Here is a 67,839-nt window from a genome sequence, read left to right on the forward strand (position 1 = left end):
AGATGTCTAATTCCTACTGAAAATTTCCATAGTCCCCAAATCTCTGTTGCTTAGAAATAATTTCTTTTTAAGTGACTGGCATGCAGCAGGCTTGTGAACTTGGGTATTTTAAGCCACCCATTGAACATACCGAGCAGTCTTGCAGGTGACAAAATGTAAGCAGAAGTCCACCTCAGAGGACTAAAACTTGCCTTGTGGAGGTGAGAAGTCCTAGCAACGGCTCTTTGCTAAGCTGAAACATGCAGAGAGCATTTGTGTTCATTGAAAGGCATAAACACAGAAAGGCACTGCAGTTGGCGTGTTAGATTCCCGGTTTGTTTTATGTGCAGCAAAGAAATAAAAGCTCATCATCATCGTTCCGTAACAAACTGAATCCCCGTGCACACACAGGGCTGGTCTCGCACAGCTCCACGCTCGTGTGGAGGCTCCCGATAGGGTTTCACTGCGCAGGCAGCTTATTGCAACTGGGGAGCACCCGAGGGTTAAAGCTTGTGAAGCTGCGGTGTCCATCCTGTGATAGACTTCCCTGAAGGCTTAGTCCTCTCCCTTCTTGAAAGAATACTTGTGTTGGCAGTGTGTGTAACACTCGTCAGTAGCAGTGTTCTGAGCAGTTGCCTCTTTTCAGTCTGAAACAGTTACTGTAAAACATGTTCCTTGGGGAGTGTCGGAGCTCTACAGGTGTTACACATGCAGGTAAAATGTTAAAGAAACGCCTTTCTCTGGATTATATTTGCTTTAGGCTTTTATATTAAAAAAACCCAAACAAAACCCTTCACAAAGATGTAAAATGCAAGCAATGTCCTCTTTAAAGCCTTTGTGTATACACACATCCACACACACACGCTTTTTTTCCTTGGCAAATGGGGCTGTGTCAGAACACACACAGTGGGATGCGAGACATTCATTAATTGTGTTTTGTGTGCCTGTGTGCATGCAAGCGGTGCTTTGAAAGTGCGGGCTGCTGGGCGAGAGGCCTTGGAGCCACATGAAACAGCTGCACCTTCAGGGCAGAACCAGCTCCAGGCTGCTTTCCAGCTTTTTTTTTTTTTTTGACTGTAGCTGTATGATGAATGGAAGGTGGTGTGCTGCCTTCGAGATGAAATGGTGAAGGCTCTGCGTCTCTGGAAGATCCTTGCTTTCCTCCTGAAGTTGTATCTTGGTGAGGATGCTGTGTGTTTTACCCCTAGGAGAACTGAAAGGAAAAACACTTCCTCTGCCAGCACAGACCCAAAATGTCTGTCCCCAGTGCCAGCTGTGCTGCTGCTACTGGGGTTGTCTTGGATGTGGGATGAGCGCAGCAGTTGAGGCAGCTCCAAAAAGGGGCTTGAAGCAGCAGTTTCCCCTGCCCCCGTGCGAGGTGCCTGGGCAAGAAGCAGCACTGGTTACCTGCCTCCGTGTTCCTTTTCTCTCAGATTTCCCTGACTCGGTGGAAGAATAAAATCACTCTGCCCTTCAGCAAGCTCATGGGCTAGGAGGAGTGCGAGGTGGGAGACACTAAGGGTCCTGCTGCCAGCCACTGGGATGGTTGGGGTGGCACAGGGAAGGGGAAGGTGCAGGAATCTGGAGAATTCCTCTAGCCTCTGAGGGTCTTGTTGGAATAAGCTGCCCTCCCCACGTGCTGCTTGAACAGCAAGGTGGCCGAGCCCCAGGCCAGCCCCAGAGAGGGCTCCCGGCGTCACCTTGCGCGCAGCCGGGTTCCACCTGATGTCACGTGCACCAAAAGCATGGTCAGGTCAGGCAGGCAGCGTGCAGGGCTCCCTGGTGCTGCGGGGATGAAACCAAATGCTGGGGAGGGAGTTGCTCAAGCTGCTTAACGCTTGGTGGGCCTGCATAATGTGCTCAGTGCTCAGGGACATTGGTGGCAGCAGGGACATTGGTGCTTTCCAGCCCTGGTGATCTTCCTGCCCATCCCAGCCCTGATCCTCACAGATCCCAGCGGTGCCTCAGCTACCGGCCCTTCTCCTGGGGTGGGTGGTGTCAGAGCTAAAGGAGAACCAGCCAGGTGGCTTTTGAAAGCAGCTCGAACCCCCTGAGATGGGACTTAGCAGCAGTTAAGATTATGGGGTATGTTAATATATAATTAATGGTAATGATACGGACGGTGGGTTATTACAGAGTAGCTGCTGGTGTTAGCAGCGTGAGCGCTTGGGGAGCGATTTGCAAGTGGGTCTGTCTAGTCATGTCGCTGTCGTTCCTGAAGGGTGTGAGGGGGGATGAGCCAAGTCCTGGGCCGAGTCCCCTTCCTCCATACATGGGGCACCAGCCAGGCCCGGCTTGCCAGGGCAGGGCTCTCCAGGGGCACTTCCATGCGTTTAACCGGGGGATGCAGGCAGGTGTCAGGTCTGTGTGCTGGAGGGAGAGGCTGTGGCTCTGCGCTGCTGTCAGCTCTGAAAGGAGCTGGGTCACCCTGGCCAGAGGGGCTGCGGGAGGTGGCCAGGAGGGTGGGTGCCCTGGGGCAGGGCTTGTGGGGCTGCGGAGCAAAGGTGAGCTCAGCCACCCCTCTGGGGACTGCAGGGTGATGGGGGAGGTGGGTTCAAAGCAGCAGGGATGCAGGATGCAACATGCCGGGGGGTGGGGAGTATCCACGCGCTTGGATGCTGGGCCCAGCACGGGGAGGCTCGCCGCCCACGGCCGGGTTGGGAGTTTTGCCCCAAAACACTTTTTCCCACACCAAAACAAAATTGGCAAATTGAACCCAAATTGGGGCTGGCACGATGGTGTTAGGTGAATCAGGGTTTCTTTGCTGAGTCTGCCTGGGACAGGTTCGTGCAGGCCCCTCTCCCGATGTGCTGCTTCACCAGCATCCTTGTCTTCCTCTGCCAGTCTGGTCAACTTGTCAGGCCCTCTGAGCGTAGTCACCAGCAGCCATCAGGTGCTGGGGGGTTCTCGCTTTGTGGGGCAGGTGTGTTTGAAGGGCAAGAGCGACGGCCACATCTCTGAGCTGATCCCCAGGGCTTTATGTCTTGCATGGCTTCCCCTCGCCACTCATCGCTCTGGGAGGTAGGGACGGTGGAGCATGGGGCAGTGACCGAGTCGGGGCAGTTTGCTCTGATGCAGTGTCGGAAGCCTCTGGGGTTGGAGATTCTTTTGGTTGGTGTCCGTGGGCTTGCTACAAGGGTGGCTCGAGAGGGGCCTCGCTCAGCCGGAGCTCAGCTTTGCTCACCAGTTCTTGCAATGAAGGAGGGATGCCAGAAGGGCAGGCTGGAGGGCAAGTGTTTTCAAATCCTCTTTGCCTGGAGAGGCAATTAAAAGTTGAGTTTTGTCCTTGGCCAGATCCTGCTTTGACAAAAGATCTGCCTTGGAGCCTAGGCATGGCCTTGGTGGGAGTGCTTGTGTCTGAGGACCTTATTAAGGTCTTAGAGCTTCTATATGAAGCTCGGTTTTATGAAAACATCTGTACTGTTGCTGAAGCCACTTGTACAAACTGTCCCCATCCAGGCTCGCTTTTAGGATTTGATGCTCTTGAGCATCTGCCCTTTTAACACCCAGTCAATAACCAGGGGGCATCTGATTTATTTTACCAGTTAATTACAATACTGGTCAAACCAGACTTGTGTTAGGTTGAATTCCATCTCAGGCGTTTGATACCTTCTTCTGTAAACACCCTTGTGTAGATACCTTTCTACTCCCCCCATGGGACCCATGGAGACTTATCAAGGTCTTTTCCAACCAAGATGATACTGGGATTCTGTGGTCAGCCTAGGGGGATGCCACATGCTGAGCACCCCAGCAGCAGGACCCCAGCCCTGTCTCCTTGCAGCAGCCCCTCTGCCACCCTTGCCTGTCCCCTCCTGGCTCTAATCCCTCCCCGCTGCTGCAAAGTACAATTAGGAGCAGCCTGGAGGTGGTTTCTGAAAGCCTGGACTTCAAAAGGCAGCGATCGCTGGGTGTTGTAGCGCTGGGCTGGGCCGAGGTGGGCTGTAATTAGAGCCCTGCTCAGGGGGCAGCTGGGGGGATGCTCGTCCTGCTTGCACGGGATCCTGCTGCGGGAGGCCCCACTGCCAGCAAAGGCTGCTCTCCTCACGGCATGGACTGTGTGGGACTGGTGAAGGGGAGGGCGAGCCGGCTTCCCTGGGACAGGCAGCTCCATTCTTCCCTACTACTATGAGCCATGGACTGGGATCACCCCTTCCCTGCAGCCGGCATCACGCCTTGGTGGGTCGTCTTGGGTCTGCCCAGCAGTGCAGGGGGAGAGCAGAGTGGGACCGGAGCTGCAGAGCGTGGGGTAACCCTGCCAGCTCCGTCTCTCTCCGTGCGAGTGGGGACCAGGCCCTGATGGCTGGGTGGCAGTGGCCTGGAGACGGGGGCTGTGTCCCTGCCGGCGTCTGCACAGCTGCGAGTGCAGCAGGGCTGTGGTGCCGCAGCTGGAGTGGCTGGGCAGCAGCACCGTGCTGGAGGAATTGGCCTGAAGAAAGTCTCGGGAAACAATTGCAATTGTTCTCTGCCTTTGTTCCCTTCCCTCCCCGGATGTCGGAGGAGATGGAGCCACGCTCGGCTGCTGGCGGGTGGGCAGAGCGAGTGTGGCTGCCTGCGCTCTTGCCTTGGCACCCGGGGATCTCGCCTCACGCGCCGCCCGCGCTGCCGCCCGCCGCCCTCCCGGTCCTGCCGGCTCCTCCAGAGCCTGAATCATCGCTAATATAATAAGAAAAGGTCTACGTTGTCATATGGGCGAGCAGTAAAATTGACCTGTGATTCTCTTTGTCATGGGGCAAGAGGTTTTCATATGGCTGCAGACCAAAGCGGTGCTAAAGCTGCTTTTCTTTGCTGCAGGACTTTAAGCCTGCTCGTGTTCTGGGCAGCAAAGCCTGGCAGGGATGAGGGTCTGGCCCCAGCCCTGAGTGCAGGCAGGAGCTTTGGTGCCTGTGCTGGGGGAGCTCTGGCTGGCAGAGGGGCTTGCAATGCCCACACCTTTCCCTAATGCCCCAGGTGCTCCAAGGTGGGCTTCAGCTGGGAGAGGAGGTTCTGGCTGCGCCCTAACCAGGCAGCCATGGGCTTATTTCTGGTCCAGGCAGTGCCGTGCATCCCCTTTCATATCCCTGCCAGTCTCACATGCCTGGGCCCATCTCCCTGGGCTTCCCTGCCGTGGCTTTTTCTTCCATTTACCACCATCCACTTGCTGCGAGCTGAAGCATGCGGTCACTGCCCCGATCAAGGGGCTACAAGGCAAAGGCAGAGGGTTTCCCACAGGGCTGCCAAGGGAGATTTCTCTCTGCTTGGGGAGCAGCTGTCCCCATCCCAGAGCCAGCCCTGGGGCTCAGGTGTTACCCCAAGGCAGCCTGCACTTGATATAGCACTTGGCATGGGGTTTGCTTTGCCAAGCTTACGGTTCCCCACTCCCTCAGGCTTGCATATTCAGCCTGGTGAACTGCTGTGCCTGATGGAGGAAGACTTAGATGTTTGCAAAACCCTTCCCTTTCTCCCTTCTCCACTTGCAAGTGTCTGCGCTGTGAACCCCTGGGGTTTTCAGGCAAGTGCTGTCACTGAAGAAGCGCAGAACTGGGAGCAGGCTGGGGGCATGGGTGCCCTGAGGGCCTTCCAGCAGTATGCCTGAAATTGGGACATCACCTCCTTCCCCTTAAGAGCCCTGTTTATTCCCTGTTTATTCCCTTTTAGCTGAGCTCAAAGTCCAGCAGGGCTTTCACATTGCAGATGGATCAGGGAGTCCAGGCAGAGCTCCTGGGTCTCCTCCAACACTGCCAAGTGACATGTTAACACGCCTGCTACTCTTTGGCCTCTGTGTAGACTACAGAAAATACCAGGAGCACCATTTCCGTAGTTTGCATGCTCGTGGTTGCTTGGGTTTGATGCCCTCCATCCATATGGAGCCACCTTGGTGGTGATTGCAGAGAAAGGTTTGGGGTCCTGTGGCTGTGAGGAGGTGGCTCAGCCTCTTGCAAGAGGTTTGAGCACACTGGCAGGAGGTGGCAAAAAGGAAAAAACACATTGTCACCGAGGGACAGGCAGTGGTAAAGGGCTGTTTGTCACATGCAGGGGAGAAATAAGGGCAGATGCGGCTGCTGGGCGCTGCCTGGCCCCGTCCTGAGCAGCTCTGGTGCAGAAGCGCAGTCCTAAAGCCTGTCTTTTTGCTCATACTGGCGAAAGTTAAGTGACTGCCTTTTTGGAGCCCTTTCAAAGCCTGGCAGCTGAACTGCCATGTGTCCTCCAAATGCAGGGCAGGATGCTCGGCTCAATCCCGGCTGGCTGGGAAGCGACCTGGGCTGCAGGTTTGCAGCCCTGCCTGCTGCCTGTGGCCCTGCCAGGACGGCGGCTCCCGGCTGCCTCGTTACGCGGGGCTGTGGGGCTGGCGGTGCTGGGCAGGTGTGCGGTTTGTGCACAGGCAGGCACAGAGGGCTCTGGGATACAGGCGACGCTGGTGGTTCACCGCCACCCGGCAGGGATTGCTCCCCAAGGCAGCTCCGCTCTGGGAAGCTGGCAGCGGGACTTGCAGCGTTAAGGCTGCTTTGTGCTTTTTTTGGTGGCTTTCCTAAAAACGGTGCCTTTTGCAATCCTCCCAGTCCTTCGACAAAACTTTTCCTGGCAGAACCTCTCCAAAACTTCTGTGAATTAAGTTTTTGAGAAGCGATGGGGCTAAAGACATTTGCGCTTCTTGTACAAGGCTGACAGTGTTCCTGGTGCAGAGATTTCTTGCTGGGACTCCAGTTTATGTCAGTGGGTTGGACTCAGGGAGCTTATGTTGCTCCGGGAAACACAAGAAGAATTTCAGCCTAGGAGAAAGGGCAGAGGTGGCAAGGGAGGAGCCTCGGACCCATCTGAGGATGGAGACCCCATCCCTCTCCGTCCCACCATCCCAGGGAAGGTATGGTTCCCAGTGTCCAGCCTGAACTGCAATCTGGGGCACTGCGATCTGGAGCATTGCTCTGAGCCCAACGTTCCCCCATCCCCTTCATGACTGACCCCAAAGGCCTGATCCTGACCCCGTAGCTCCCACAGGCAAGAAAGACCAGCACCGTGTGCTTACGGCTCACCTCCAGCTCCATCCCAGTGGATGTGTGTGTGGCCACCCCTGCGTGGTGGCTGGCTGGGCTCGGGCCGGGGGATGGTCACAGTGCTGCCCGCGGCCGCTGGAGCCTGGCCTGGGGACACCCACGGGACAGTGCTGCATTTTTCTGTGCGTTATCTATTGGGTCCCTCAAAGCTTTGCCATGACCGGTGCCTGTATGCATGCTGTGTTTCAAGGGAGAAAGCTCTCGCAGATGTCGGGAATAGGGACTGAAATGAATAGGGCATAACAAGCCCTAAAACATGACTTTGTGTCTGCAAATAATAAGGAATGAGTTACAGTCTTGGAAGAGCAGGAACCCTGTGTGCAGGGTCCAGCCTGTCCCTGGCGTTGGTTAGGTGCCCTCCTCACACTGACCATGGAAGCTCTGCTTGAAATATTGTCTACAGATGAGTTTCTCAACCTTTTCTAACCCAGAGATGGCCAAACCTTTTTGGTGGAAATCCAAAGATCATTTTGTTCAGAGCCGCCACATGGTTTTATTTATGACCCATGTGAATTAGGCAAACGTCTTGCTGTTTGTCTCTTTTATTTCATCCTTTTGCGCTTGCTTGTGCACATAGGAATGTGCCTGTGTGTGCTTAGGAACAATTTTGCAGACCGCTTCCTACTGTCATTGCGACACGGAGCAGGTCCTGGACCGAACGTGACAGTGGGCAGTGATGGCCCCCTCTCCTTGTTTCACATCACAGACCCTGGGCAGGTCGTCCTGGGGAGGGAGAAAAGCGCTGGGGTCTGCCCAAGCCACTGCACCATCCTCTGCCTTGCCAGCATCCCCAGCCCAAGGATGGAGAAATCCTTGAGGACCATCAACATCCCTGTCCTCACAAGGAGCCCACTCATGAGCAGCACACGGCTGAAAAGCAGCCCGAGCCCACAGTGCTGCACTGAGCACTGCCTGGCACGTCCTCTGTGCCTCATTTCTTCCTACCTACAAGTCCCCAGATCCCCCTGCTTCTGGAGGGGACACCCGTGGCTGTGTCCTTGGGTCTGGAGATGTCCCCACCGACTGGCTTTTTGGCTGAGGAAGTGCTCAGAAGCAGCTGCATCCCCTTCGGAAAAAACAGTTGCCCCAGCATTCCCGGCAGGACTTTTCCTCCCTCCCTGCGAGGAGTCGCACGGGCTGCCCGGACCCTCGCAGAGCCGAGGCTGGGCCTCAGCGGGAGACTTCCCAAAATCCGTCTGCTTGTGCGAGTCCCCTGCTCAGGGCAGTGCTGCCAGCTCCCAAAGCCATGCTTAACTTGACACATGTGTGCGGCCCTGGGAAATGGAGTGGCTCTGATTCTCATTTGTGCCGCCTTACCCCGCGCCAACCTGCAGGGAGGCAGGGCCTTGCCAAGGAGCCGCATTCCGCTCCGCGCCGGCCCCCCTTCCAGCACACCAACCTCTCTGCCCGACAGGCCCGGGATACCGCACCCCGCTCCTCCCAGCAGAGGTGGTGGCGTGGGGTCCTGGCAAGATGGCTGCTCCCAGTGCTGGCCGCCAGCCCCGAGGCCGTGGGAGCAGCACGAGTCAGGCGAGATGGGGAGGTTCACACCTTCTGCATCCATTGCTGCTGGTGGCTGCCGGTTGGGACCCCCGGGTTTGGGTGGTGGCTGTGCTGGTGGGCACCGTCCCCAGTGTGGGAATGAGGGGCGGGGAGCCAGCAGTGCCTTGCCTCTGCAGCTCTCTCCAGAGAGAGATTAAGCTCCACTTAAGCTCCGCTTTAGTGTGATCCTGGTAGAGCCCTAATTCGGGGGATGTCCACTGAGAGGGGGGCATCACTGGGCTCTCACTGGAGAGGGGGAGCTCTGCACAGCCCTACTTAGCACAGAGCATCCCCAGACGCAGGCAGCCACCCTCCAAGCTTCAGGTGCTGTTTGAGGCAGAGTCACCAATGGCGTTTGGGTGTCGCCAGGCTCCGGTAGCAGCTCCTCAGGATTTAGGACTGAGGTGCGGTGTGCTCTCCTCCGCCACAGGGCTACACCCCATGGGCTGTGCCCTCCCAGTCCCAGTGTGGTGGGTTTTGGGCTGTCAAGGGATGTGGACAGACTGGCAGTGAGGCACATCCGTGGGTCCGGCTCTGTCTGTTCCTTGATGACAAAACCCCTAGTCTGCGACACAATTTGTTGGCGTTTCGTCCTGGCCATCCGATTTCTATTCTCGCCCTCGCCTTGCGGGAAGGCTTTGGGGACAGAGTGGGGGTGGGGGTGGGAGTGGGAGGCCGTTTCAATTGTTTGGGGAATGGAAGTAACTCGTTTTGTGGCTCGAGAAACCCAGCAGAGCTTGCTGTGTGCAGGGATTTTTTCCACTGTTGTCTCTCCTGTTTGAACAACGTAACCTCGAGGGTTTCTGAACGACGCTGGGCATGCTGCTGCCCTCCTCGCAACAGGGCCGGGTCTGGTGGCTGGCCTTTGGACTGGAGCCTTGCCCAAGGCACTGGCTGTGCATCACCTGCCCAAGGCTGTTTTCGGGGAAAAATATGCTCCTTGTGGGCTCTGGCTTTTTTTTGGGCAGGGTGGAATGGACTGGAGGGGACAGAGGATCTCTCTGCAGTACAGGCTGGGACTGTGCCCAAGGCTTTTAGGGGCAGGAAGGTTCCCAACTTGGTCTCTCCAGGCAGGGGTGAATCTCCCACCTACTCCCACGTGATCCTGGAAAAATGAATCCCCAAAAATGAAAGGAAGCAAAGAAAAAAAAATTTAAAGAATTATTAAAAAATCCCTCCCCAAAGCTGCCTTCCAGAGGGTTGGGCAAAAGATAAAAGCTCTCCAAGGAGCTGGGACTCCTCCTCTCCCACCACCGACTTCTCATTTAAATGTCTGCGTGCAGGCTGCAGCCGGCACTGCCTCCACGGCTGCCCCAGGGGAGCCCCCTCCGGCTCCCCGCCTGCCATCCCTGCCGTGCCCTCGAGGTCGATGCCCACGCGAGGGGACGGCAGAGCCAGGGCTTAGCACCCCAGAAGCAAGGACGCAGCAGCCTGGTGTGGCACGTCCCTGAGGAGATGATCCCACCGGCAGACTATGCGAGAGCCCCCGGGGGGGGCTGAGCCGAGCACTGCCTGCCTGGGCACAGAGGAGTGGACGGCAGGGGGGTCCCAGTGGATGGGCCCCCCGAGGCCAGCCCCCCGATGTCAGCTCCGCTGCTGCTCTGGGTCATCCTCTTCCACTGGGCCACCAGCGGGGGCTTCATCCGGGGGGGCAGGACGTGGCAGCACTGCACAGGTAGGAGCAAAGGCTGGTGGGTGGGCTGCGCCGGGAGGGAGGCACCAAGGCAGGTGTTGGAAACACGCTGGCACCCGAGTGCTCCCACAGATGGGATGTTCCTCGCGCTGCCGGCGCAGACCCCAGAAAACATGCTCCACTTTGCGGGGCATGTGGCTGCCACGGAGTGCCCTGGGTGGGTCAACCCAGCCCTGGGGTTGTGGTGCCCAGGTGCCTGTGGACTGGGCCTCAGGGTGAGAGCGTGGCGCGATGCCTTGGGTGCTGCAGCTGCCAGCACCCCGCCTGCACCCGTGGACAGAGTTTGGGGAGGTCAGCCCAGCACCCGCAGCCCCCCGCTGTGGCACAGGACCAGGGAGCAGCCAGCCCTTCTCGGTGCTGTGAGCAGAGCTGTGTGCCTGTCCCTGCAGCACAAGCATCGTCCCAAGGTCTGCCGGCCCTGGGGACCAACATGTGGGGAGAGGAAGGGCTGGAGGAGAAGTAGAAGAGAGCCATGAAGTCCCTCTGGAAAGTCCCTCCTGCCCTGGACTTTCTGGGGCTCCCCACGCTCTGCCAGACACAACCTACGCCCTCCTGGCAGCAAAACCTCCGGGAAAGTTTCCGTCCCGCCACCCCCAGCCTAGCAGCTGGCAGCTCCGATGGCATTTCCTGCAGGGAAGTGCCGAGACCAGCCCGAGCCAAAGAGGGTCCCCATCCCCTGGCGCTGCCTTCCCGTCACTGTCCCTGTGCCGCGTGGCTCCTGCACGAACAGTGAAGCTGCAGCCCAATTTTTGGGGCTGCTTGGGCCCAGGCTCTGTGTGTTTGGGTCTTGTCTTGGATTGATGGCAACTGTATTTACATTTTATAACAGTCCGGCTGGCAGCGAGAAGGAAAGCTGGGAGAGATTGGAGAGTTTCTGCCCGCCACCTCCTCCCCCAGGTGCTCTGGTCTCTCCAGGGTTGTCCTTGCTGCCCCTAAGCAGCCTCAGCCTGAGGGGTCCCCGGGGTGCTGAGGCCCCAGCATCAGCACATTTAACCATCCCCCGGGTCCCAGCTCCTGGTGCAGCTCCTGGCACTGCCTGACCCGGGCTGGAACACCCCGGCTGCTCTCCCAGCCGTTAACTGCCGGCTCCGCTCTCGTCGTTGGCAGCCAGTGATGCAGGAGGCAGATTGGGATGCACATCTTTGGGTTTAGGGATTTGGTTTTAGGTTTAGGACTTGGTCCCTTCCCAGCCCACAGCCTCGGGCACAGCCTGCAGACCTGGCTAAGCTGTCCCCTGGCTCATCCCAGCCTCCCTCAGGGAAGTCGGGGGATCCTAAACCCCTCTCATATCCAAGCCTGAATTCAGTTTGTGCTTTTTGCTGAGAAAGATAGGAAATGATCATTCCCCCAGTCGTGCATTTCTGAAATAAGTCACTTCTGTTAAACCTCCCCCACCAAGGCTTTGCTTTAGGAGCAGCTTAAACCGGCAGAGGGGCAGGCAGGGGGGATGCAGAGGTGGCAGAGTGGGAAGGACCTCACCAGTCTCCCTGCTCCAGGCTGGATGGAGCCACACGAGCAGATTCCTCCTTGCTCTGCCCGTCTGGCTGGCAAGGAGGGGCCGGGGGGAAGATGCTTCCCCTCTCCAGCTGGTTTGGATTCAGACACATGCCCGTCCAGCCTTGCTCACAGCTCCCTCCCTCCTAGCTCTCCCGCTGTGCCCCAGCAGCCGAGATTTATTAGTACAAATAGGAGCTAAAAGCCCGGTCTCACTGGGGATGGGATATTTTAGTCTAGCCAAGTGCTGCTTCACCCTCTGGGCATCATCATCGAGCCCCTCTGCCCTTTGCTACAGATGCCTCAATCCTGCCAGGGAAGCATTCAAAAATAAAACCTGTGCGGGTGCTGGGGCAGGGAAGGTCGGAGAAGCGCCCACCATGGGCACAGCCCTTCCTGTGGCTGCTGGCATGGGGCTTTTCGAGGCGTTGGACCAACGGTGACCCTGGCACTGTTAGGTGGAGACAACTGCGGTGTGGGTGCACAGTGCTGCTCTTCACCTGGGTGATGCCCTGGGGCTGGGCACGTTGTTTTCTCCTCTGAGGAGAGGATAATTATTTAATGAGCAGTTTTGGTGCCTGCCAGGGGAGTACGTGCATGTATGCAGTTAGGGTTGCGTTGGGAGAGCCAGGACCGGGACTAGAGGGGGGAGTGCTGTGTCCCACCACCCTGGGGACAGGGACAGGCAGCAGCCCCACGAGCAAGCCTGTGGGTGCCAGGTCCCTCCTTGCTCTCCTGGCTCTGGTTGCTGTTGCTAGTGGATCCTGAGGAAACTGGTGGCAGCCTGGAGCTGCCCAGCCAGCAGGTTCCAGCCCCAGGGTCGGCGTTTGGAGCTGCATCAGCGGGATCATTCGTGCAGGTGAGCCTGCACGCTTGGTGTTCCTGCTGTGGGATGGAGGTGTCAGCCGTGGTGCCTGCAGGGCAAACCTTCCCTGTGTCCCCGAAGCTGAGCACAGACCCGGGAAGGGGACAGCGGGCTGTGGGCCCAGCCGCTGCCGTTGGAGCACTCTGGCAGCGCTGGCTGCCTTGAGCAAGCCGGGTGACAGAGCACCACACTGCAAGGTGGGGACCCCGTCCCACAGCGGGACAGGGTGGGATGGCTGTCGCCGTCGTGACGTGCTCCGCCGTCTCTCGGCACAGACCTGCGCCCGCTGGACATCCTCTCGGAGGTGGTTCCCGCCGCCAGGCTGGCCCATGGCATGAGGGTGTTTCAAGTAGAGGGGGTGCGTGGTTTCCAGCTCGCCACCTCGCGGCCCCGCGCCCTGGGCTTCCCCGCCTCCCGGCTCTTCATCCACTGCGACCGCTTCCCCGAGGAGTTCTCCATCATCGTCACGCTGAGGGTCCTCAGTGTCCCCGCCAAGGTAAGTGCTGCTGGCTGGGCACACGCAGCCAGCACAGCCCAGCCCTGCGGCTTGCAGCGTGCAGATTTGAGTCCGTGCCCTCCCGCAGAGAAACGAGTATGTCTTCACGCTGATGGCGGAGGAGAGCCCCAGTGTGCTGGTGGGGCTGCGCTATGCCCCTGACAAGCTTCACTTCCTCTTCTGGAGCCAGGAGCGTGCTGGCGGCTGGCAGACCCGCGTCACCTTCCCCAACGTCTCCCTCTCTGACAACCAGTGGCACACGCTCATCCTGGCTGTCTCCGGCCAGTCCTTCTCCCTGACGGTGGACTGCAGCATCCCCAAGGACGTGTAGGTCGGGGACGGTGGTGGGCGGCTCAGGGGGGCTGCGTGGGGGCGCCGGCTCCCTGGCAGGGCACTGCTTCTCCACCAGCATCTCCTCCAGCCAGCAGCAGGTGCCATGAAATTGTCCCCTGCCTCTTCTCTGCCTGTCCGCAGGGTGGTGGAGACACCGTTTCCAGCCTCTCTGTCAGTGAAGAGAGCCAGCTTCTACCTAGGCAACAGGAGGAGAAGGAAAGGAGTGTTCACGGTAGGTGCCCTGCCAGTGTGGGGCTGCCTTGGGGTGCTTGCAGCTGGCTGTGGGGTGAGCCACAGCCCCCTCTCATCCCCTGATGCTGTTAGGGCTTAGGCCGTGGTGTGGGCAGTGGAGGTGGCCGGGGCTCCTGCTGCCAGGCTTGGTCCCTGTCCGGCTGTGGGCATGCAAGGGGCAGTGCTGGCCACTGGCACTTTGTGGGGCAAATGTGGTTTTAAGAGGATGTTGCCAGAGGTGCAGTGACAGAAAGACAGTTGGTGGGACAGCCTCGTTGATATAAAAGTTAGGGCAGTGCCTAATCCTGACAGGTGTGGAAAGCAGAGGTGGTGAAAGCTGTCTGCAGCTAATGAGCCCCTTGCCAATGCTCCCCTTGTACCAGCTGTTAAATTGCCAGGGATAGAGATTTTGGCAGGCTGGGCACGTAACAAGGATCTGATAAAGGTGCGTGAATCCTGTGGAGGCTTCCATGGCCCAGGAGGGAGGGCGATGTGCAGGAGTCAGGAGGGAAATCCAGGGCATGAATCACCTGCGGTTTCCATTTCTTGGTCTTGCTGGACTTGCTCTCCATCCTGCTGCTCCCGATTTCCCAGGGCTTGCTGAGGCAGCTCGTCCTGCTGCCAGGAGCTGATGCCACCCCTCGGATATGCACTGCCATGAACTTTAAAGTAGCAACGCTCTCTGTCCCCACTGTCCTCCAGGATCTCCCCACGAAGCCAGCAAGCAACGAAGTGCTGAAATACCCCTACGGTCAGTAACTCCCTGTGGCGGGGGCCTGCTTGGCCACCTCCTGCCTTTGTTGAGGAAGGTTCTTTGCGTGGGGCTGGGCACAGAGCGGAAGCGGAGGGGAAGAGGGTGTCCCCAGCACCCTCTGTTTCTCAACATGTGTGTGGGGTGGGATCGCTGTCTGAAACCCCCTTGGAGAGCCGGGGTGCCTCTGCCTGGGTCCCTTGGCAGCGCTGGGCTCATGCCAGTAGCCCTATGGGTGCCAACCCCTGGGGTGACTGCCCAGCTCAGGGCTGGGATGCCGTTTCCTCTGTTCCCTCATACCCATCATCAGGATGGAACTGGGACGTCCAACTCTCCATGGGCACGGGGATGAGCCTCACTGCTCCTCCATCATGTGCGCTGAGGCACCTGCCTTGCTCCTCTCCGTGCCCAGAGACTGACACAAAGGTGACCCTGGGGTCCCGTCCACCCTGCACCAAGCAGGAGAAGGCGCAGTTCTGGTTCAATGCCTCCCGCCGTGGGCTGTACCTCTGCAACGGCAGCACCTGGATTTCCATGCTGGAAGGTACTGGTGTGCAATATGCTCTCAGGGACGGAGGGACGCTCTTGCAGCAGAGGAGGAGCAGGGATTTGACAGCACTTTGGGGTGGGAACCAAGTCAGGCAACAACAGAATGAGGGAACTGGGATGCCCCCCTGCCTCTCCACTGCTTGGCCAGTCTTTGCTTTGCTCTCAGTGCCACATCAACACTGCCAGTGCAGCTCTGGGTTCAGGTGCCTCTGTGCCAGCTCCCTGCGCACTCACACAGTGCCCCTGTTGCCCACCTTACCCATGTCACCCTTCCCTCCTGGGGCTTCTCTGGTCAGGAGCAAGTTCCCGGTCTGTCTGAGTGGGACAGCTCTCCCTACGGAGAGCTGTGCCTTGGGTGCTGGGGTGCTCCCTGCCGTGGAGTCCCAAAGGCACTGGTGCTCCCACTGTCAAAGCGCTTGTGGGGTGGACGAGAAGGAGCAGAAAGACTCATCAGCTGCCAGAGATACCAGAGGGAGCAATGGGAGGGTGATGGAGGCAGAACCCTGTGTTGTCCCAACTCTGGTGGCCTTCACGCAGAAAATAGCAGGGCAACATTGGAGCATCAAGGTGGCAAAGCAACCAGAGACTGGAGGGATGGACATTATTTGATAATGAAGTGGATTTCTCCCACTGTTAGTCTCCCACTTGCTCCAGGCAGTCTGCCCAGGTGAGGACGTGGAGTATGGGGCATGCCTGCAACCAAGCCATCCTTGCCCCCTCTCCTGGGGTTTTTCTTGTGCTGGTGCCCATGTGGTGGGTTTGGATGAGCCATTTGCTCCCACAGAAGCTGGCATGGCTGGGCTCCCCATCCTTCCCTAAGTGTGGAAGTCATCAGGATCGGCACAGTGTCCTGGTTTTGCCAAGGAAACCTCATGCTGGGGACCTTGCTGACCTGTGCCCCTTGGTGCCACCAACACTGGCCCTTCCAGTAGCCCTTCTCCTGCCATTTGTTCCTTTCAGTGCCACCTGTTTGCTGTTGGGACCGCTCTTAGCATCTCTGTTCTAATTTCTGGCATTAACCCTGTCTAAGTCTTCTCTAACTTCTTCCAGAGCTCATGCTGATTCCAGCCAGAGAAAACATCTGGTGCGGGGCTGCTGCAGGTGGGTGCGGGTTAACCCGGCTGGTCTCAGCAGCCCAGACCCTTTCACTGTAGGTCTGTTCCTCTCCTCCTCATGCGCTTTAGGATACTTACATCAACCCACTTTGTAAGAGGCAATCAAAATCCATGGGCATGTCATTCCTCCCCCCTCCCAGAGGAGACTGCCTGGCAGAGCGTTTTTCAGCCCTGCGCTCCACCAGAGAACAGGCAGGGTTGGATGGGGCTGGATGTGATGGAGTCAGGCCTTTTACCGCCCTCTCAGGTTTTGGCCCTTCACCACCAGCAACACTAGGACCTTCATTTTCCCCTGCAAAGCTCCACAGAGCAGCAAGCGCCATTGAGCCAGCTCTGCTATGCAACATGGGGCACCTCTCCAGGCAGGGTCATCTGATTTTAACCTCACCCTTTTTTTTTTTTTGTGCTCTCCTAGCGAAACAAAGGCTGGACTACGTGGAGGAGTACCAGAACCTGGAGACCAACTCGGAGACAATGGGTGTTGAGGTCTTCACCATCCCAAAGGTGGGACTGTTTGCAGCCACTGCCAACCGGTACACCCCGCCAGGATCGGCCATCTATAAGTGGATTGATGGGAAGTTTGTGCCCTACCAGAACATCCCCACCTACCAAGCTCAGTCCTGGAAGTATTTCACCATAGGAAAGAAGGTAAGTCTGTCTGGAAGGCTATTTCTGTGCCTTCATATTTCAGTGTATTGAACTGCAATTGCCCAACGTCTCCTCTGAAGCCCCGAGTCTCAGCCATGGTTTAGGAGGTGAATCTTTCTCTCTCCTGTCTTTGATGGGGTCACAGTGGTACATATATCCAGCTGGTAAGGGTCTGTCCTAAGGACTGCCAGCTGAACTGTGGGCTGCCCTCTTGAGTTTTACTAATTTTGCTGAGACACAACTACATCAACCCAGGCCATTTTCAGCAGCATAGGTAATTGAGAGTCCAGAGTGCTCAGAACTCTTCCCTGGTGACCTCCAGTCTGTCTGCGAAGTCATCCTCCAAAGCCAGCTGTTGGAGCTGGATCCACCCCCATCAATCTTTTCTAGCAAGCTCTGCCTGTTCCTGCCTCAGATGTAGTGAGTGCCAGGGTCAAAATGACCTTCGTTTTTGTGCAGAGCTGCAGTGAAGCCTGGTCTGGGTGTGCTTACCCTGATGAAAAGGCTGATCCCCCTGGGAAGTAGGTTTTGCTGCAGTTCCCATCTGGCACCGTGAAGCGAGGCAGCTGTCACCCCAAGCAGTGGCTGTGGCACTTGTCTTGGAGATACACAGCTCCTAACGGGGGAGCACAGAGAGCAGAGCCCTCCCTGAGCTCTGACTGTGGCAGGCGTCCTGCCGAGCATAGGGCCCACTCTGATCTCAGAGATATACCTGTGATCTTGGAGAGCCATCGGAGCCCGTAGCTCCCTCCTGAGATGCACCGAATCCAACCTTCTGCATTTTAAAGCCTTATTACTTTTAAATCACTCCAGGACTCTGGAACCATCTCTCTTCCCTGGGCAATCTGCCACGGGACTTCTGCAGAGTATCTGCCTGGTTCCTCTCACTGGGGAGCTACTTAGCACTTTGCGAAGAGCCCTGGGCGAGCTGAACAAACATCTGCTGGGAGCTGGCTCTGTGCAGAGCTCCCAGAAGAGGTGGGATCATGCCCTTGCCCCTGGCCATGACCTGTTCTGGCTTTATCACCAGACGCCATGCAGGGTGGCTGCAGGGCTCCCCCATCACGAGCCACGTGCTCCAGGGTACAAAGGGATGGGCAGAAGTGCTTCCTCCAGGCTTGATGTCACCGAGAGCCCTCCTCTTTGGATACAAATGGGCCACATCTGCCCTTGCCTGCCTGGTGGTGGTGTCCTGCAGAAAACCTGGTTAAGCCCTGAAAATGCAGCTGTGTTGCAAAGCTGGCTTTGGGCTGGGAATGCCTGCCATCCCCAGTGCTGCGCTTGCCCTGCAAAGCCCCAGCTGCACCCTCATGGGCAAGAGACAGGAACACCCTCAGTTGGGTTTATCTGCTGATGGGAACCACCTTGAGACTCCCCAGTGTTAGTCTGGACCCACGACACCCCCTTGCAGTGACATCTGTGTGGGCAGAGAAGACCACCAGGCTGGGGGTCCTGACTCCCCGTGGTTCCTGCTCAGCGAAGCACCCATGTTGGTGCTCACCAAGATGCACATGCTCTGAGTTTGCCCTCAAGTTGTCACTGAGAACTTCCTCAGACTTACTAGGTAGGATGGCCTCTCTCCTGCACAGCTTGGGGCAGGTTTTCTAGTTGGGGCTGGCTTTCGTGCTTCAGAACAGCTGGGGACAGAGGCGGGTGCCCTGCGTGCAGCTGCCCACGCTTGGCATGTTTCTGCATGGAGGTGATGACCAGATGGGTGCTGCACCAGCAGCGGTGTGGATCTCTCCAGTTAGCCCAGATTCCTCACACACATTGTGGGTGGGATGCACCGCTGCAGGCGTCCGCACCTCATTACTGCACCGGATCTGCTCTGCTGGGATGGGGTGAAGAGCCCCAGTGGGCAGTGTTGGGGTCTCCTGGTGGCCTCTGGCCATGGAGAACAAGGGACCACAGGCTCCTGAGTCATGGGGTTGGGTCCAGGCCTTCCGCATCCCTCTGAAGCTGTTTCTGAAGATGCCCTGAAAAGGACTCCCTGGGCTAGGGCTCGCAGGGAGAGCTGCCCAGCACTGGGGGTGCACCTTCTCAGGAGCAACGTGTGGGTCCAGCACAGGCCTCCACTGAGGATGGAGGGTCTCTGTCCTTGGGGGTGCCTGAGCCTTGGCTGGACAAAGTCCCAGGCTGGTGCTGGGAGGGTCCTGCACTGGGCAGGAGGTGGGAGATCGCCCCTACTGACTGTTTTCTACTTGTGGGCCGTGTCTCTGTGCTGCTTTGTGGCCCAAACAGGGGGATAACCTCTGCCACTCCATACCAAACACACAGAGTAGTGAAGCCAGCACGGCACACTGCACACTTCCACGAGCTCAGATTTGCTCCCTGCCTTGTGCAAGGCTATCCCGGCCGCTGCACGCTTGTCCTCGATGCTCGCGGCGGGTTTTTCTTGGTCTAGAAAATGTTTTGTCTCAGGTAATCATTATCATCGTTATGATATCTGTGATTTTTCTTCTGAATAACCTTTCCTCATGGGGAAGGTTTGGTAGCTGAGACCCCGCTCCCTCCCCAGCCAGTTTGGCAGCACAGCCGTGCTCCCCATCCCTGGGGCTGGCGGGGCGCGGGGGGCTGCAGCACCTGCCCTGGCTCTGTGGGCAGTGGGCACTGCTGCTGCCATGCACAAAGACCCCCATGTCCCACTTTGAGGTGCACTGTGCTGCTTGGAGGCTGCTCAGGGACCACTGCCTGCCAGGGCTGTCTTGCCCCACACTGGCCACCTCAGCCCCTGGCCTCGCATCCCCCACCCATCCCATCTTCACCCTGCCCATACTTGTCCACAAAATGTTGAGAGGAGAAAACCAAGATGTACTGGCTTGTTATTTTTCAGATCTTCCTAGCAGTGGCTAATTTTGAGCAGAATGAGAGGGGTCAGGAGTTCTCTGTAATATACAAGTGGAGCCGCAGGAAAGAGAAATTCATCACATACCAGAGGATCACCACGCACAGCGCTAGGGACTGGGAGGCATTTGTCATTGAGGGAGAGACTTTCCTCGCAGTGGTCAACCACAGAGAAGGTACCCAGCTACCCAGCCCTTATGTTCCCTACCATCCCGGCTCAGACGGGGCAGGCTGCCCTGGGGTGATGTCGGGGATCACAGTGCCCTGCCGCAGGCACCCTGCTCAAGAGCATCCTCCCGTTGCTGTGGAAACACGGCAGCTCCCTGCACATCATCTGCTGGAGTGCAGGGCAAAGCCCGAGAGTCAGTGCACATAGCTTGGGGCATCATGTCCCTCAGGAAGCCTGAACTCTCACAGGCCCTCTCATTTTAGGAGAGAAAAGCACACGGGGAAATTGCTGACATCCCTCCCTGGGGGGACAAGGAGCGAGGATGGTGTCTTTGCTGAATCTCTGCTCCTTTTAATTTGTTTCCCAATGCTACCTAACATGGTGGGGCAGTGAGAGCAGCTGCATGGGTTCGCAGGGGCTGAGCCTTGGTCTTGTGGACACAGAGAAAACCGAGGGAGGCTGAGCAGGAGCCTGCTGACGTCCCTCTCTCCCTCCCTGGGCACCCTGCAGATGTGATCCAGTCTCATCCCCCTCCCAGGCCATGAGATGTTCTGGGCTGGGGTGTGTACCCCTCGGCATGGGGGATGAATGGGTCGATACCACAGCCCTGGCTCTCCAGGATGCTCCAGGTTCAGACGCTGCGCTGGTGGACTGGCTCCTGAGCCATCAGCTCCTCTGGCACCAAGCTTAAAGTTGGTGGCAAGTTGCTTGGCCACCCTATTCTCCCTTCAGCCGCTCTGGCCAAAGTCTCTTCCGCTGCAGTGAGGATTGCCCATAAACCCGTTAACACGTGGTCCTGCTGCTGCTCAGCCACCAGAAACACCAGCTGGGCCAAGCCAAGAACAGCAGCGCTTAGTGAGTGTGGGGTGGGAAGGGGCTGGTGGTGCTCCCCTCCTGTCCCGATGAAGCCAGCTCTTTATAAGAAGAACATCTCTGGCTGGAGGGGTCATCCCAGGCCGAAGGTGCAGGAAGGTTTCTCGCTTTAAACTCAGCTGGGTCCCACACAGACGTGAGGTCAAGATGCTTGAACAGAGCCTAGGAGCTGATTGGGGTATGTGCTTTGGTGCTGGCGGGCTGAGCCCGAGTGCACGGGGCAGGCTGCGGGCAGTGGCATCCCCTTTCCTCTTTCTGGAGTTCATGCCATCATTGGGGATCGTCGGCACATGGAAATTCCTGGCCAGCTCCAGCGCTCAGGAGCCGACCACGGGGACACAGCAAAGGAGTGCTAGAAAACATCAGTGCGGTGCCGGTCCAGCTGTGGCCCCCTCCCAGCTCTGCAAGCTTTTGTGCAAAGGGTGATGGCAGCCCCTGATGTCGGTAGCTCGGGGACGTGGCCAGGACTGGCCCCACTACGCATGGCTTCCCCATGGGACAGCCAGCAGGGCTTGGCCACCCTGGGACGCTGGCACGGTGCCTCTGGTGTGCTGCTTGTGTGGGGGCACAGCACCCTCCTGTCCCTTCTCTGCCAGGGGCTGCCCTGAAGCTGCCACAGCGCTTGGGAACAAGCTGCCAGCGTGTTCGATGGGGGTGGAGGCTCTGGATGGGGATGGAGGCTCTAAAGTCTCTCTGGCTATTTCTTGGGGTGCAACCAGTCTCTAGCAAACAGCCTTGCAACCTGCTGGCAAATGTCTGTGTAGCCAAACCTGTTTCTGGATCTTGTTTCTTACATGAACCAGGTATTCCTTTTCCTCACAGAGCACATCTGTCTGTCTGTCTCCCCCAGGGAATAACCACAACATAGACAGCGTCATATACAGGTGGAACCCCAGGACAGGGTTGTTTGAAACCAACCAGACCATCCCTACTTCTGGAGCCTATGACTGGGAATTTTTCACCATCGGGCCGTATTCCTTCCTGGCTGTGGCTAACACGTTCAATGGCACATCCACTAAGATCTACTCGCACATCTATATCTGGCTCAGTGGCTCTTTCCAGCTCTTCCAGTCTATCCTGGTAAGGCTTGGCCACTGATCAAACTACTCCTCAGTCCCCGCTCTGGGTTTAGACAAGCCAGGGAATAATTACAGAGACAGATGGTCTTCAGTCCTCTGTGAGGGTAGCGATAGTTTCCCCCTGATTCTCCCACAGGGATTGATGCAGCAAAATTTATTTTTTCCTTGAAGGGTTTTAGGAGTGGGTAACTTCCCCACTGCACCTCCAGCAGGTCCCCCCACACCTCGCAGTATCCATGGCTTTCAAAGGCTTATTCACATCCAGCTTCTCATGTGGTTTCCTTCCTCACAGACATTCGGTGCTGCTGACTGGGAGGTCTTTCATATCGGGGACAGAGTCTTCCTGGCTGTTGCAAACAGCCACAGCTATGACAGCAGGATGCCAGCACCTTCTAACTTCTACGCCATCAACTCCTCCATCTATGAGCTGAACATCACTGCTCAGATGTTTGTCAAATTCCAGGACCTCCTCACATACAGGTACCTGTGCACAGAGCCAGTGTGCTCCCCTCAGTCCACATCCTTCCCCTGAGCAACCCAGAGGTCTCCCGGAGGGCTCATGCAGGCTTGAATGCTGCCAGGGACCGAGACTGGCAGGGTGGGCAATGGGTGACAGGTCCTTGGCACCAAATCCCGGAGGGAGCTAGAAGGCGGCCCTGAATTTGAGAGCAAGGGTGGATTTCCTTTCAGGAACAGCCTGGGAAGAGCAGGGTTCTCCGTGTATCATGAGGGTGGCAGAGATTGGGGTGGGTGGGCTCAGCCCTGTGGACACACAGCTCCTTCCTCAGCTGGCCACAGAGAGGCCACCTCACCTGCCCCTCTGCTTCTTCATCCCCAGTGCCCTGGACTGGGAGTTCTTCTCGGTGGGAGATGACTCTTTTCTGGTGGTAGCAAACTCCTTTGATGGCTTCACCTTCTCCGTTAACAGTATTATCTACAGGTACTGCTGTGGGATGACATCAGGGTTGGGAGGGGTTGGAGGGTTGTTCCTGCTGGGAGCCCAGCATGGGTTCATCTGCCCAGGGTAAACAGACAGGACTACTCCGTTTCTGGAGAGGTTTCTGGGCAGGAATGAGAAGCCCCAGTGAGGTTCATCCCACCCTGAACCACATCGGGGAGCTGGGAGATGCCAGCCCCACGGCTCGGCTTTCCTGCCTCCTTTCAGATGCCCAGCTCGTGCCCCAAGAGCTAACTGCCCTCCCTGTGCAGGTGGCAAGGCTATGAAGGCTTCGTAGTGGCTCACCACCTCCCCACTGTCGGCTGTAGAGACTGGGAGGCATTTCACACTGCTGAGGGCTCCTACCTCCTCTACTCCAGTGCCAAAGAGCCACTTTCCAAGGTGCTCAAGCTGAAAACCACCTGAAATGGCTGAGACACGCTCAGCTCATCGCCAGGATCGGGGCAAGCTGGGCATCGAGGAGAAGATGGATCACAGCGCCCAGGGATGCATCAGCCCTGCAGCTGTCTGGCTGCACGCTCTGCAGGGGTGGGAGGAGGAGGAGGGGAGCTCCAGGGTTCTCTGCAGCCTTGTCCAGCGGCTGGCAAAGGGGCTGCAACCCTGCTTTGGTGCTGTTTCTCCTGGGCAAGGTCTCCTGCCATGTTCCAGCACCACGTCCTACCCAAGGTGCCTGGTGCCCAGGGACGGACCCATTGGTTGTGGCCAGAGCTTTCACAAATCCAGGGAAGAAAGAGACCGAGCCAGAGGCAGAGGGAGGAAATGGCATGTGAGAAATTGGGGGAAAAGGTGGCTTGGGGCTTGGCCCTGGCTGCCCCGTGCCTGGGGCTGCAATGCTGCTGACGACCCCTCTGGTCCAACATTGCACATCACGTTTCGTGTCCATCTTTGGTGGCCTCACCACCCCATCCCACTGCTGCCGGTGCCTGCCCACCCGCCTGCTCCACCATGGCCAGCTTTGGTCATCCTCGCCAAGTGACCTGTGCATATTGAACAAATCCCTAGATGTGTACAAGGACCGATGCTGGTCCTTGCACCCCTTCGCATGAGGTTAGCGACTCCCGAGCAAACCTGCTGTGCACTGGGACCAATCCAGCTACTGTGGGCACGGGAAAGACTCCAAAGTGCTCCAGGTGAAACTGTGGCCTCTTTTCTTTACCTCGCCTTTGTCTGGGGGACTCTTTTGCTTAACCAGAGCTCTAATAAAGTGTGCACCCAGCCTTCATCCCACGTGCAAGCTGCGGGTACCCGGGCAGCTCTGCCTTTGGCAAAGGCTTCCCTCCACTCAACATGCCACCCTTGAGCAAGACAGAGCCATGTCCATGGCCATAGGTGGCCCGCAAGGATGAGGTGGCCCTGAGCACAGCCGTGTGCTGGGGTGAGGGTGCCCATCTGCCTCCCCCCACCTGGGACCCTCTGCCTCTCCTGACTGGCCCAGCATTGCTCAGCCTTCCCTGGCCCTTGGGTTCCTGTGGGGCTGAGCCACCCACCCTTGTGCTGTGGACCTCACAGGAGGTGCCAGCCCCCCAAGAAGGGGCTGGGCGAGGGGGGGGTGTGTGTCAAAGCCTGAGCCACCCCAGGGTCCAGGCCCAGGAGAGCTGCTGCAGGCAGCCCCTGCAGACCCTTCCTCCCCCAGCCCAGCCATGGATGCAGCTGGCTCTGCCAGGAAGCACCATTTCTTGCTTGTAAAACAAGGCAGAACTTGATTTGTTTCCATCGTGCTGAGCCACGAGAAGCGGCTCTAATTCAGCCCCAAGGAAGGGTGAGATAAGGCAAGATGTACCAGACAAGATGCAGAGGCACCATTCAGCCAGCTGGCCCCTGCTCAAGGCAGGCTGGGGTGAGGGTAGAGGGGACATAATCTAATGGGAACTGAGCTGGTACATTGAATTTAGGCTTATCTGCTTTAGGAGAGATTGAATTAGGACAAGTGCAACCCCCTCAAGCCCCACTGCCCTCCCCGGATGCCCAGCTCCCAGTGCAGCACAAACCTTGAGGGCTTTTCCTGTGTGTGAGGCTTTATTGAGAAATCAAGGTTTGGGCGACCACCCCCTGGTTGCTGGCGGCAGGCAGAGGCTGCCAGGATGCTGTGCATGGGCTGGGGCAGATGTTCTGCTCTCTGCAAGGCGGGTCCCTCACTGGAGCCAGGATGGGGTGATCCCACTGCACAGAGCAACCCATCCTCAGGCTCTGGGGACCTCTTGGCCCTACAGAAGCCCCCACCCTCATCTGTATCTCCCCAGGGGCTTGTTCTCTCCAAACTCTATGGACCCTGAGCACATGGCTGGGGCTGCTGTCCCTGTGAGCCCAGCTCTGGCAGGGGAAAAGGGGTCTGCGTGGTGGGGGCTCCTCCCGGGGAACCTGGGATCCATAGACAAACCTGCGTGGGGTGTCCCCGGCACCCCTCCCCCATGTCATTTGCACACACTCGGTCCAGCATCTCTGGGGAGGGGGCAAAGTCACTGGCACTTCTTTGCAGGACTGGAGCAAGCACTGGAAAATACCACAGAGAAGCTTTGAAGCCCATCAGGCTGCAAAGAAGCTGGGAACGTGGCTCCCCAATCCTGCACTACAGGGCAGTGCTGGTGGTTTCTGCATGGCCCTGGGTGCTCGGCAGTGACTTCAAGTAATCCACGTGCTTGCAGGTGTCCTCTCGATTGTGCCGGACATAGCAGATCACGTAGACGATGACCATGGCAAACCAGCCAAACATAGTGATGAACATGGCCACGTCCGTGGTCCTCTGACGCACGCTGCAGAAGTTGACGCCGGCATCCAGGACCTGGAGCAGTGGCTTGCCCACGTACTCCTGGCGTGGGGCCGTGTGGCAGGTGATGTCCTGGACGGAGTCGGGGTCCAACCGCGCCTCCCACAGCACCTCCTGCAAGGCACACTCGCAGTGCCAGGGGTTGTTGGCCAGCCGGAGCTTGGCGTTGAGCGCCAGCAGGGCCTCCTTGGGGATGCTGCGGATGCGGTTGCTGGAGAGGTCGAGGGTACGCAGCCCAGCAGCCACCCCCTTGAAAGCCGCCCTGTCGATCTTCTCGATGGCGTTCCTGGAGAGATCAAGTTCCTCCAGGTGGGAGAGGTGCCTGAAGGCATTGCTGGGGATCCTGGTGATGCTGTTAGCGTCCAGCTTGAGGAACACTGCGTCTCTGGGGATGTCCTTGGGGATCTCCTCCAAGTGCCGGGAGCTGCAGAGGACGGCCTTCGCCCCCGCCCGCTCCGTGCACTGGCAGCTCGGGGGGCAGGAGCTGCCCCAGGGGACGCACAGCAGGAGGCAAAAGAAAGCCTGGGCGATGCTGGCTGCTGGTGTGGTCGTGAGGGTCATCTTGCACCCGGCCAGCTCGGCATGGCTGCTGGCGATCCCCTGGAGGCCACAGCAGCTCCCGGGCAGCAGGGCAGCTCCTCTGCGCTCCTGCAAAGCCTCTCCCATGGCTGGAGGAAAGCGGTGGGGAGGGGGGGGGGGGAATAGGACACAACGTTATTTCCTGGAACGCCACTTACACCTCATGTAATGTGCCCCGGCAAAGCAGTGAGAGACTGGGCTCAGGAGCCTGGAAGACAAGGGCAGAATGATACTGGCTACCATGTTTTCCAGGACAGCTTAATTTGGTTTAAGATTAATCATACCCGGACATAAAGCTGCAGAGATTAACACCCCTACTCACCTTGCCCCCCGCCCCCACCTCGGCACAGACCACCCAGGCAGGCAAAGGGTGATGTCAGATGGGGGTGTCGAGGCGGGCACAGCCCGGGAGCCTCTGCCCCAGCCTGCTGCCAATTTCCACATGGGATGCAGTGATTTGCTGCCAGAGAGCAGCAGCAGTAAATTCCTATCTCACCAACGCCGAGTGTTAAAAAAAAAATGATGAGTCAGACTCCCTGGATCATCAGACTGGCTTAATCACCACCAGGTTTTTAAATAACAAGATGTGGAGTTCTTTTGCTTTCCCCATCAGGTCCATGGGCTGGTACAAGTCACGTTTCCAAGGGTTTTGCCAAAGCAGGGGTTTGGAAGTGACTTCGTTTTCTGAAGTAAACAAAGAGTATGGTTTGACAGCCTGACTCCGGGAGCTGGAGCCACTGACTGTCACAGTAAAGGGGGTGATCTGGGAACCCCAAGGGCCACCCCAGCCCACCCCACCCAGCAGGAGGTGAAGCAAGGTGGGTCTTCTTTCCTCTGGCCTTTGGTGCAACTCACACCTCTCCGGCTGCCTTGGTCAGGCTGGGGGGGAAGAGATCCCCATGGAGGGGAAAGTTGGGGGGTTGGACCCTGACAGACCCAGGGAGCCTTTCACCTGGGAATAAAATTATCCGTGGTGATCTCAGCTGGGCACCGAGCTGTTATCCCTCAGCATCCTTCTGAGAATGAAATCCCCCTGGTAACAGCATCCTTTAAGTACCAGCATCTCTCAGGTATGAGCATCCACAGGGTACCCTCCGGGGGATGCTCACACCTGAGGGCTGCTGCCCGCGGCCCTGCCCAGGGCTGTGGGCTCTTCCAGGGCAGTCCCCCTGCCCTGGGAATCCCTCTGGCCCTCCAGATGCTGCCGGGGTCAGCCGGCCCGGTCTCTCCGGGGGAAGGGAGGATGCACTTTGCCATGCCGGTTCCCACCGCCCGCCCGAGCCTGCTCCCGACCCTGGGAGGGCTCCGAGGGGCCGCAGCCGCCCCGTCTCGCCTCCCCAGCCGGACCCCGGCGTGTGTGGGGGGTGATGCCCTGCCCCGACCCGCGCTCATGCCCCGGGGGCCGGGACAGCCGGACCCTCCCGGCCCAGGGGCTTGCGGAGCCGGGGCCGCACCGGGCTCCGCGCAGCGGAACCGCCCCCCCCGCCGCTCCCGGGGGGGTCCCTTACCGGCTCGGCCGGGGGCGGCTCCGCTCCGATCCGCTCCGATTCCGCTTCGATTCCGGCTCCGGCTGCGGTGCGCGGCGGCTCGGCCGCGATCGGGCTCCGGCGCGGCCCCGGCGCGGGCAGCGGACGAAGCGGCGGCCCCACCTGTTGCTGCGGCTGCTCTCGCCGGGCCCCGGACGGGCGGGCCCCGGACGGGCGGTCCCCGGACGGGCGGCCCCGGGCGCTGCAGGGGCGGGGCGGGGCGGGGGGGCCGGGGCGGTGCAGGGAGGGTTGGGGGTGCCCTGTGGCAGCGCGGGGGGGGCGGGCAAGGCGAGCGGCGAGCGGCGGCCCGGGGCGGTGGGAACACCCAGTGTACCGCCCCGGGCTGCGGGCGAGCGGCCGCGGGGAGCCCTTTAGTGCTCTCATTGAGTGACGGCTAATGAGGCCTCAGCAACTGTTCTGAGGCTGCTCGCGGCTGGGGGCTGCGGGTCTCGAAGCTGTAACGCACGATCGCCTCTTCCCTCCCCGGCCATGCCCCGGGCGTGGCCCCCTGCGCCGGCTCTCGGCGGAGCACGGTGGTGGGGGGCCACGGGGAGCCCGGTCTGGAGGCCAGGAGCCACGGGAGAAGGTGCCGTTGCCACCGCCTTGGCACGCAGCGTTGCTTTCCAGCAGCTCCTCACACTGACTCCAAACGTGTCAAGTCATCTCCGCAGCCAGTACGGGGCGGGGGGGGGTGGGGGGGGGAGTCTGCAAGCAAAGTGAGTTTGTGCTACAAGACTGGGGGTGGGAATGCTCCAACTGGGCTCGTGTTGGACATTCTCTCCAAGCATGGCCTCCAAGAATGGCCCCTGGTTAAATAGCTGCAACAGACCACCAGCCTTTAGTTATTTAATACATGGTTTATTGAGCTGGGTTGACTAAATTGCCAGTGTGACACCCACCGCCCCTCCGCCTTGCCAAGCCTCAGTGAAACTGCAGCTGTACTGTGGTGGCCACCCGTATGGGAAGAACGGCCCTGGCTGGCCAGTGTCTGATCCACCGGGAGAGAGCGGGGGAATTGAAATCCCTCCCTGAGCAGTCCCAGGCATAATGTGCCACCATGGGGTTGTTCTGAGCTGTCAAGAGATGTCTCCACTGTGCTTTGTTGTCTGTGAATCACAGAATCGCAGAATCATCTCAGTTGGAAAAGATCTTGAAGATCATCCAGTCCCACCATTAACCTGGCATTGACAATTCCCAACTACACCAGATCCCTCAGCACTGTGTCAACCCGACTCTTAAACACCTCCAGGGATGGGGACTCCACCAAAGGAGTGAAGGACCCCTTAAGAGCAGAGATGTCTGGGATGGGCGCACTGATGTCCTCTTTCCTGTCCCTGCCCAAGGGACCACAGAGCATGGAGCACCTCGGGCCTGGCAAGCTGCCCCTTCCCATCCACGTGCACGAGGGGATGTGAGCAGGCAGGTGATGTTTAGCTGGTGCCTTGGCTCAGGTGGAGGGGAGGAGTTCAGCTACAAGATGGTGCTATAGTGTACACACACACGCAGGATCACACAGCGGTATGGGACAGGGCGGGTGGACCTGCATGGAACTATGAAACCGCAGGTATATAAGCCAAAAGCTGCTCACACGTTCAGAAGTGCTGGCTCACAGCTCAGGACCATGTTGTTGGATCTGAGGCCACCAGAGACATGGGGACAGCTGCCACGGGAGTGACTTGCAGGGCAGTCAGTGCCTTTAGGTGCAAAAGACCCCCAAGCCTTCTCCAGGCTGTGGCAGTGAGGCTGCCAGGGCTCAGAGCAGGAGCAGGGGAGCAGAGGTGCCCGTAGATATCCTGGGTGGAGGGGGAGCTGAGGCTGGCAGGTCCCCAGTGCCCACACCAAAGCAAAGAGCAGGTGGGTGCCGAGAGAGGGAACACCTTGCAGGAGCAGCCCTGTGGCTCTGCTTGGCCCAAGCCCTGGGCTAGTGCTGTGGCTGATGTGGAAGCACCACGACACAAGCTGGGGCTGAGCTTGGTGGCTCGGGTGACCAGGATGCTGTGTAGGCACTGCCCAGGCAGTCCCTGCCCCAAGCTAGTGGCGAAGGGATAGTTTTCCTCCCAGAGACCTGCAATGTTCATTCATGGAGGCAACCAAAAGTACCCAGTCTCCTGTCGCTGCCTGTGTCTTACAGGTGAACTGGGATAGAGCTGCAGGTCCCAACCAGAACCTAGTCTGGGGCAGCAGGAGCCCTGGGCTGCGCTTGAGGACTCAGTAGTAGGCGCCGAGGAGGGTTGAGACCTTGTGCAGGAGGTCCTTGTGGTTGGCATGCAGGGGGATCCTCTTGTCCAGCACCTGCCAGCGGATGCACAGCTCCGGGTCGCAGCCCTGAAGGAACTGGAAGGGGACCAGAGACATCACGTACATGCTGCTGGCAAGGGGCTGTGCCAGCCATGCTCAACAGCACCTCTAGTCCCCAGCCTCCTGCCCTTTCTTTTTGGGACCCTGTTGCAGTGCCACCCCATGTTCATCCCCATGTTCTTCCTTCGCTGCATGCAGCTGGAGAAGCCCATCCTGATGAGGGCAAGATCTGGGTCTGGAGATGTGGCTCCCCTGACCCCTGCCCTCTGAGAACCAGGTCCAGGAGCCACGGAGGTGAGAGACCCGTACCGAATTCAGTCGCTTCATCTCCACATCGTTCTGGTTGTCGAAGTGCACGCTGACGGCGACTGTCTCAACCCAGGCATTATCAGTGTTGCGGGGGTCATCGAGGTACCCCTTGTGTATCTGTGCATGGGGAGGGAGTGCCACGTGAGCAGAGCCCTCACCACCTCTCTGAGGGTACTGAGATGCCACGGGGGCAGGGGGGCATCTCCTCACAGCTCCTCTGCCCCAGTGGAGACCAGTGCCCCGTTCCCACTGCAGCTGGAGCCATGGAGAGCGACCGCAGCAGGCAGAGACACCGGTGTGTGCAGCCCACCCCTGGGGTCCCCAGGCTGCCTCTCAGAACCCTGCACAGTACAAAGCTCTTAGCAGCATGTCTCCACCTCCCTCAGCCATTCCTCCCCCATTGGGAGCAGAGCCCAGAGGGTGATGCACCCTGCCCCTGTACCCTGGGGACACCCATGTGCCTCCGTGTCACCATGAAGTCCGCATGTCTCCGTGCTGTGGTGATGTCCCTGTGTGCCTGTATGGCTGTGATGCCAGTATGCCCTTGTATTGGGGTGATGCCTGCATGCCCCCATATTGCTGGGACACCCATGAGTCCCCCACCTCGGTGCCTTGTTTCAGCAAGGTCTGGAACTGGGGCCAGAACTCCCGGCGCAGGATCCACTTGAGCTTCAGCGGCAGCGTCTCGCCTGGCTCCAGTGACCCCTGTGCCAAAGCAGTTGTCAGCCATGGGGCCTGCCATCAGCCCAGCCCAACCCAGCCCCACACTTCCACCAGCTTGGCCATCGGGCAGTTGCCACCACTGCAGAAGGTGTCACAAGCTCTAGTGGGAAGCAAGCAGCGGTGGTGTCTCCCTCCCTCCCTCCTTCTCCTGCCAGAAGTCCTCAGCTGTGCCCAAGCAGGTGTCTGCATTCACCTGATTTAACACCTGGATGTCCCTGTCAAAGGATGCTATGCCAACAGCTTAATGTGCTCACATGGAGAACATGTGAGAACTGAAGCTGTGGAGAAGGAGAAGGAGGTGGGAGAAGCAGGAGACAGTGGGTCAGGGTGGGTGGGGGTATGTACCGAGACCACCACTTGCCCAGCACTTGTGGCACCACAGACCTGCACACAGATGCTCTGCAGGAGGGGCAGAGACACCTCCTCTAACAGGGCTGTGACACCCATCTGTGTTTCTTCCTTTTCTGTGTGCCAGCCAGCCGCCAGCAGGTCCCCAGTTCTCCAGACCCTTCTGCCAGCTCTTACCCCAGGCAGAGCCCAGACATCCGACAGTGGGTACTGGGCCACAAGGACTTCCAGCATCTTCTTCAGGCTCTTCCTTATGATGGACCCATCCAAATTCCTCCTCCAGCTGTGAGAAAGGCCCCTGTCATGCTGCAGACAGATGCAGCTCCACCCTGCCCAGCACGCTGGCACAGGTTCCCACACTGGATGGGCAGTAGTGGGTTTTGACAAGTCCCAGTCTCTCTGAGATGGCTTTGTGCCCCCTTTTTCATTCCACCTCCCAGCCCCGTCCTGGAACAGGACACCTCTCTGTCCCCACATGCTTACCGGGTCACGACGGGGTGCAGGGCATGGTTGGGCCCAAAGCAGTGCAGCCTCCCGCGGCCTCGCAGCCCCGTCCTGCCCATGGGGTTCCTGGCAGGGAGAGAGCGAGGGGGCTGGGGTGGTGCCAGGGTCCCTCTGTGCATCCCCTCACACTGATCAAAGCCTTACACACTGCCCCAAATTTCCCACTGATGTCTGAAAAGAGGATTCATGATATCACCACCGCTGCACTGCACCTCTTCTGGGGTGCTGGGGTTTTTTTAGGGGGGACACAGCCCTGAGGACTATGTGTGCCATTATCCCTGCCCCACCACAAGCCACAGAGAAGTGGGAAGGGGCTGGATGCACCCAGACCCCCTGGATTCTCCATCTCCCCTGTGCTTTGCCTACAGCATGGCACCTCAGCTCCCACCTCAGCCCTCTGCCCCATGGCGGATGCACTCACAGTGGCAGCCCATCCTGCACGGTGTAGAGTCCGTGGAAGCTCTGCCGGTCAATCAGCCCATCCATGGTGTTATAGTTGATCTTCAGGAGAGACTCCAAGGAGCTGGGGGACAGGAGGCAGCCCGGCAGGGAGGGCTGGCTGTGCCACCCAGGGGAAGGGGCAGAGGAGCAGGGAACCACAGGGGGACACTCACGGGCTGAATGGGTCCTGCACGGCCATGTCCCTGTGGTCAGCTGAGTAGGCAGGAGGGTCGTAGAGCGGGAAGTCCACCTGCAGAGCACATGGCCATGTCAGGCAGGCGGGGACTGGGACCCCCAGGGACACTTTCTGTCCCAGTCCCTCCCTCTGCCCAGCTTGTGGCAACACTCCCAGAGGCATGTAGGGCTCCAGGCCCTGCTTGGGGGCCGAGCTCAGGGTCTCAGCTGGAGGGTTGGTATCTCTCACTCATGCCCTCATGGAAGCCAATGTCAGATCCTGAGCCAGTGCTGATTCAGGAAATGCAGAGGCAAGGTGTTTGTTCCCTCTGTCTCCTAACTGAGCATCCCTAGGCATCCCTGTCACTACAGATCCCAGCAGAAACAATACCTGTTGAACTCTCTTTGTCCCTGGATGGGCCTCGGAGCAGCTGCTCCAGGAAGCCACTTGTTCCAGGGCTGAGAAACAAGAGCTCCCAAGTGTGATACAGGCACGATGATGGCTCTGTTCTTCTTCCTACTGCCATCAGGATCAGCCCTGTGGCCCTCCCTCCCAGCCCCGCTGCCCAGGGTCACAGCTCCTACCTCCCAGGGCACCTTCTCATCCGGCACAGGGAAGCGGAGGGTGTGAGATCCTGGGTAAAGGAGGTTTCGGGCAAGCACGTGGTATGGGGGCTGGCTCTCCTCAGGTTTCCCCTCCAGGTCAACCTCCTTCATCTCCAGGGCTTTGCTGGAGCCTGCGATGCGGACACAGACAGCGAGGCCCCGCAAAGCAGGGTGATGAGTCCGGTGCTGCCAACCGTCACTCTGCTGAGGGGGCTGGCTGGGTCTCTCCATGGGGATACTCATGTTCCCTGGGGACCTGGTCCCCAACTTCCCTTCTGGCAGGCCCTGGAGGAACCGCCCTGGGGACGCTGCAGTGGAAAGCCCCAGCCATGGGCTCCAGGGAGGGCTCTGGTGTGGAGGGGGGAATGGCTGCAGGAGGGGCTGGATGGCCTCACAGAGCCCCCAGACCTCCTTGAGCCAAAGGAGTCTCTGCCTCTGCCTCGCTGCTTAACTGAGGGGTGCGAGGGGCTGCTCAGCCCTGGTCCACAGCGGGTGCGAGCGCAGGGCTCCAGGTTTCCCTGAGCTGGGGTGGAGGCAGGCTCTGCTTACCCACGGGTGGAACGTCCTCGCCTGAGCCGAAGCCGTTGTCCTGCAGCACCTGCATTATCCACCTCAGGGCCTGGGCACTCTGATGCACCTGCATGGGACAGGAGAGGGGTCAGCCCCCCCCCAGACCCAAGCTGCCCCCCGGGCTCCCCTGCTCGAGTGCTGCAAGATGCGGCCCTGGCAGGAGGCACTGCTGCCCTTGGCTCCTGGCTGCTCATCCCCCATCACAACAACCCTTGCCATGCCCTGGTGCTCAGCTTGGAACCAACCCCAGGGAAACATTTTTTCAAATGGAAGTCGAAACAGCAGCCGTGCTGCAGCCATCTCAGAGAGGAGACGCCAGGGCCTGGTCTGGCTCCCTGGCACCCCATTACTTGTGTAGGGTGTGGAGCAGCTTCATGGGGAGGGGCTGGAGAGTCCCCCATCTCCAGAAGGTCTGGAGGGTCTGGCCAAGGAGAAAAGATGGGGTGCTTGGGGTGACCAGTGGAGGCAGAGGCTCATCCCACCACTTCCCACTTCATCCTGTTCACTTTGGAGTTAAACAGAATGTTTTCCATAAACTTCTTCCTCCTGGATGCTACTGTTTCGTCAAGGAAACTCAAACTGGTTTAAGGGGGATTGATTTAGAGGGTCTTTCTCTTGTGCTCTGGTTCAGTTGACTCAGCCTCTGGAAAAACCCACCTTTCTTAGGTACTTGCTCAGATTTTGCCTCACCTGGTCTTCCAGAGAGACCAGTTTCTGCTCCACCAGCCCTGTCCTCTTCACCCGGTCCAAGTCCAGTAGTTCTACCAGTACGTCAACCCTGGAGGAACAGTGCAGAGAGGAACCCCCTCAGCAGCCACCCCTGCACTGATCCCAACTCTTCCCTGCCCAGGACCACCAGAGAACAGAAGGATGCCCCTGTCCCAGGAGTGCTGGTACCTCTGTGCAATGTCTCGGATCTTCTGCTCTGGGTTCTGCTTCTCCTGGCACTGCTGGTGCTGCAAGTAGTTCTCTTTCAGGTACATTTCCCAAGAGAGGAGGGCAGCTTCTTCATTCTTCTCCAACTTCTTTTCTGCCAGAGGAAGGGAGCAGCAGTGCTGTCAGATCCCTGGGCACCCCAAACCCCGGTACCGCAGCCCAGATGTCAAGCCTTGTGTCTCAGTGCACAGTGCCATGCCCTGGGGAGGGGGGAAAGGGCAGGGGGGGAGATGCTAGTCCTCACTGAGCTGCTTGTAGCATGTGGCTGGCCTGCGGAGCAAGCCTCGCCGGACCAGGATCTGCAGGTGGTTGAGGAGGATGAAGGGTGGCGGCGCGGGCGGGCGGCCGTGGTACTCCTCAATCAGGTCATGCCGCTGGAACTTCCAGATCTGGTCCGTGTGCTCCTGGACCTGCTGGAAGGTGTAGCTGGGGCAGAGCCCAGGTGTCAGCCGTGACGTGGGGATGAGGGAGCACATCATGTCTGTATAGTGCCCCAGCTTCTACCCATCTCCCTGATCAGCCTGGTCTGCACCTGCTACTTCCACCATATCGGTAACTCCCCCAAAGCACCCCTGTGCTCTGGTCAGCATGTGCCCCAGGCCCCTCCTTGTGCTTTCTCAGCATGTGGTGCCTGGTGCCCTGGCCATGGCCAAGCCTGCAAACAAAGCCAGCTCAGTTCACTGTCAGGAGCCTGGAGCCAGGCTAAACTCACTTGAACATGGCGATGAGGAGGTTGAGGAGGAGGATGTTGGTGAAGAGCAGGTACAGGCACAGTAAGATGACCGTCAGCCACTCTGGGAAGATGGGTTTCTTGTTGTCCTCATTTGTCTCTGGGCACTTGGGCTTGTAGGGGTCAGTTCCATTGGGGCTGCACTGGTCAATGTTAAAGTTGACCCCTGCAAAAGAGCATGGCAAACCTTGCGGTGTCTCCAAGTATGTTGTGCTCTCTGGAAGTGGCCAGCATCAAGGGAGCTTAGCACCAGGGAGGGACTTGACCTTGATCTGCATCATCCCACGTGCTCTGCTCACTGCCACCAGCTTTGCAGCTGTGGCACCGCACTGGATTGACTCATGCTCCTGTGCCTTTGCTCCTGACCTCTCTTGACCACTTGGGCAGGTGCAGTCCCTGGGTTTGCATTGGTGGCAACACTCCCAACGTGCCAGAGCAGGGCCCCATCCCCTCGCCCTGTCATTGCTCCCTCCTGGTCTCACGTTGTGCTTGGAGAGGAGCCCCGTGCTTGACTTCCAGGGGGCAACGTGGCAGGAGCAAGGCAGACAGTGTCGTGAGCTTGGTACCCTCAGCCTTGTCGCAGCCGCCCTGCTCGTGCCACAGACTGGTGCCCCTTACCGTCGATGTAGGAGGGAATCTGCCCAAAGATGGTCAGGTAGGAGTGGTAGACCACGCCACGGAAAAGCCACTCTACACGTTCCTCGTTGTGGATCAGGATGGCCTGCTTGGCAACCCCAAAGGACACCACCCACACTGCTAGCAGGAAGAGGAAGAAGAAGACATCCTTCATCTGCAAAGACAGAGAGGAAGCAAAATTGTATCCTGGAGCAAACCCCACTCCAGGATAGGATAACATGGGTGGCACATCCATCCCATGGCTGATCAGCCTGGCGGGAGGGAGGGGGGCTCTCACCATACGTTTCACAATGATGATTTTGGGCCCCAGTGTTTTACTGACAGTGAAAATGTGCATCAGACGCAGGCAGAAAATTATAAAAGCCAGTGACAGTATGATGCGACCAGGATATAAAGTTGACGGGATCAGCCTGGGCACAGAAGAGAGGAAACATCTCAGTACCACCAGCGTGGTTTTTTTCTGATCTCACAGCATTTCATTTCTGCAATCTCAGTGAGCTTCCCCCGAGTGCTGGGTGAGAGTTGTGGCCTGAAAAACGTATCTCCTAAAAGCAGCTGAAAGCAGAGGCAAATTGGTCAGAAGGAATCATGTGACCACAAAAATATTTGTTGGCCTTTGGAAGAAGAAATTGCAATTAAAAAACCTGCACAATTCCCGTACTAGTTTTGTGGCCTACAGCTGTGGCGCACAGTTGTGCGCACTGCTAGGCAAGTGGCTATGCAACTCACCTGCAAGACAGCCCTGTGATAAACACTAGGATGGCGCAGATATCCAACTTATTCCAGAAGTCCTTGAAGTACAGGGAAGCCATTTTCACAACCCCAAACCCATCTGGATCATGCAATAGCTGTAGGGAAGAGAAGAGGGGCTGGTGTTTCAATGAAAATACTCATGTGTCTTGTAGAGGGGAGGGACCACACAGACCTGCTGGGCTTCACTGGACCCTCTTTCTTACCTAAGGTTAACGTGAGCCTACAGAATTTTCTACAGGGACATGGAAGGAGCATGGGGAGAGATATCTGAGACACGGGGCTCTTTAGTCTGGTAAAGAAAGGCACTGAGCTGTTGAAGCAAAAGCTAAAAAAAATCAAATGTCAAGCAAAGCCTGGAAATGCTTCTGGGAATACATGCCCAAGGAAGGAAGTGGTCCCTCCATCTCCTGATGTTTTCAGCTCAAAACAAGCGTGTCTTTCTGCAAGTACCCAGGGCCAAGCCAGATGCAGCCACAGAGATTCTCGGGCCTCAGAGGTGGGGGGGAATCTGTCAGTCCCTTGTGCTGGAACCTCTCCCAGTGGAGGGTGTCATGAGAAGCAGCATGGCACCGTGAGTTATGCAGGACCTCCCAGGAGCACCCAGAGGGGTGTCTCTCCCTCCTCTCATCTCCTCCTCAGCTCTGCTTTGCCCGCCCCGTACCTGGCGGATCTCCTCGCACACCAGGGAGAAGAGCCAGAAGTAGATGAGGTACTCCCGCCACGATGGCGAGGGCTGGAAGTCAACCATCAGGACGTAGGCAAAGAGCAGGAGAAAGGTGAAGTAAGAGAGGATGTTCATGAGGAAGATGACGACAGGTGCTGTGAAGAAGGCTCGGAGGCGTGTCATGCAGCCCATGGGCTGCAGCCTCTTCTCCCTGTGAGGAGCAGGGGTGGAAGCGGGGCTCAGCTGCCCAGGGAAATGCCACAGCAGCTTCTCCCAGCCAGCATCGGTGTACACATGCCCCAGCTGCAAGAAGTACCTGAAGGTGATGAGGCTGGTGTAGAGAAGTGGGAAGAACAGCATGCACACAATCACCCGCCAGAGCCCGTTGTCCACACACATCTTCCCCCACCAGACTTTGGTTAGAAAGGCCTGTAATGAGGGAGGAAGAGGAAAAGGCCACCCTGCCAGAGCAGGACTGCAGGGCAGAGTCCCACTGCTGCCAGCAAGGAACCCTGGACCTGGGGCAGGGGACACTTGCTACTTCCCCTCCAAGCACCACTGCTGGGAACCCACCTGGACACCCCCATGGGACACAAAATTCATGTTCTTGGCTTCCAATGCCAACTGCAGACAGGTTGTCTTCCCCCAGGCCTCGGACACACGGGTGAGGAGCTTCTGGGCTCTCTCCTCATCCTTGCGGTAGCAGTCTGTGAACACGCCTGGCCAGACAGGTTCCAGGCAGACAAGGCTGAACTCCAGGGCCAGGCTGGTGCTCAGCAAGGTGCCCACAAAGTCACCCTTTGCAGCAGGATCTAGGCATTGCATCACACAGTGGCACCCTCTGTGCTCCCACCACCCCTGGGCACAGCCCTTATGGCCATGACCCCCATTTGGCACCACCCAGCTCACCCATCACCCCCAGACACCTCCTGGGCAAAGCCAGCTTGCCCTGCCGGGAGTGAGAGCAGTTCTGGGTTGCTGGTCCCCTCCTGCTCACCGATCGCCTTTTGCTCGTACTGCTCGGCCAGGGCCAGCATGTCATCAGTGGTGTCAGTGTCTTCCTCCTCCTTGGCGAGCTCCTTCAGGATTTTGCTGCAGGCCAGTGCAGCTGCCATGCAGTCCTGGCTCTGGAGCAGAAGAGGCCAGAGAGAGGGTGGGGATGTGTGTCCTATCCTGCAAGTCCTGGCAGTCCTGCTGAGCCCTCCATGGCTCTCACGGGAGGGAAGGAGGGTGTCCCAAGCAGACTGCTGCTTAGGAGGGACAGCTCGCCGTGACGAGGGCTGAGTTGCGCTCCCCTCTGGGTGCAGCAGCAGTAGGTAACCCCCTGCCACAGGGAATCGGGGGACAACCCTGCTCTTCTTGTGGGAAGCCTCGGGTAATGGGATGGCGTGACTCCACGGCCCTGCATGGCATGGTCACCACACCGCCAGCCGCACTGCCTCCGGCCCTGGGGATGCTGTTTATGGGTGGAAGTCTCCACCACAGCTGCCATGCCCCTGTGTCCTGCCTGCACTGTGCTGAGCCCTCACTCAGCCTTTGCAAGGAAGAGCACAGTTCTGGCCCAGCACATCACTCTGCCCGCAGCGTACGTCTTGGCTGGGAAGGGAAGGATCTGACACCACGGCGTGTGTCTGGGGATGAGCATCAAGTGTCCGTGGGCTCATGAGCTGGCTCCCATTTGACTGGGGGTCAGGCTCAGGCGCTGCCGTGGGCCAGCTCTCCTGCTGGCTCAAATGCCAGCAGGTACAAGCATCTTTCCTCTTGAGGCTGGGGAGGTTTGGCTCCATCTGAGCCTCTCAGCAGGGATCAATAGCTCTGGGCTGTGATACCTGGGCCCAGATGATTTCTGCCAGCTCCTTGCGGTTCTGGACCACAGCCCAGATAAGCAGGTCGCGGACTGGGTCCATGGTGAAGGTGACTCGGCCAGCTGAGCGCTTGTAGAGGGACCGGAGACTTGACCCCTGGACCTGCCAGATGTGCGATGGTCAGACCTGTTCTCCTGCCAAGAGGCTGCAGCGATCAGACAGCCCCAAGCCCCAAGCCACCCGCGAACCCTGGGTGCCTGCCTCCGCCACCCATGGAAGGGCCTTTTCTGCAGATAGTGGGGTGGCCAAGACTGAACTCATCCTGGAAGTATGACTTTTTCTAGGGCCAGATCATGTGGGGATGTGCCCATCCTGCCTGGTGCACCCAGCCCACTGGGTCCTGCCCACCAGAATCAGGGAGTAGGAGGGTGGGAGTCACACCTGGAATGGGTGGGGCAGATGACTTGGGCAGGACTTTATGGGACTTCAAGTGGGATTCCTGAGCACGCAAGAGAACAGAGACACAGCTGCAACCTCCAAGAGAGTTTCCTGAGCCGGAATCCCCCTCCCTAATGCAACTCTACAACCATGTAACCTGGAGATGCGTACATTCAGCTTGATGTGCGGGACAGGGATGGAGAGCCGGGGCCGCTCCGTGTGCTTGGGCTTGGGGTAGAGAGGCTGTGTGGAGCAGCCCAGGAGCTCCCGCAGCACCTGGGAGACATGGTGCAGTTGGACTCTTGGCATTTTGGAGCCAGCTGCGTGCTCTCTCTCCTCCAGCAGGACCTTCTGCAGCTTGCTGTGGAACAGGCAGGATGGGGCCATGTTGTCGTAGAGATAAACCAGGGTGTCCCAGGTGACAAACTCCTTGAGACGCACTCCCTGCTCCAGGAACAGCTTCACAAACTCTGGCTTGTTGGAGATTAGAGCGGCTGCCATCACAGGGTGGAGATCTGTGGGCTGGCAGGCCAGAGGCAGAGGTGAGGGGCTCTCCCAAAGACACACTTCTGGATTAGTATGCCCTCTCCTCTGGCAGTGAACTCCTCTGCTCCCTTGGCTGCTGACGGGAGGGATGGGGTAGGGTAGAGGGTAGAGCCTCTTTCCCCTGCTCACGAGGGTGCACCATACAGATGAACAGGACCTCACAGGGTTGTACTCTGTACACAACTCTTCAGATGAAGGATCATGGTGCTGCCATCTGGATATCAGCCATGGGGAGACTGGCTGCTCCCAATGGTCACCCAGTTCAGCCTTTGTGGGGTTTTCCTTTCCAAGGCAACCTTTACAAGTGTTCAGAAGTGAAAACAAAGCCCATGGGTAAGGTGGTACATGTCTGTCCTGGCAGGAAGGTACCTGTTGACCTTCTACCACAGGTTGGTTTCAGCCTCAGCTTTTCATACCAGCCACATCAGTCCAGGGCTGGAGCACTTATAAAAGCCCTGGCCTCCATTGGCTAATCTGAGAGCCTGCCTCATCCTCCCTTCCCAGCAAATGTGTAGATCTTGTATAAGCTGTGCATTTTCACACCATCAAAAATTTCCTCATCAGGATCCTGATTCCCACCAGCCCTTCCCAATCCCACGAAAGGCATGTGAGCTGGGGCAACACAAACTGTCGAATGAAGTAGGAAAATCCCTTCCAAGTCCCACAGCCCCATCAGAAAGGGCATATAACCCTGCTCAGCTTTGACTTCTCAGCATAGGATGGCAGAGCTGTGTTGTGGTGCTCCCTGTCCCGCTCTGTAGTAAAATTTGAGCAGGGAAGCACCAGGCCGGGAGAGATGAATTTAGAGACAAGTTGCGTCTGACAACATGGCACGAGCAGCGACCACAGGGCAGAGCTGGCAAAAGGTATTTTTGGCTCTAGGTTGGTGAATTGTCTTTAAAAGACTCTGGTTTTGAACAAAATACCAGTTGCCTTTGTAAACAATGGTAGGCCACATCGGAACTTTACAAGTAATAAATTGCAGGGTGTGCCCAGCTCTGCTTTGGGTGTTTGAAGCACTTTTGAAAAACAGGAGAGATGAAGAGCTCCTGGCAATGTGGTGGGAGTTTAGGGTCCAAAAGAAATGCTCTCAAAAACTCCCCCTAGGCACATCTGAGATGAAACGTACCCTGAAGGTCCACAGTCCTCAAGTGGGACCTGACAAGCTGTAAGCCTGACCAGACAAGCAGCACAGGGCCTTACCTTCCACTCGCGGTCATCCGTGAAGATCTCACTCCGAGCAATGTCCACCCTGTTCCAGGCCACAGCTAACTTCAGCTGGCGGTCCCAGTTCTCATGACCAAAATGGTCCTGGTTCCGGGATGCTGCATGCAAAGTACTTGTGTTAGAATAGAAGATAATTTACTGAGCGAGAAGATATCACCTGGAAGCCCCCTTGAGGTCTGGCCCTTTGGGAGAAACATGTCTCCCTGATCAGCTGTGCATCATAAGATTTGGGGAACCCTTAAGTAAAGCAGCTGCAGGAAGCAACTTGTGACCCCCATCCCATTCACCTCTCCCCATCCCCCTTGAACAGTTCCCCACCCCTCACCTTTGAACAGGGCCTGGAGGATGGCCACATCCACGTCCTGCTGGCCATATTTGCCCTCTCTGAAAATGGTCAGGAGCTGCCGGCTCCTCACTATGTCTTGGATCTACAAGGAGAGCCACGGGCAAGCAATCATCAGCAGCATCTCCTCCCTGCTGCTTCTCACAACCCCCTCTGCCCAAAGGGAGCAGGCAGTGGAGGAGCAGAGCTCAAGCCCTTGGAGTGCCCACTAGGACAATGCAGAGCATGGCTGGGGGGAGATGGATGGTCAGTGGAAGATGAGCCTTAAACTTCACGCTGGTAGCCTTGCTGCTCATGGGCAGGGCCCCCTGGGGGCCCCTTTCGTCTCCACATGCTCAGCGAGAGGAGCTGTCTGCCTGCAAGAGGCTCACCTTCTTGGTCCACTCCACCAGCTTGCCCTCAGTGAAGAGCTCATAGGTGTCATGGAAGAACACACTCAGCTTCTTCCGGATCAAGGCAATGGTTATCTTGGGCACAGGCAGACTGGCCACCTGTGCAATGACATCGGCCACACGCCCAGACCCTTCCACGATCACACAGGGTGTCCCATTGGTGATGGCGTTGTAGATGGTCTGCAGCAGAGCAGAGAGGCTGGTCCTAATCCCACCCAGAGGCCCTCTCTGTGCCCGAGATCCCCACTGCTGCTCTGCAGCTCTCCCATCCAGCCGCGTTTCAGAGAGTGCGGCACCACACCCACACCGACACCAGCGATCAGCAACCGGGGCAAGGACTTGCCCTCTCCCACCACCCCCATCTCTCACTCTCTGCCAGGAGCGGGCACGAGTGGTTCCTTACGTCGAGTGTCCCGGGGCCTCCTTCCAGCACCACGCACACAATGGGGATCTTGATGGCGACACCTGCGGGGAAGCAGAGCCCAGGGTCACCTCCCTGTGGGGCGGCCCCTGCCCACGCAGCTGAATGCTGTCCCCTCTCAGTGGCAGGGTGTGAAAGGTGAGGTGGGAGCACTGCCCCGGCATGCCAGGCTCCAAGAGAGAGGGGAGATGGCAGTCCTGCTGCTGGAGCATGTGTGTGCATCTATTAGAACAGATCATTGGCACAGTGAGAAGATGCCACCTGGAAGCCCCCTTGGAGGCCTGGCCCTTTAGGAGAAATGACTATCTTTGATCAGCTCAGCATCACAAGGTTTGGGGACCCCCTTTGGTGAGCCCATAAGTCAAGCAGCTGGCAGAGAAAGGCTCTTTGATTTGTGTCACTGAGGAACCAGGCTCCACATTTATCATGACAGTCCTCTCAAACTCCTTGCCAGGATCCTCCAGGGAAGCCACAGCCTCCTCTCTCACTGGAGGCCAGGATGGTCACCCCTTACCAATGGATCCCGCCCTGTGCCCTCACCTGCCTCAGGCCTGGATACGTGTTGCTGTTACCTCCTTTCACTTTGGTCTGCTCCGAGATGAACTTCTCCAGGCTGGTCCTCAGTGGGATTTCCACCCCATACCTCCCGTGGGTCCCATCGTCCACCAGGATGAAGTGGGAGTGGTTGCTGTCCAGGCATGACAGGCTGCCTTGGTTCTCCTCATCCAGTACGTACTCAGCTGGAAAGCCACCCTGCAAGGTGCAGGAGGAGAGACTCTGGCAAAAGCCTGGCAGGGCTGCAGAGCAGCACCAGATGCCCGAAGTATTCAGCATGTGGGACAGGAACAGGCTAGCACGTGGGGACAGCCTGGCCAAACAGCCATCGCTGCCTGCCCCGCAGTCCTCATATCAGCCTTGCCCCAGGCTCCTCTGTCTCTGCTCCACCTGCCCTCACACCCGCAAGGCTCCTCCCAGGAGAAGGGCAGCACCTACACAAGACACCGGGTGGGACAGAGGGGCTTTGCAGCAAACGTCAGCCCGGGACTGTGACTCCTTCTGGTGCAGCTGGGTTCTACCAGGGCTGCCAGGCACAGGCACATCTTGAAGCACCCGTTCCCACCACGGTCCTTGGCAAAACTTCCCCGGCAGTGCAGGCACAGGCAAAGCAAGCGCATCTCCAACTCTCCATGGGGCTCACCATGGGGCAGATGAGGCTCTCCCGGTTGTATACGGTCCCCCAGGTGGCTATGCCAATGGTGACAATCTCGCCCTCCTTGTGGCTGCAGCTCAGGATGAAATCTCGCACTGCCTCTCCCACCTGTTTCATCACACCAGTGTGGGACCCTCCCGTGATGATCCAGGCCCCTGCGGGTCAGAGAGGGGCTTGGGAAGGGGGAGGCTCTGCTCACAGTGATCTCCTAGCACTCCCCTTGATGTCTGCAGGAACACCTGGTCCCCAGAGATGTTCCATCCCCTAGAAGATGTCTTTCCTGCCCACGACATCAAGCCCTGGCAGCACAGGAGATGCCTTCTCTAGCACAGTGTTGCATCTCTTGGTCCAGCTCCCTGTGTGCCTGCCTGCAGTGGCTGAGCAAGAGCAGTCCATCCCTGGTGGTGGTAGACTAGACAGGGGCCTACAGGCCTCCTGGGCCAGCTCTGCGTCTCCACGGCAGCCCAACTCACTGAACCTGGCACGGCCAGATGACAGCCCCCTCTCCCACTGCAATGGCAGGGAGACCCTGTGCATCTCTTACCAGTGGTCTGGGCCACTTTGACTAGACCTTGCCGGAAGATGTTCTTCAGCCTCGGCTTCATGATGAAGTTTTTGGCTCCCCCGGTGACTGAGATGAGCAGATTGGGTGCATCGAGGCCCCAGTGCTGTGTCATGAGGTGGTAGATGACCCGTGGAGGGGTATCTGAGGACACGCGCACATACTGCAAAAAAAGGGAGCATACACGTGTTTTGGGTGAAAACAACAGAGTTGGGGTAACTCTGACACAATTTATCTTGTCCCAGCAAAGAGACAGGACCATTTCCCTGCAGAGTCCTGTTGCTGCTGCCCAGGTCTTTGTGCATGACCTTGTTCCCATTTGCTTCCCTGGGGCTGAACATTCCTGAGGTGAATCTAAGGACGAGGACAGGGAACAGCCACTCCTTGAAGCATGGGCCTCACAGCATGAAGATCACTCTCATGGTTTCAGAAAGGGACTAGGTACAGGGCTGGGAGACAGAGAGGATCCTGACCCACCCTGCTTCCTTTGCTTGCGTCAGTGTTGCCTGTGGGGCATTTCCACACTTTGCTAACCTCCTGTCATTCAGAAGGGAAATATTCACATTTCATCTGCCATGGCAAGACCTGAACACTGTCTCCCCGAGCACCACAGATGGGAAAAACAGATCACCTTCCCCATCTTCTGTCCCAGGCCCGTGAAGTGGATATCACCGAAGGCATCTGTTGGCACTTCCTGGATGTGCCTGCTGGGGTCCCATTCCTTCCCCAAGAAGATGGGAGGTTTGGCAGCATCTTCCGGGTGCTGTTCCCTGAGATAGCCGCACTCACACACAGTCCTCCTGAAACACACACCACAAACTTTGCTGAACACAGTCTAGGCCAAAAGGCAAAGCCTAGCTGGCCCAGGCAGGAGGTGTTGGCATTCTCATGAAGAACACCACAGTCGCCAGCATCTCCCACCCAGCTCGTCCTCCAGCTCAGAACTTGTGCAGAAGCAAAGGCATTGTTTGAGAGGAAGTTTAGCAAAGATTGGTATTTCCTTCTGCAGAGGCTTAGGATAGGAATATTAAGGTTGGTGTGGATGAAGGATGGATAAAAATGGCTGCATGCAAAAGCCTTGGAAAGGTTCCTCACCGGACACGGGATATCAGTCATGCGGTGACACACAGCAAGGTGAAGAACCAGTCAAAAAGGAATTTGTGAATACCCTTGACACCAGCTCCCCTCTCAGAAAGATGGGATTTTCTGGTGATATAGCTTTGGCACCAAACACCCCTTCTGTTTTCCTGGCAGGGGAGGGGAGTGAGGGACAGTCTGACTTACCCAGAATCTGACGTCTGGGAGCTTTCAACAAAGTAGGTGCATTCTTTCTTCTGGATGTTTTCAGGAATCCATGAGATGAGATTTTCCTGAGGGAGCAGGAAAAGCAGCAAGGGTTCAGGGTTTCTGCAAAGGGCCAGAAGTTATGCCAGGGGCCAGACACCCTGGTGCTTGGAGCACATCTGAGTGCTTCTTCTGATGTGAAGGAGGAAAGCTCCATAGCTATCTGCAAGGACAAAGCCAATGTACTCTAAGGAGAGGAGATATGAATGCTGGACATGTATCTGTCTCAGATATTTGGGGTTTCTCTGTCTGTCCCTAAAACTAAAGTGATCTGTTATTAATGCTCCTGTTAATGGGTCACCAGATAACTCATTAACACTCTTTGGTCAAGTGTGACCAACCACCCCTCCTTCCAGCACCTCCTGAACTTGCCTTTTCGTTGCTGCCAGTGGGGAAATGTGCCTTCCGCCTGCTCTTTGAGACACTGCTACTGCTCTGGTGGAGGTTGGGGACCACCTCGAACTCGCTCATTGTCCTGGGGTGCATGGCAGGGCCGTCTCCTCTCTCGGGGCACACCTTGTTCAGCTCGGAGGGGAGCACCTTGGTGTGCCGGCCACGCACGGCCATGGCTGCTGTGTCTTGCCCCGCTTGACCTCCTCTCTCCTGTCCTTAAGCTGGGAGGTCTTGAATATCTTCATCCTGAGTACAGCAGAGAAGAAGAAGGATACCCATGGAGTTGGAGCACTAGGGTGTCCTGCCCATCATTCCCCAAGTGGAGAGACATCCCCTGAAAGCTGCCAAGCCCTTGCCATGGTCCCGACACAGGGGCCACGCAGGTGGTGAACCAGCCTCAACATGCACGCGCTGCCCTAGGCAGCCTGGCAGCCTCCAAAAATTTACCCTGCCGCGCTCTGCCTGTCAACACAGCTGCTGGCCTGCCTGCTCCGCTGCCTGGCCATCCACCAGCCCACAGCCCTCCTCACTCGCTCTCCGCTGCAGGCAGCTGGGCTATTTCTGGCCGCAGGGAGAGCAGAAACCAGGTCTCTTGTGTGAGCAGCCTGAGAATGGCTCTGCATGGGAAATCTGTATCAGTGCGCTGGCTGCAGAGACAGGGCCCTCCTCCATAAGGGGGGGGATTGTGTCCCCTGCAAAAGTCTCCTGAGAGCCCAGGGCTAAAACCTAGATGCACACAGGCATCTGCACAGCAGGGGCTGCAAAACTCCTGAGCCCCTCCAAAATGCTCACAGCTCCTGTCACTGAGGTCCTGAACTGCTGAGGCTGGTTTGCTGCTGGAGCAAGGATGGAAAAGCTCCTAGGTGTCTCTGCAGCCCAAAAGGGAATGGGGAGCTGTGTTTAGGCAGTGGAGAAGCACAGCACTCAGGTAAGGCACTGGCGAAGCTGTGGGCTCATCAAGCAGGTGTTTAAGGAGGATTTTGGCGGCCTTTCTGCAAGCCAAACTCTGTATCACACCCAAGGGTGGGGAGCCCTTAGGGGAGGAACAAGGAGTAGTGGAGCAAAATCATGACTACCACTGTATTCTCTTCACATCTCCTTGCCCCAGGGTCAGCACTGCTGCAGGCAGGGAGCGGCGAGGACAAGCCTTTTTGCCAGCCCCCTCCCCGGCTCCCTCTGGGACCTACGCAGCCCCACCGACCTTAGGAGACAGACTTCGGCAGACTGTCTTTCTGCATCAGCACAACCCACAGCAGATCTAATTGCCGGGGAAAGAGCTGTCTGAATAAGGTCAAACACACCCCTAATTCTTGTTCCTGACCCCCTAGCTGATGGGGGTTTGGGGCCCTGGCCACAAGCAGCTTATAAACCCATGCAGGAAGGGCTCTCCCACCGTCTCCTCCATGGGCACAACTGTGCTGATAAAACACCCAGAATACCTGTTCTTAAGGGCTCCGGGGTCAAGGGCAGAGCCTCTCCCACAGCATGCTGCCTGCTCCCCCGGGCTCAGCAAGAACCACTGGAGGGGGGCTGCACCCCTGAGGGGCCTGGCAGCCTGCCCCACCGCAAGCAGCACGGGGCCCCTCACCCCGGGCTGCCAGGATGATGCCAGCACCCCCGTCCCGATGGGTGCTGTGCCCTGACCGCAGGCACGGAGTGCTGCCTGTGAGCCATGCCCACCCCCCTGCCCCTCCGGCCAGGCTGCCTGTACCTGGCCCACAGCATCCTCCAGCCGCATCACCAGCTCCTCTGCTCCGTGCCTGCCACAGGGATTCAGTCTCATGTCCCTCTCCTCCCGTGGGTCATTTTCTCACTGGAGATGCAGATGATGAGTGGAGAATAGAGCAGAGCTGCCTGCAGAGAGGAGGAGATGGCAGGGCAGCTGGCAGCCAACCAGCAAATCAGGCTGTGGAAGCGGTCCCTGCCGAGAAGCCGCAGCGCCCAGGCAAGCTCTGAGTTTGCTCGAGCAGCTGAGTCACGCTCCCCGCTGCCTGCAGCAGCAATTTTCCACCAGCAGCCTCCAAGCGTGGAGCCTCCCACTGCCCCATGCAGGGCGAGATGCTGGTGCCCAAGCCCCTCTCGGCAGATGTCACGAGCAGGGGCTGCTCAGGGGCGGCATTGCCCTGGCACACGGATGCTGCCGGAAAGGAGCAGCAGCCTGGTGACCCTGATGGAGGCTTGGGTCCATCACAGGCTTGGCAAGGGTGATGAAAAATCCCTCCCAAACTATCAGTTTCAATCAGTCTTTATAGTATGAAAGTGTACTAACTTTATTTATATATATATTTAAAATATATATGTATTAGTTATACACTGTGATGTGATGAGGTAGTAGAATTTTACTGGGGACTTTTCATTTGTTTTACTTAAATATGAACAACATCAAAGACAGCCCAGCCCTGGACAGGACTTTGCCTCTGGAAAGCTTAGAGCTGTCCATGAGGGATAAAGGACAGCTTCATCCCTGTGACAACCACGGGAACACCAGCATCCCAGCTCCTCTGACACGACTTTGAAACCCTCCCAGCATCGCCTGGCGTCACAGATCAGTAACTCGAGCGAGACCGACTCCAGGGACGCCTGGATCAACAGACAAGTGGCAAGAACGCTGCAGAAATAGAGTGGCTTTGCAAAGTTCTACCATGGTTAGCGGCTGGTAGCGTGGGTGTTAGGGACTAGTCCAACTGTGTTGTACCGGAACACTTGAAGGGCATAAAAACTCTGTAAAAGTCACAGTTGGGTGCCCTGATTGGCTGGGACACTTCATGTGCGTGAATAAGTACTTAGTAATTCCATGCTTTGCATCCCAGCCTCTCGCCTCAGTCAGCATGGACAAGGTGCGAATTTTCTTAACAGAAGCCCTGGGTGAGGAACCTCACTGTCACACCAGAGGCAGCTTTCACCTCCCCGTTTCAGATGCTCTCCTTCTCCCATTATGCTCCGTGCCCTAAATGAACTGGCAAATCTCCACTGGATTTGCACCCACTTAACTTGCATTTGCCGCAAAATTCACTTAGCAAAAGCAGCATTCATCTTCCTCAGGAAATGTGCTGAGCAGCAAAGGCAGGCCAGGAGGGCAGCCAAGGCAGCAGATGCTGCAGGAACGAGTGATTTGGCTGACTGTGGCTCAGCAACAGGTATACCTGGCACCCTTGGAGCGAGCCGAGGGTCCAGCAATCTCACAGAATCATCTGGGTTGGAAAAGCCCTTGAAGCTCCTCCAGTCCAACCATGACCCTCACCCTGACCATTCCCAACTCCACCAGATCCCTCAGCACTGGGTCAACCCGACTCTCCAACCCCTCCAGGGATGGGGACTCCCCACCCTGCCCTGGACAGCCCATTCCAACGCCCAACAGCCCCTTCTGCACAGAAATACTGCCTCAGAGCCAGCCTGACCCTGCCCTGGGCAGCTTGAGGCCATTCCCTCGGGGCCTGGTGCTGGGTCCTTGGCTCCAGAGACTCATGCCCCCTCTCTGCACCCTCCTGTCAGGGAGTTGCAGAGGGCCAGGAGGTCTCCCCTCAGCGTCCTCTTCTCCAGACCCCCCCCAGTTCCCTCAGCCGCTCCCCAGCAGACCTGTGCTCCAGGCCTGCACCACCTCCATTGCCCTTTTCTGGACACACTCGTCATTCAATGGCCTTCTTGGGGTGAGAGACCCCATCGTGGGTGGTGGATGGGTTTCTGCCTCTTACTGGTCCTTTCACAGGTTTTTCTCTTAACTGCAGCATGGCCAGCTCCCTCCAGGCTGCAAGCTGCTGTCAGCAGGCAGCTGGGAGAAGATGCTTTTGCCCAGCACGGGAGGTGATTTTTCACACCCTGCTCACACTTGGTGCATTCCAGGCGGGTGAGAGCAGCTAATTTGGGGAGACAGTCCAGCCTGGCTGGTGGCACGGCGTGCCTGGGGCAGAGATTCCGATAGCTCTTGCTGGACAAGACTGTAAAATATAATGGGGCAGTGCTGGGAGACAGCTGGGAAGAGAGATGTTGCTGGTTCTGAAATGCAGACACATCCTTCAGGTGTGGGGCTGAAGCCCTGCGCCCTGCTTCGCGTTGCGATGGGCTCAGGTGCAAGGGCAATGTGTTAAACAAACAAGAAGGGTCTGAAGGAAAAGGCCGTGGTGCGATCATGTCCTTGAGCTTGCTTTCCAGCCAAAGCATGTGAGTTAGCATGGGCCATCTATGCAATGAGTTCTTCTGGTTTTCCTGAACAAGAGCAACAAGCTGAGACATTTTGCTGGGAGAACAGATGTGACTAATAAGGCAGTAAATAAAATCCATGTGCAATGCTTTTCAGTTCAGTTGTAATTAACTCTGCACTGCCAAAAGAACTGAAGCCAGAACTGCACATTAATTACACATTAATGTGAATGTTCATCCGCTCTCAGTTGGCTAGCTCTCTGGAGACCAGGGCTTTTATTTCACTTTTGCATATGCCAAAACCACCACGGCTTGGTGGGACCCGCATGGAGCATGCTGGGATGGTTCCCGCTGCTTCTCCTAAAAGCCCAGCCTAACCCCAGCAAGGCTGAAAGCAAATCCTGGCAAATTAACATCCCTGTGTGACAGCGGGAGGAACGAGGTAAGAGCATGAAGGACTCTGGCTGCTCTCCCCTGGCTGTGCCCACACACACGTCCCATGCCCCAGGTCGAATTCAGCCAGATTGATGTGTGTGAACCAGAATGCTTTTTGCTGCCAAAGAGCAGCAAATGTCCTGCCAGCACCATGGAGCCTCTGCTGGGATCAGCCCCTTGCTTTGGGTCTCTCCCAGCAGTGACCCTGTCTCTGTGGGAGCCCCCTCTCCTGCCGGGGCTCTGTCCTCCCATCGTGGTGCTACCCTGGTGTGGCACTGCTGCTGCTGCGGGTTCCAGAGCCTGTCCCGTGCCAGCGAGGAGGAACCTCACTGCAGGGCGGGGAGGGTGCCGTCCTTCTTGGGTGGGCAAGTGTTCCAATGACCTGGCAAGGCACGACATGTACCCTGGTCTGCCAGGGGAAGGGGTTCCCTCCCGCGTCTTCCCCCTGCACCCCAAAGGCATCGTTTGGGCCCATTTCTTCAAGAAGTTCCCGTGAAGGATGCCTCCTTCCAAGGGCCTTTCCTGAGCCATGCCTCTTGCCCAGTGGAGAGAGGCCAGCACTGGCTGGGAGGGGGGGACCATCTGTGCTGGAGGCACCGCGGCCACCAGCCATTCCCCAGGCAGGGCCGGGGGCACATCCCCACAGGGCTGAGCAAACAGGCGTGGAAGAACCGAGGTATGGCCCCTCTCAGCAACCCCAGTGCCGGCCCTGGATATGTAAATTGTCAGCTTGTCTCCAAGCCTCATCCTGCTCCTTTGGCCACTGGAGAATGGCCCCATTCTCTGCCAAGGCTGGTCACGGCACCTGCCCCGCCCCCACAGCCAGGCCCAGCTTTGGGGACAGCAGGAGGGTTTGTTTTGCACTGGCTGGCACAGAGGGCAGGTACTGACAGCGGGGAATCTTCAGCGGAGGGACCCGCTGCTCCACTGCCCGGACACCTGTTAGGATATTCAGCCACGTTTGTGTTCCTTCGCTCCGCCACCATCCATTATATATGGCCAGGATGGATTGGTGGGGCTCGGTTACACGTGAGAAATTCCATCGAAGGGCTGGAATAGAATCAAGAAGCAGCAGATCAAAGCCTGTAAACACCGATCGTCTGGTGAGGATCCGTTACAGATTCAGCCTCTTAATCCCTCCCCAGCCTCGGCACAGGCTGGTGGCTGGCACAGAGCAGCTCTCATGGGGGGATGAGCTGACACCACGCTGCCGCACAGCCGCAGCACCAGAGCAGGTTGCTCTGTGCTGACGGGGGGGGGATTTTACCGAAAGCCCTGCAAGGGTTGGATCTTTCTCTAGGTATCAGAAAGCTGCTGGCAAACGTTCTGCCTCCTGCTCCCCTGAAGTTCTGGGGAAGGACAGAAAGGGCCACCTGGATGCCTGGCATGGCCTGGGGCCTCCAGCAAGAGGATGCTGCTCAGAGGGGACCTTTGAGAAGTACAAAAGAGCCACCTCCAGCTTGCCAGTGTTTCCCAATCTAAACCTCTGTGAGATTTTCATCTTTGCATCCATCTCCAGGGCCCAGAAGGCACTGAGAGGCTGCGGTCTCCCCAAGCAGCCTCACCGCAAGCTCGGCTGCCCTCGCTGGGGCAGACATGGCCCCCAAAACTCTTGACACTGATGTTTGCTGGGAACCAAAGTATGGCAAGGTGGCAGGCAGGTATGGGCAGCAGCTCAGCCCCAATGCCAGGGTCTCTCCGGCCACCCGGTCTGTGGGAGGGGATGGAGTGGGGCGGCAGGAAGGGCCTGGCACCCTTTGGGACAGGTGGCACTTGCCACTGCACAGCTCTTGGGGACACCCCGGAGCAGGAAGGGCTTTGGGTTTCCCCAAAGAAGAGACTCCCTAAATACGAGGCACATCGTGGCTGGGGCCGCTTCTCCCATGGGCAGCGCAGGCCCTGGCCTTCAGGAGAGCAGACATGGGCCCCTTCGGGGTCTGCTTGGAAGAGTCCCAGGGGACTCTCCCTTTCCCTTCCCCTCCCAGAGGCACATCCCCACAGCAGCATGGGAGAATCCAGCAATGGCCCCTCTGCTCCAGTTCCAACACCGACATTCCTCCCTCTCTACCAGTCCCTGGGCCGTATCCCACCCTCTCCCCAGGTTCACAGCCGTTTCCTTCCCTCTCCCCCAGTGTCCAGGGCCGTACCCTTCCCACTCCCCCGGTTCTGCAGCAACGAGCAGCACGGAAGCAGCCAGGCCTGGTCCCTCTCAGCATCCCCGTGGTTTTATTTCAGAGCGACCCCGGGGGGCCCGGCCCCCCTACTCAGAAGCAGGGCCAGGGGAGGTGGCACACATGGTCCCCTGAGCCTGGCTCATCCTCCTGGACCCTCCGCAGCCATGACGGGTCTTTGATGGTCTCTGGGTGGCCGCCCAGCACTGGACAGGCATGGGAGAACACACACCATCACGGGTCCACACCAGCAGAGTGTTCGAGGGGGACCCAAGCAGATGGGGCAGGTACCCCTCAGCCAGCAGCTCCTGGCACCTGGATGCCTCCAGTGCTGCTGCTGGGACTTGGTGTCCTTTCGGTGCTGGCAGGACTTGAAGGTGCTGCTGGACATCCTGGGGTGACGGTGACTCTCTGGTGACATCCCAGGGCTCTCGCAGGCACACCCAGGAGCTCCTCCAGCCTCAGAGACAGACCCCATAATGCAAAGCCCAGCTGGAAGCATGCTTCACACCTCCACGTTTGCTCAGGCCCCTTTCAGACGGTCCCTGTTGATGGTGGTTGTGGTGCATCTCCTTTGCACCCTCCCTTCAGATATTTACATATATGAGCCTTTTCTCCAGGCTGAACAGTGCCATGCCTCTCTCGAGGGCACACTGTGCCCCATCATCCCTATCACTAGTGAAGCGGATCAGACCCAGTGCTGATCCCTGACCACTAACGATCAGCCTCCATCTAGGCTTCACACCACTGGGCAACACCCTCTACTTCAAGACTTAGAGCACCAACATTCAAAATCACTTCTTCACAGATCAGCGACTATTTGCAAAGTTCTGCCTTCTGAAAGAGAATGAAAAGGCTCAAGCAAAGGAATTTCTGACAATTATTAAGACTAAACTGTGATGTATGAAAGCTTTGCTTGTGTTTTGCTTCATTTGTTTCTCAAGGACTCCTGACTCCTCAACTGTTTCCTGAGGTCTCTCTGTCTGTTTAGGTAAGATTGAAACGCTCGTTAGGCTCCTGACATAAATCACTGAGAGCAGACTCGAGGCCTTCAGTGGGCACTTGGGCAACTCCTAGAATGAGATAAGGGGGGCTCGAACAAAGAGTCACAGAGACCCTGTTACAGGGAGGATGATTCTGCTGATTTAGGAGGGAGGCGCCTGGACTTTACTTCACAGCACACTCTCTGGAAAGAGGGTCACTAGCGAACACTGTGAAGAAGACTGCTTACATCTTCCCTCCACCACTGAAGTCCCTCACCCTATTCCCACTACACATGCTGGGACTATGTAAATGAATTCTGGGAACTCATTATCCTAAGACACCCTTTTCCAGGAAATCTAATAATGTGTATGATTTCTGTGTAAACTGATGTCCCTTGCAAATTCTTGGGAGCCCTTATGGTGGAGAATCCCCAGGGTGACCCCAATGCTGCTAATAAAGTCCTACTGAACAGTAAAAACTTTACTGTTAAGTCAATTGCTTTGTTTCACCTCCCCCAAAGCCTTCTGGTATCTCCAGGACTATGAGAAGTTTCTGTGTTATCATTTATTGGCTTCATTTAGCATTTTCATCATCAAATACAGGAGCTCATAAATATAACACAGGATCTGTTGACTTGCTACCTCCTCCACTTTCCTGGAAAATACTATTGTAGCACTAACATGCTGAAACCATCTATCTGAATTATTTTGTGCTCCCTGCAAATACACTGAGGATGCCACCAGGAAGCTCAGGGACTCCAAAACCACAAAGGTTTTAAATCCCTTTGGCTGAGGTGGGTCTTGGACCCCAAAGGGAGCTACAGGTGCAAACCAGACCTATCATGCCCTCAGTTTGTGCACAACAGTTGGGAAGGTTGTGAGAAAGAAATGTCACTGACAAGGCCTGCCCTAGAGCTGCGCACCCACCACAGAAAGCCCTTGGAGACAATTAGATGGAGAAACGCAGCCAGAACTACCTCTCCTACCTCTGCTGTAGACCAGTAGTGCTGGACTTTTGCTTCCCTCTCTGCTGAGGGACTTCAGGGCAGATTTCATGAAGGTCAAAGGCTGCATCAGGACTCTCAAGTTAGAAAAAAGAACCGCTGAGATCAATCCTCACTGTTCGCAGTGGCCGCCCGTTGGCTCACAGTTGTCACCCAAACTCTTGTGATATTCTGCACTGAAGCTAAGCTGGTCCTGACCTCCAGGACTGCCCGGTCCTTTCAAGTCAGCAGGAAGCACCATCAGGATCGGGTCCTGCAACAGCTGTCTCCGTCCACAGCAAGATGTGGGTGCTCCCTCTGAATATTTAAGCCAAGTTTTATTAGGCAGGAGCTGGAGTTCTCAGGGCCTGTCCCTGCAGTGCAAATCCATTCCTGATCCTGCTGCTCCTGTAACGTTACTCAGACTGCAGAGAAGGGCCCAGGAGGATGGATCTGCAACCTGACACTTACTAATGAACATGCACCAAAAAGCCCTATGTAACCACTGCCAGAGCAGTGCAAGGCTCTGCAATCACACCCAAAGACACAGCCATAAAAATAAAAGCTTTTTATTTTATTTTTTTAATATACCATTACAGAAACATCTGAGTAACATTCTCAAGAGGACGGGCAGCTCTGCGGCCCTGGGGGCAAGCGCAGGCAGCCAGCTCCAGGGTCTGCCATGCCGTGCTCCTGAGCTGCTGCTGCTCTCGGTGCATGACACCCCGCTCCTTGCCCTCGGCAGGGAGGCCCAGCCCTCCTGGCGTCAGGGTGTCACCTTTTTGTAGGTGATGTGGAGGTGTTGAGTCATGGGCTGCGTAGTGGTTGCCATTGAGACAGTTTGTTCAAGTTTCCCATCGGAATTGAGCCTGAATTTTCTGGTAATCTAAAAAGGGAGTAAGAAAAGAAATAACAATCAAGCAAACAGCATTCACAGGCTAAATAACCTGTGCTTTCTACCTTCCCTTTGCCATCCTGGTGTTTTGCTGTCAACACGGTAGAGGTGGAAGGAGGTGCTCACTACAGCTGTTAGTAAACAAGGAGTCTTGTCTCCTAAAGAAGGCAGTCCTTTCCAAAATACCAGCTCCAAGTCCCAAGACCCTTATCCACAGAGCAATGCTGTATCCTGACACTACTACTGACACCACCTCAGCACAGACAGGCCAACATCCCTCCACCAGAAGAGTGGTTGCCTGTTGGCAGCTTAGGGAGACACTCTGTGCTGATGATGTCCCCAAGGCAGCCTTCAGAACCACTCAGGCTCTCTGCATGCCACCACATCATGCCAGGGTAAGGTGTTGCTCGTGCTACATGGGGAGATTGGAGCCTGCTGAGCCTCAGCTTGCGCCTGCAGCCAGGTGGGTGTTCAGCTCCAGGGCAGGAGGAAAGAGCAGTCCACTGAGAGGGCTCAGCACTTGACATTGTCCCTGTCCTCCACCTGGGCAGGCTGTGAGTCTGTTGGTGCTGCACCAGACCTCAGAGGCAATCTGGGGTTGCCCTGTGGAGCTGGACCACTTAGGACCCACGTAAGCAGGTGCCTGAACCCAGACTTCAAGCAGCTTCCAAAGTGGAGGAGGGAGCGGCTGAGTGTCCACAGCACTCAGCACCGGTCACAGGTCTGCTCCGAGGTGTCACGCTGAAATAAAGGAGAGAAGCAGGACCATCCTTTATGAACTTCAGCTCCTGTTCTACACTAAGACACTGGAGGGTGTCATTCCAGCTGCCTGGCCCAGCCGGAGAACAGCCACGTAACAGAATGGAAGACACCCAGGCAGGGCAGCTCCCGAGCGAGCGCGGCTGTAAGGAGGCAGCTCGGCACAGACCCCCACACCCAGCACGTTGGCCCTTGGTGTGATTTCAGCACAGGTTCCCTCCACGACATCCAGAAGAGCTGCTCTTACTGCCTGCAGCCACCCACTGCTTCCAGTGCTGAACACAACCCCAGGAGTGAACAGAAACAAAGTCCTGGGGCCAGCAGGATAACCTGCAAGCATGATTAGTGTGCAATCACATAAACCAGCCCCTTAGAAATTCCTAAAATGCAGAGGCTTTTGTGGATGCACTCATTTCCAATGAAGGTCACTGAAGGGCACGTCCACGAGCTGTCGCCAGTCTGCGTGGGCCGAGGCAGCGTCCTCTGTTAGCACACCCGTTCCTATGCCCGCAGTGTGCCTTCAGTGCCAACATCCAACACAACCCCCCTTCCAGGAGGTTCTTCCCAGGGGAGAGCAAAGCTACACAGGGCTGCGGAGGACGTGCCATGGTTCTGACATTCACGGGGCAACAGCAGGAACAGGGTCATACACAAATTATGTTTTGATTAATATTTGCTGATCAGATGGGACAGGAACAGGTCTTCCTGCCTGAATTAGGGCTTGGCCAAGCCACAGCCATCCCACTGCTTCACTTTCTCCCAGGAACACAACATTATGGTGAAGTTTTCTCAAAATAAGCAACTAAAGTAGCAACACATGTGCCCTTCTCACACCTGTGGTCTCTTCATTTCCATGGGCAATTTATGCTGTTCTTGGTGAAGAAGATGATGCACTGGGAGCTGGTTACCTGCCACTCCCTCTCATTCCACATCCTCTTCCATCAGCAAGGGCCTCTCAGATACTCACTGTGACCAGTACGTGGGCCTGAACTGCCCTCAGGTGCCAGGTGAGCACAGACCTTCAGCTCAGGAGGTTCCCTCTTCCAGCCTTTAGCCAAAGGCAGACTTGGAGCCCTCAGTCAGTAAGACATTCGCTGGATTCTGTTGCTCTCCCCTTCTACTCCTGCCAGTCTATCTGTTCACATTTCAGGCAGTGACTCTTGAGAGGGTGGTCCATTTTATTTAAATGTTTGTAATTAAGAGCTCTGCTGCCTCAGTGATATCCATAGTATTTAACAGCTTTACTTTTCCTGCTACAGAAAAGAGGCAATACAGCTCTTCTGGGAAAGGACAAACCCAACAATTCAAAAGTTACATCTGAAGGCAGGGGTGTTAGGACTGGCTTTTCCAGAGTTAGGACACTGTTCATGTAGGCACATACAATTTCTGGCCTGTCAGTGAATTTTGGAAGCACACTTATTACACGGGCTGCACCTGCACAAACTTGCGCTCTCAGTTATCTATGGGCTGGCCTTATAGTGCATAGAAATTAAGTTGCAAAATTAAGCCTTGAAGTCCAGAATAAGACAATACTGTATTTGCTGCAATCAAAGTAGTGTCTTCTCTCCCAAGAGCCACATCTCACTTGTCACCCTTCAACAACTGCAGTTAGTCACTTGGTTCACATCATATCAGAGGAAACAAAACAGATGCAAGAACATGCCAGTACCTGCTCTTTGAGAGAGCTTGTTCAACTTTCCTGTCTTTCTCTGCTGCTAGTCAGCCAAGACAACTTCACATGTGACAGCTAGGCTTCCAGAGTGACCTCAGTATGCCCCACTGAGTCCAGCATCTTACTCGCACCTGGCTGTACCCACAACAAACCATCACTACATAAAAAAAAAAAAAAAAAAAGTCAAACCCCAAGAAGCAGTCAAGCAAGACTGGAGCTGACAGCAAGTGCCAGCCATGCCAAGCAGCCAGAGATGTGAAGAGAGCCCACAGCAACTTGTGAATGCACTGAAAAGCAAGCGAGATGTGCAAAGACAAGGTGGAGCTCCAGTGAAAGGCAGGCATCCCTAAAATATCCTGATGAGATCCAATACTGGACATACCTTACGTGTGTGTCCTCATAGTGTAATTAAACCAGGAAACCAGCATTAAGAAGTAACACCACTGCCATAAGAGGGTATTTAGACAAGACTTTTCTATTCTCTTCCCTAAGGACCTGCTACTGGCCACTGCTGGAGACAGGATTCTGGGTTAGCTGGTCTGATTTGGTGCATCAGTTCTTATCTTAACGATCCCTCTGGGTCTTGTAATGTACAAAGTATCTTCTGAAGGCTGTTACAGAAAGAATAATCCAGGATGCCATGCAATATTTCCAAGAACTCCTGATGGCAATCTGTAATTAAAGCATGCTAATCAACCTATCCTCTCAACTAGACACCTTCCACAGCTAGCAGTGCTATGTGAATCGCTCACTGCCTGTGCACTCACCTGCTCTACGTGGGGCTTCTTGGCAAAGGACATCCTGGCTATGGAGTGAGAAGCTATAGACAGCTCTTGTCCATTCACCTCCCCTTCCTCCACCTCCACCAGACCTAGTGAGAAGCAAGGTCAGATATATTAGGCTACAAAGATTACTTAACAATGTCACAATTATTAGGCTATGTAATAGACCACTATTCTCCCTAAAGAATGGTTTTATTTGACCCAGCACATACTGACAACTGCAAATCCATACAACCTCAGACATCTAATGCTGCTTTGAAAAATCCAGCCAGACTTACTCATAGCCTGTGGGATAAGTATCACACTGCAACTGGCTGTTTTCCCTACAGCACCTGCCCCGGAGTTTTAGACGCAAATTTAATCATCAACTGGGTTTTAACACTCTTTCACTTACAATTTAGATGTGGTTCTTTCTCTCATTCAGTCCCTGTAAGGTGTGTAATGAGTACCAAGACACCACATCCAGACAGTGGGAGATTCTCGTAGTTTAGGAGCTGAGAAATAAGACTGCACTGAGATTACTCTCCAAGATTAAGAGAACAGTAGTAAAGAAGCTCCCCTGCTACAGCGCTGCGGAGCCTGTTAGTAGTGCCCAGGCAGGGTCTCTAACAGGGAACCTGCCATACGGGTCACACCAAACACTCCTGGGTGGAGAGGCTGCAACTGGGGGTTAAAACCACCACAGCCCCACCTTGTCAGGACCACAAGCTCTACCCCGCACCGCAGAATCAAATACGGCAAGTGTTGACAGGGGCAACAACAGTTCAAGTGGGCTGTTAAGTCTGACCTTGCTTAGAAGGAGGAGCTGGCAACAGGAGGACTCCAGACCCAGGATCTCATGAACCAAGGCTTGCACCTCTCTGTTCCTACCCCAGGGACAACTGTGGCCAACTCACCAGAGCAGTGGGAATGCTCTTATCTGTACATGTTCCCCCTGCCTCCCCACAAAAAGAGACCAGGATGCTATGAAGGCATCAAGAACATCACTGGCCACTCATCACCTGCCATCATTAAGACTCAGAATGCAATTGCAGTTACAGAGGCAGGTGTTGTTTTGGTTTACAAAGCTACATCTGCAAATACCAACCGATCATTTAAGGAAAGGACACTGCTCGAGTCTCCTGCATGAGCAGTATTTTGACTTGCAGTCGCTTCCCTGTCACAGAAAGCTGGAAAGCCACACTGTCTGGACAAGGCCACATAGCCAGTCCTAGAAACTCAGTGCTTTTGACACAAGCTCATTTATTAATTTTTTTTCACTTTGCCTTCTGTGAATCCACAGTGAAAATAAATTAAAGGAAACTGTGAGAAATGCAATCATTTTCTGGAAAAGTGATGAAATGACACAGCAGGGTAAAGAGCTATTCTCTTCCCCAGTGTGGATATCAGCTGTGTACCTGTGTTCTGGGCACTGATGAAGGCCACCTTATTAGTGTCAGGTTTGAGGCGGATGAATCCACATTCTCGGTGCATGGGCTTCCTGGTGTCTGGATGGAAGGCGTTGAACCTGAGGGGAATACAAAATGTTTGTTCCACTGAAAATACAGCGTTTGACCTGGTTTTGTCTCAGAGGAAACAGTATTTTATTTAACCACATGATTGCCTGCAGTATTCTTTGCAGAGTAAAAGACTGAAAATGCTTCACGGTCAGGAGATGTAAACAGGTAAAAATACGGTTACTTTACAGACACAGCTATTTTTTAGAGCTGGAGTTAGTTATTTAAGTTCAAGCTTCAGATTTTCCAGAGCTCCTGGATCTTTCTAAGAGCTAGCTCAAACTCTCTCAGGAAGTCAGACATTTCACTGATGCTGAAGCCATACTCTGTCTCAAATACTTCCTTTTCTCAAATAAATATTTGGAATTACACTATCATCGTTATTTAGCTTTTAAACTTGCCAGGCTAGTGGTTTTTGCATATTATTTGCTGCTGGCAGTAACACAGCAGACTTATTTCTCCCACCACCCTCTTCAGAAAGAAAAAGTAGTTCATCTCAGATTCTTATTTATTCTTCATGACACCTCGAAGTTGTATGTTGGTCACCCAGAATGTGGTGGATTATATATCACAAGTTCACAGTGAGGAACACATATACAATAGTATTAGTGCTACAGCATTACTGAGTCTACACACGTAACTGAATTAAAGAGCAGCTTAAACACAATAGCAAGTGAGGTATCTAAATAATGTTATAGACTATCTTACTGGTGTTTCTTTATTCCAGACTAACTTGCTTCTTTTCATACTGTTTTTCATAGAATTTCCCACTCTGCATCCTTCTACAGGAAAGGAGACAGAGGCAGCCTTGGAGCTGCTGCTGCTAAACCCTCACCCAGAACTCCCTCATGCGACAGCAGTTTCCACACATGCCTCTGCTGTGCAACTGGGATGTGTCTGCTGGAAACAGCCAGCACCAGTCACCTTGGCCATCATGTCCTGTCCTATGCTGCATCCTCAGCAGCCACCCCAATGGTAACAGGACAAGTATGCAAGAGTTTGACCAAGGGGCTTGTCTAGGTGCTGGCACGTGGCAAGCTGGAGCAGTTATTTATTAAAGCACTGGGAGCGGAAAAGTCCAGAGCAAGTGTTTCCTATGTGAAGGAAAATATAATGAATCGTGCAGCATCAGCATTTCCTTGAAGACCAGCAACATAAGCTGTAGCATGTGGCACCCCTACAGAGAACAGTTTCTGTACCAGAAACCCATGGGCTTCAAAGAACTGGAGACAAGGAAGGGGGAGCACAGCCAAGGCATGCAGTTAGGGAGGAGCCGGGGTGCCTTGCAGCTGCTTCTGGCTCTGCAATGTCCCCTAGGTACAAATACACAAATTACTCCTCCTGCGTGGCTTTGTTTCTATATAAAGGATGTCTCCTTTTAACCACGGGGTTATAGGAAGAACCAGGAATGACTTCTATCAGTGGTGCAGGGCTGCACCCCTAAGGACTGTCCCAGCAATCTCAGCAGCTACTGAAGCTAGGTACCCTATGGACTCATGCCTCATGGTGGGATTATCTAGAATCAGAGGAGGAATGAACTTAAATCAGCCCTTTTGCAGTGCTTGGAGCGTTCAAGAGACACACAGACTGTTCTGTTAACAGCCAAGTGGCACTGCTGCCTATTTTCCTGATGCTTCCCAGAGCTCAACAGCCCTGAGGTGTCTATCTCTTTGGCACAAAAGAGGGGGAAAAAAAAAGAAAGGACTCAAATCAGCAACCATTCAAAAGCTGGAGAGGGAGGTGTAGACAGAGCATGATTGCCAGAGGTCTGTTTCTTTTGGAAGCTGAACTAAAAATGTCACATGCTGAGCTGGCAGCTCTGTCACAGTGAACAGGCACGCCAGGAACACAAGGTATCTTTCACACAGCATTGGCACCTTGTAATTATTCTTTCCTCTGGTTTTCAAAGCAACGAACTTTGCAACTCACCCCTCCTAAATGAGTACTGGAACAGCACTGAACAGTTCACTAACATGTCACTTCTTTTCCTCCAGATTTCTTCTGATTATTCTTAGAACAATTACTTGCAGCCAAAGCAGTCAAGCTATCTGCCTTTTAACCCACATTGTTTGTTAAATACTAATTTTTCCTCAGATTTTCACAATGGTGAAGGCTGAGGATCACGGTTTAAAATGGACAAACTTGGCAGCCATGTCATGCTCTTTCATTTATTGTCTCTGTAAATGGGAGTTTCACAAAGCAGAATGATAGCAGTTCCAATGCTTTTACCTGAAGATTCATTTCTAAGTAGACAGCTACTGCCAGCAAGAAGAACGGTGTTTTTTTTCTGGCCATGAGGACAGTACATCTTTTGGCTAACATACGCACTCAGTGTACATCACAGTCAAGCGGAAGGATCACCGGTCTTTCAAAGGCAGGTAAGGAATTTGCACAAATGGCGATGTCCACACTGGGGCCATTTTTGATACCTTAAGTTCCTCTCACTACTTTAAATTACAGTCGCATTTGTAGCACCCTGAGTTACTTCTCACTATATAACCCACAAGACTGATGGGGACAAGGACAGTACACTGCACCATGGCCACAGTCCTGGTCCTGTACATGTGTGCTTCTGCACAAGTTCACAGGTGTGTGAACCCACTTTTGAAAAGCTCTGTAGAAGCGCACAGTACCCTTGGGCTAGTGAATCTTCAGTGATTGCAGGTGTGCAGCTCTGGGTATGTTGCAACAGCACGCCAATTAATCAAGTTTTAAAGGAAAAAGAAAGGCAGAGCATGCAGCCACGTATCATTACATCGTCTTATTTGGTAGGTGAAAACTTGTTTATTTTGCCACTGGAAAAGAAACTCAACCAACAAATCTCACTGAAGCCATGCCTGCTCTGATCCAAAAGGTGCTGCCGACACAGATAAATCCCTAGACTTACGAGAAGTTGAGCATGGGCTGCCCCACATGAGAGATGTGCACTTCTTCCAGGTACTGGAAGGGCTTCATTGTAGGGAAAGTGCCGTCTCCTGGCGGGTCGGACAGCCAGGTGCCCAGCATCCAGGACAGGGGCTCCATCACAGGATTCAGCTGGGGAGTCTCTGTGGAGAAGAAATAACAAAGAAAGAAAATTCAGGGATCTGTGCTCTGCAGCTTGCTGTGAGCTGCTTACAGCTGGGTGGAGGTGAACACAAAACACCTCAGAAACGGTCCAATGCAGCAGCAACGCTTTTCGCTAGAGCAGCATCAGCTTCAAGGTGCAAGGGTAGACAGGGAACAACAGTCACAGAAAATAGGTCTGTTTTCAAACCTGCTCTTGGCCTTACATAGAGCACTCTTCCACATGGTCCATTTCTGACTTCTCTCTGTAACTTGATCTGAAGTCCCCCTCCCATCTACATGCAAGGAAGGAGAAGACTGAAATCTCAGCATAAAGAATTATCACTAAATGATAATTAACTCTCTAATGCTCTGGCCTGTTTTTTCTCAAGCACTATGTACATATCGTTCCTGTCTATCTCAGAGACCAAGGAAATGAGTCCTCACTTCAGAGGAAAATCAGGCTGCATACATATTCAAGATAAAAGTCTGGCTGTAATTTTTTTGAAGATGTTAACAATGACCCACACTTGTACAAAGAGACAGGGATCGTTAAGAAGTTGTTCTGTTTAGGCTCTGGACTAAGGCTAAGTGAACTGTTTTAAGAAGACTAGGGTGCCTGCAAGTTAAAAGTGTAAATGGAAGAGAAAGCAACTTCCCTTTCACTGCATTTATTAAGAAGCAACCAATGTCTGTTTCACAAAGGTAAAACTTCTTTAAAGAACCATTTTAGAAGACATTTAATAAACAACAGTTTTGCACTTTGCCGTGATTTCAAAGGGTGTGACCTGAAAGAAAAAATAAAACAGAGAAATGGAGACAATTTAAAGCTATGTGAACAGCAAAGCAGATCCATTCCTAAGGTGTAAGCCAGGAAAATGACAGGGCACCCATATAATCTCAGGAAAGACCAATACCAAAAGAGATGAGGGGCCTGCTACTCTAGGTTAGCTATGTTATGCACAATATGACTGAAGTATACTTAAAGCATGTCCTTCTCCCACTCACATGACTCATACTGGCAGGGTGGGAGTAGAAGGAGTTTGTTTTCCTCACCTAGTGATATTGCCCAATACAAGAACAAGCTACCTGTCCAGCTGGTCTAAAAGGCATGGACTTAGCTGCAGGGAGAAATTATGACCTAAAAAAGGTGATGCTGTGAGTAAAAATCTGCTTGATTAGTCTGAGTTTCACTGTGTTCCATCCCAAAGTCAAGGTAAAAACAATGACCAAGGAGGAAGAACGGAGAGTCCACACCTGGAACGCCAAAGGAGAGGGAACAGAAACTTTCCCAGGTAAAAGAGAATTACCACTTTTGTTATTTATTCTCCTACTGATAGCAGGTTTAGAGAGCCAGCTGGCCCGTCAGTAAGATGCTGCTAGTTACTCTTTATCCTGAAGTATTTTGCAATTTAAGTAACATGAGAAAACAGGAGAGCTCACTATGAAATAGGTGATAAAAACCCATGGCATCAGAGCCAGCCTTCGCACAGACCATCCTGCCAGCCTGTGCATTCACCACCAGCTTACCAAGGGGCTAAGAAGGAGTTCCTACAATCCATTCAGCAGTGTCAGTGTACCAGACAGCATTCGCTGTACTTACCTTCCACCTGTACTGCGAGCAACCAAAGCAACAGAACATTATTTTCTGGTGCAAAGACCTTTTCACAATGATGACCGATAATAAAAATCCAAAATTATTGCTACAAGAAACCTCAAACGTCTACACTGCTGCTCAGGAACCAGCTTCCCTTTCGATGTTCATGTTGAGAGAATGCAGTTTTGCGAGCAAGGAGAGTATCACTACCCCTCCCCATTGGTATTTGCCTTTCATTTGCTACTGCAGACACTGCCTTTCTTTACAAGCTTTTTGCAGACGCAAACTCCCAGCGTGGAAGGGAAGAGCAAAGCTCTGGGAAGGCTAGAAGAGGCTGCAGCCTGGGCTGCTGCTGCCCTCTCCTGGGTCAGGGGGTGGCAACAAAGCCTAGGAGTGGGATGTTTCCCGTCACAGAATGCTCCTAATACGGTACTTCATTTTCTTCTGCTTACCAACCTGGCAGCATTTCAGGAAAAAGCATCAAAATGATACATGAAAGAAATAGCTCTAGACATTTCCACTCTTTAGACTCTGTCATAAACCAAGAGCAGCCACAGCTCAACCCCCATCCAGCCTGGGTGGAGGTGCTTGACCACACAAGCTACTCTCAATTCCAAAGAGTGAAAAGTGAAGATGTAACCGTATATCCTGAAGTCCACAGCATCTGGGCAAACAACGTGGCCAAGTGACCATTACTACTTTCCAAAGTACCTGGATGGCAGTGAAGCAAACATGAGTTTTTTAGTTTTTATGCCACTTGGGAAAGCAGAGAGCAACAGAAGTGCTGGTCCAGAGCCTCAGTGAATTGCAGAAGAGCAAACACATCCTGATCACGTCCTGTACGGTGTTCTTCTTACCTTCAGTACTGATCTCTGACTAGTGGACTAAGTCCTTTTTTCTCTCTGGCAGCCTTCTGTGCCAGAGTGCTGAGCTGAGAGTGGAAAAGCAAGAGTGGGGAGGCAGACAGGAGGAAGGCTGAATGAGTCCACCAGGAAAATAAAAGTGGTGTTTTGAAAAGAACTTCTTATGTTGTGGTTGGGGTGGGTAAATGCAAGACTACTGTAGTAACGAAAAGTAGAATTTAAAAAGGAAAATATTTTTTCCTGCTGAGATGCTTTGTTTCAAACAACAGGTTTATAGATGCTGTCACTGCCAAGAGGAATTTCACTGACAAAGGAGAGTGTACTTCGCTTTTTAAAGTTCTGAACTCTTGGCGTATCACTTTTACAAACAACTCACTATTATGGCTTAAAAAGTAAGTGTGTGACAATTTCAATACTACTAACCATGTCTGAGAATTTGCAGTCCAAGAGACACTGACCACCCTTCTGCACGTTTAAAACTTCAGAATCAGATGGGGTCCTCTTAATATCGGTTCTCTTGCATCCATATGCAGAGTTTCTGTTTTATCTAATAAGAGGAAAGCTCACACTACAGCCTCCTTCTTATCAAGGATATTCCTGGAGTCACCTTCCCCTACCAGATGACAGGGACCCAGCACCTTTGAGACCTCCAGCTCCTCTATGAAATGACTGAAATCAGCCACAACACTCACAAGTTGCAACAGCTTGGAAGACAAAAAACACAGAGATCTAGGTGATCAGGTTGCTTATGTGCCCTTCTTCAGGAAGCCACTCAAGGCCAAAACTGCCACGTCCAGGTTCTGGGCACACGAGTCAGCTTCGTTTCACCATCTGACCCTACTTCATCCCTCTGAACTCGCAGATAGACTGTTTCCAGATCTTTCCCATTCACAGAGGGTTTAGAAGTCAAATCCCTCCCCATGCTGTAACAAAGTCAGCCCGTGGCTGTCCGCGCTTTGCAGCAGAAGAGAGTGCTCTCCCTGCCATGAGACAAACCAGACAAAGCAGCTGGACAACCCCCTCGGGCCATGTCTACACAGGCTTCAGCCAGCATGGCTCTCAAGTGGGATCCCTGGCACAGAAAGCTACAACGGAACAAATTCCTACGCAGCTTTATCAGCAAAACTGCGGAGTGAACAGCCATCTGGTTGCTAGCAAGGCAGCTAACCTATTTCCCCTAAACTGGGGAATCCTTGCTGCAGGAAACTTAAGAAAAAAACCCCCAAAACACAAACCCCAACAAAAAACCAAAATCAAAATCCCAAACAAAAAATAAACCAACTCACACAGCACCTTCTCAGTCTCCAAAGCGCAGGGTCTACAGCAACAGCTGGGCTGCCTCCTGCAGCCCTTTCTTCAGCTGAGTCGCTTACTGGATTTAAATCATCACCATCATCAAGGTTCCGGTCCATTTTCTTTCATCTGTCATACTTTTTCCACATTTAAGCACAGAAGGTGCCTTTGTACTCTGCTGCCCTTCCCTGAGTGTTGCACTTTGTGTACTTTACTGATGCCCCCCCCAGTAAACCAGTAAAGCATCCTTAGCATTGATACGCTCTAGCTCCATCTCCACTCTAAAAGCTGGGAATGTGGTGATATTCACCAATTTTCATCTTACAGCCTTAGTAATTAATTTCATGTTCAAGCCCCAATGTGTTCTTGCTTGTTTCTAAACTCTGTGGTAAAATGCTCCAGTGCCTGTAGTCGCTGTCAGAATTCTCCTGCGTTACAAAATACAGAGAAAACATTTTAAAAATTATACACTGTTATGAGAAACCTGAACATCCTACCTGAGTTTAATCTCAGTATGTTTTACTTTCTCTCGAGTTTTCCTTAGTTTGCGTTTTCATTGCTTCCTAGTTGCAAGCTGTTTTTTTGTTGTGAGTCATTGCCAACTCACTGCAGAATTAAATGCTTAATGCACAAGCTGTATAGGCTATTAGAAAAAAAAAACCAAAACAAAAACAACCTAGAAAAGACAAGACCATTCCACTGAAAAAAAAAAAAAAAAGGCTACAGCAGAGCAAAAAGTCTTGTTTCCCTCCTTTCAACCGCCTTTCTCTCTCTCTCTCTCCAAGGGGCAGTGAAAGAGCCACGTCCCTGATCAAACCCACTGTGTGCCAGGTCTGTGC

General features: G+C 55.4%; 4 protein-coding genes across 9 annotated transcripts in view; 1 reads left to right on the forward strand and 3 right to left on the reverse strand.

The window, feature by feature from the left end:
- The first annotated feature begins 10,130 nt into the window (after positions 1-10,130).
- Positions 10,131-23,052, forward strand: TSPEAR (thrombospondin type laminin G domain and EAR repeats). Its single transcript, XM_074912374.1, has 12 exons — positions 10,131-10,224; positions 12,877-13,097; positions 13,186-13,424; positions 13,572-13,662; positions 14,256-14,412; positions 14,825-14,956; positions 16,492-16,724; positions 19,558-19,744; positions 21,461-21,690; positions 21,982-22,169; positions 22,528-22,629; positions 22,899-23,052. The coding sequence occupies exons 1-12, from the start codon at positions 10,131-10,133 to the stop codon at positions 23,050-23,052; spliced, it is 2,028 nt and encodes a 675-aa protein (XP_074768475.1).
- Positions 23,053-24,656: 1,604 nt separating this feature from the next.
- Positions 24,657-28,933, reverse strand: LRRC3 (leucine rich repeat containing 3). Of its 2 annotated transcripts, none has more exons than XM_074911912.1 (2): positions 28,918-28,933; positions 24,657-26,097 (listed from the first exon to the last, which is right to left on the reverse strand). In XM_074911912.1, exon 2 carries the CDS (start codon positions 26,075-26,077, stop codon positions 25,214-25,216), a length of 864 nt encoding a protein of 287 aa, XP_074768013.1. In that variant the 5' UTR covers positions 26,078-26,097; positions 28,918-28,933; the 3' UTR covers positions 24,657-25,213. The 2 variants fall into 2 exon arrangements, with proteins under 2 accessions (XP_074768013.1, XP_074768012.1); XM_074911911.1 differs by lacking the exon at positions 28,918-28,933 and adding an exon at positions 27,499-27,679 and having other exon boundaries at positions 24,657-26,079.
- Positions 28,377-47,828, reverse strand: TRPM2 (transient receptor potential cation channel subfamily M member 2). 4 transcript variants are annotated; one of them, XM_074911908.1, is made up of 33 exons: positions 47,601-47,828; positions 45,869-46,135; positions 45,437-45,522; positions 44,784-44,952; positions 44,135-44,315; positions 43,579-43,745; positions 42,953-43,133; positions 42,363-42,424; positions 41,939-42,139; positions 41,550-41,652; positions 41,201-41,322; positions 39,623-39,973; positions 39,038-39,175; positions 38,206-38,335; positions 37,782-37,927; positions 37,525-37,637; positions 37,206-37,419; positions 36,521-36,639; positions 36,069-36,201; positions 35,774-35,945; positions 35,138-35,321; positions 34,670-34,851; positions 34,387-34,519; positions 34,180-34,267; positions 33,469-33,556; positions 32,899-33,050; positions 32,313-32,389; positions 32,120-32,221; positions 31,678-31,764; positions 31,372-31,477; positions 30,727-30,828; positions 30,124-30,240; positions 28,377-29,850 (listed from the first exon to the last, which is right to left on the reverse strand). In XM_074911908.1, exons 2-33 carry the CDS (start codon positions 46,061-46,063, stop codon positions 29,725-29,727), a joined length of 4,527 nt encoding a protein of 1,508 aa, XP_074768009.1. In that variant the 5' UTR covers positions 46,064-46,135; positions 47,601-47,828; the 3' UTR covers positions 28,377-29,724. The 4 variants fall into 4 exon arrangements, with proteins under 4 accessions (XP_074768009.1, XP_074768007.1, XP_074768008.1 ...); XM_074911906.1 differs by having other exon boundaries at positions 37,782-38,020; XM_074911907.1 differs by having other exon boundaries at positions 42,953-43,157.
- Positions 47,829-55,151: 7,323 nt separating this feature from the next.
- Positions 55,152-67,839, reverse strand: part of THAP4 (THAP domain containing 4) — a 19,255-nt gene continuing 6,567 nt past the window's right edge. For both annotated transcript variants that reach the window (XM_074912369.1, XM_074912370.1), the window contains 4 exons: positions 63,090-63,249; positions 60,104-60,213; positions 58,692-58,795; positions 55,152-55,484 (listed from right to left, as the gene is read on the reverse strand). In XM_074912369.1, the coding sequence (XP_074768470.1) occupies positions 55,365-55,484; positions 58,692-58,795; positions 60,104-60,213; positions 63,090-63,249 (494 nt within the window). In that variant the 3' untranslated portion in view covers positions 55,152-55,364. The remainder of the gene's footprint in view (positions 55,485-58,691; positions 58,796-60,103; positions 60,214-63,089; positions 63,250-67,839) is intronic.

This window comes from Athene noctua, chromosome 8 (genome assembly GCF_965140245.1).
Source record: "Athene noctua chromosome 8, bAthNoc1.hap1.1, whole genome shotgun sequence".
Lineage (NCBI taxonomy): Eukaryota > Metazoa > Chordata > Aves > Strigiformes > Strigidae > Athene > Athene noctua.

Coding starts and splice junctions, on each gene's coding strand:
- TSPEAR (XM_074912374.1), top strand. CDS start 10,131: ATGTCAGCTCCGCTGCTGCTCTGGGTCATCCTCTTCCACTGGGCCACC. Junction 13,425..13,571: donor TGCAGCATCCCCAAGGACGT/GTAGGTCGGGGA, acceptor GCCTGTCCGCAG/GGTGGTGGAGACACCGTTTC. Junction 22,630..22,898: donor GTTAACAGTATTATCTACAG/GTACTGCTGTGG, acceptor CTCCCTGTGCAG/GTGGCAAGGCTATGAAGGCT.
- LRRC3 (XM_074911912.1), bottom strand. CDS start 26,077: ATGGGAGAGGCTTTGCAGGAGCGCAGAGGAGCTGCCCTGCTGCCCGGG.
- TRPM2 (XM_074911906.1), bottom strand. CDS start 46,063: ATGGCCGTGCGTGGCCGGCACACCAAGGTGCTCCCCTCCGAGCTGAAC. Junction 39,974..41,200: donor CGGATGACCGCGAGTGGAAG/GTAAGGCCCTGT, acceptor CTGGCCTGCCAG/CCCACAGATCTCCACCCTGT. Junction 37,638..37,781: donor TGTCCCATGGGGGTGTCCAG/GTGGGTTCCCAG, acceptor CCCTCATTACAG/GCCTTTCTAACCAAAGTCTG.